We start from the raw sequence: 72,089 nt of genomic DNA, 5'->3' as shown, positions 1-72,089 counted from the left end.
TATTTCTCTCCTTATAAAGAGCACCAGTCATTGGCTTTAGGGCCCACCTAATCCTGTCTGACCATCTTCACCTGATTACATTTGTAAAGACCCTATTTGCAAATAAGGATCTGGGGTTCCCAACTGACATGGATTTTGGGGGACACTATTAAATCTAGTACATCTACCTTGTAGAGGGTGTCAGTGTGATATTGCATGTAAAACACTTAGAATGTGTTTGGCACATAACAAATACTCAGTGTATGGTACTCTGTTTTTTTTAAAATTATTACATCATTAGTGACATAGTCAAATGATTTGCTAACATTAACATCATAATAGTAGCAGCTACTATTCATTGGGCTATTAGTGTTAGGAACTAGGTTAAGCGGTTTATATGCATTACCTCATATAATCTCTACTATATCTATTAACCTAGTAACCCTGGCCAAACAATGATTATACTATATAATACAGATATGATCTATAATCTATGAGCTCACTAGCCCTACACTATTATTTTATTCCTTTTTATGTTTTCAACAATCCTCTGATATTTCAAGGAGCTGAAGTCAAGCTATTAGTCTACAGTACTGGCAATTCATTCTTCCTTTTTGAATTTTGAGTCCCTTGTCTATGTTTAGCTTCTTTGAAGCCTAAATATTATCTATTTTATTTCTCTGTCCATAATAGATTCTCATGAAATGCTTTGAAAATGAATTCATTCAACAAATATTTATTGACACTCATAAGGGCTGGTGATGAAAGGACAAACAAAGTGTGGATTATTTATGTCCTGTGGAAATTCACATTCTTATGGGTGGCCAGGAGGGTGGGACGAGGGAGATTATAACAGGTTAAAAAACTTTGGAGGAGGGGAAGGGTTTTAACAGAAGGAGAGATAATTGGGCATTCCAGCCTCTCTGTCCAGGGAATGATAAGTATTCCAACCTGAAATGAGTAGGATCTGAAATCTGCTTGGGTGAGGGTGAGGTGGGAGTAGGGATGAGAGATCTTTAATAGAGAAGAGAGATGGTGATAAAAATCTTATATCCTTTTACACACCCCTCTATCGTTTCTTCTCCAAGGTAAATGAACCAGCTTCCTTTATCTTCTATGGTAGGATCTCTATTCCAAAGTTTCTGTCTTTTTGTATGACTCTCAGAACCTTCTGGTGTTTCGAACTAGATACTCTGATAACAGTGTTAACCTGTGCTGAATATTATCAGTGAAATCCTTTCGTCCCTCCATTTTCAACTCTTTTTTTTTTTTCTCTATCGGAGCAAAGCTAGCTTTTCAATGCGGGGTCCTATTCTGTATCACCGACTCATGTTCAACTTTTGACCCATCCTGGATCATTTTCAGCCCTGCTTACAAACAGCTTCCCACGCTGCAGTTGGTGTCTTCTCTTCAGCTACGATCCCTCCTGGGCTTTGTTCTATTTGTGTCCAGCCACTTCCTCCCAGGTCCTTCATAAAGATCTCAATTGGATTGAAAGACGTCCTTATACTAAAGAAACTTTAAACTGTCCTCCTTAGCCATGCTCACGTTGCTCACCGAAGCCATCCCCGTTTTGTCTAACATCATTTCTTGTTGTTGTTGTTGTTTCCTTCTAAAGCTTTGCGGCATGACTGGGGTGGGGGCAGATCAAATCCATTTTCCTCGTTTTCGTTTCTAGTGTCTACCATGCACTGGTACAATGGGCAGAACTCCAAGGATCATTGTCTCTTTGTTTTCATGCATTTGCTGGTAATTTCAAGTCAGCTTCCGTTTTATAAGCTTGTATGTCTTTATTGCATTTTGAGAGAACATTATTGGCATACCTGAATTGATGGCATCTGTTCCTTCCATTTAAATTTCACCATCTAAAACAACATGTGTCCCAGTTTCAGGAAACAGGCTGAACAGATGCCAGACAGTTGTACTGAATGCTCTCTCCATGAAAGAGCTGCTCTTGCCTACATTTTTGTTTATTTCATTGTGAGGGAGAAGAGCAGATTGAATGATGTCATTAATAAGGGTCCTTTGCCTTTATTGTTTAGAATCCTATTGAAGACCTCTCATATCTGAAGTGGCTGGTGGATAAGAGGGTTTGGAGAGTTCAGACTCTTCACCAGCATAGTGTAGAATCACAGAGCTGGAAGCAAGGCTGGTGTCACGGGTATGTGACTTGTATAGTTGCATAGGGATCTGCACTGAGAAGAGCTCTCTGCTTGGCTTAATGTCCCGCTGTCATCATCTTGAAATTCTTAATACTTTCTGAACATGGGAGTCTGCACTTTAATTTTGCACTGGGCCTCAAAAACCATATAGCTAGTTGTGGATGGAAGAAATATGAGGGCATCTAGTGGGAACACACCATCATTATCTGGGATAGATGAATAACTGTCCATATCTCCTGTGAAACCTGATTTGATGGCAGTTTTGACAAAAGTAAAAAGAAAAACAGGCTGGGTGCGGTGGCTCACGCCTGTAATCCCAGCATTTTGGGAGGCCGAGGCAGGCAGATCACGAGGTCAGGAGTCGGAGACAAGCCTGGCCAACATGGTGAAACCTCGTCTCTACTAAAAATACAAAAATTAGCCGGGGGTAGTGACATGCCCCTGTAATCCCAGCTACTCGGGAGGCTGAGGCAGGAGAATCACTTGAAACCAGAAGGTGGAGGTTGCAGTGAGCTGAGATCGTGCCACTGCACTCCAGCCTGGGCAACTGGAGTGGAACTCCGTCTCAAAAAAAAAAAAAAAAGAAAAAGGAAAAGAAAAAAAAAAAGACCTCCCTCCTTAGAATTGTACCTCCCTTGAGTTGGAGGGGCCTGGCAAACATCTGGCCCAGGTGTCCTTCTTAGAATAGGGCACTATTTCAACTATCTTTATGACCTCTAGGGATGGAAACTTCACAACTCCCCCTGTGGGTTCTTCCGTGTGCACTGCATGTTATGTCTAATTTTCCCATAAAGGACAAATACTCACTGACACAAAGGATCAATTTCTACGGTTGCTTTATAGTAATATGCATTCTAGGGCATTGGAAAAATGGGAAATGAGGCTGTCTGTAAAATCCCCTCCACCCACTGTGGGATAGCATTGTTGAAAAAGGGATGCATACTTTGATCTTTCCTTTTGAGAGAGCAAAATTCCTGTCCTTTTGACATTTGTTACTGGAGATACATTTATAGAGGGAATGAGTTGGACAACTTGAGGCTAGAAAAGAATCAAGATGAGGAATGACTGGAGTAAAGGATCCCAAAAAAGACAAAAGAGAAGATGGGAGTGTAGAGGATGTTGTTTTGAGAAGGGCACATTTGTGGCTGTAGACTCAGAACCCTGCTTAGTATGTTTTGGAAGCCTCTCTGCTTTCCACACTATCCATTCACAAATGTTATTGAATCCTGCTTTGCAGAAAGCACTACGTGTTCAACTCAATCTCTGTACCCATCACACCTTTTATGGCTGAGTGGTGCTGAACCAAGTGGTATCCATATCGTTTGTGATATGTTTTTCATTCTTTGATATGTCAACTTGAAATAATGGAAAGGATCAGAATCCAGTTTTAAAGAGTGTATTCAAGTGAAAAGTTGGGAATAGCCATCCGAGAAAATCAGACTCCAGAGAAATGGAGGGAGTGCTCTGAAGTTAAAAGTTAAGGTCTTGCTTATATAGACAGAAAACAAATAAATTTAGGAGGATCATAACATTTTCTATACAAGGCTGGTTTATGAATTATAACAATTTGATTAGTTTGTTTTCTATATGGCTTGTTTTCATTTCCTCTCCAGTTTAAAAGAATATATTTAACATTCCATCTTAAGACAATATGATAAAGTCTTTGTGTGAGAGAGGTAAGAGGTAATTTATTTATTTATTTACTTATTTTTTGACTTTTTTATTATTATACTTTAAGTTCTAGGGTACATGTGCACAACGTGCAGGTTTGTTACATATGTATACATGTGTCATGTTGTGTGCTGCACCCATTAACTTGTCATTAACATTAGGTATATCCTAATGCTATCCCTCCCCCCTCCCCCGACTCCATGACAGGCCCCAGTGTGTGATGTTCCCCACCCTGTGTCTAAGTGTTCTCATTGTACAATTCCCACCTACAAGTGAGAACATGCGGTGTTTGGTTTTATGTCGTTGTGATAGTCTGCTGAGAATGATGGTTTCCAGCTTCATCTATGTCCCTACAAAGGACCTGAACTCATCCTTTTTTGTGGCTGCATAGTATTCCATGGTGTATATGTGACACATTTGCTTAATCCAGTCTATCATTGATGGACATTTGGGTTGGTTCCAAGTCTTTGCTATTGTGAATAGCGCCGCAATAAACATACGTGTGCATGTGTCTTTATAGCAGCATGATTTATAATCCTTTGGGTATATACCCAGTAATGGGATGGCTGGGTCAAATGGTATTTCTAGTTCTAGATCCTTGAGGAATCGCCACAATGTCTTCCACGATGATTGAACTAGTTTACAGTCCCACCAACAGTGTAAAAGTGTTCCTGTTTCTCCACATCCTTTCCAGCATCTGTTGTTTCCTGACTTTTTAATGATTGCCATTCTAAGTGGTGTGAGATGGTATCTCATTGTGGTTTTGATTTGCATTTCTCTGATGGCCAGTGATGATGAGCATTTTTTCATGTGTCTGTTGGCTGCATAAATGTCTTCTTTTGAGAAGTGTCTGTTCATATCCTTTGCCCACTTTTTGATGGGGCTGTTTGATTTTTTCTTGTAAATTTGTTTAAGTTCTTTGTAGATTCTGGATATTAGCCCTTTGTCAGATGAGTAGATTGCAAAAATTTTCTCCCATTCTGTAGGTTGCCTGTTCACTCCGATGGTAGTTTCTTTTGCTGTGCAGAAGCTCTTTAGTTTACTTAGATCCCATTTGTCAATTTTGGCTTTTGTTGCCATTGCTTTTGGTGTTTTAGTCATGAAGTCCTTGCCCATGCCTATGTCCTGAATGGTATTTTCTAGGTTTTCTTCTAGGGTTTTTATGGTTTTAGGTCTAACATTTAAGTCTTTAATCCATCTTGAATTAATTTTGGTATGAGGTGTAAGGAAGGAATCCAGTTTCAGCTTTCTACATATGGCTAGCCAATTTTCCCAGCACCATTTATTAAATAGGGAATCCTTTCCCCATTGCTTGTTTTTCTCAGGTTTGTCAAAGATCAGATGGTTGTAGATGTGTGGTATTATTTCTGAGGGCTCTGTTCTGTTCCATTGGTCTATATCTCTGTTTTGGTACCAGTACCATGCTGTTTTGGTTACTGTAGCCTTGTAGTATAGTTTGAAGTCAGGTAGCATGATGCCTCCAGCTTTGTTATTTTTGCTTAGGATTGTCTTGGCAATGCGGGCTCTTTTTTGGTTCCATACGAACTTTAAAGTAGTTTTTTCCAATTCTGTGAAGAAAGTCATTGGTAGCTTGATGGGGATGGCATTGAATCTATTAATTACCTTGGAGAGTATGGCCATTTTCACGATTCTTCCTATCCATGATCAGGGAATGTTCTTCCATTTGTGTCCTCTTTTATTTCGTTGAGCAGTGGTTTGTAGTTCACCTTGAAAAGGTCCTTCACATCCCTTGTAAGCTGGATTCCTAAGTATTTTATTCTCTTTGAAGCAATTGTGAATGGGAGTTCACTCATGATTTGGCTCTCTGTTTGTCTGGTATTTGGTGTATAAGAATGCTTGTAATTTTTGTACATTGATTTTGTATCCTGAGACTTTGCTGAAGTTGCTTATCAGCTTAAGGAGATTTTGGGCTGAGACGATGGGGTTTTCTAGATATACAATCATGTCATCTGCAAACAAGGACAGTTTGACTTCCTCTTTTCCTAATTGAATATCCTTTATTTCTTTCTCCTGCCTGATTGCCCTGGCCAGAACTTCCAACACTGTGTTGAATAGGAGTGGTGAGAGAGAGCATCCCTGTCTTGTGCCAGTTTTCAAAGGGAATGCTTCCAGTTTTTGCCCATTCAGTATGATATTGGCTGTGGGTTTGTCATAAATAGCTCTTACTATTTTGAGATACGTCCCATCAATACCTAGTTTATTGAGAGTTTTTAGCATGAAGAGCTGTTGAATTTTGTTGAAGGCCTTTTCTGCATCTATTGAGATAATCATGTGGTTTTTGTCTTTGGTTCTGTTTATATGCTGGATTATGTTTATTGATTTGCATATGTTGAACCACCCTTGCATCCCAGGGATGAAGCCAACTTGATCGTGGTGGATAAGCTTTTTGATGTGCTGCTGGATTTGGTTTGCCAGTATTTTATTGAGGATTTTTGCATCGATGTTCATCAGGGATATTGGTTTAAAATTCTCTTTTTTGGTTGTGTCTCTGCCAGGCTTTGGTATCAGGATGATGCTGGCCTCATAAAATGAGTTAGGGAGGATTCCCTCTTTTTCTATTGATTGGAATGGTTTCAGAAGGAATGGTACCACCTCCTCTTTGTACCTCTGGTAGAATTCGGCTGTGAATCCATCTGTTCCTGGACTTTTTTTGGTTGGTAGGCTATTAATTATTGCCTCAATTTCAGAGCCTGTTATTGGTCTATTCAGGGATTCAGCTTCTTCCTGGTTTAGTTTTAGGAGGGTGTATGTGTCCAGGAATTTATGCATTTCTTCTAGATTTTCTAGTTTATTTGCATACAGGTGTTTATAATATTCTCTGATGGTAGTTTGTATTTCTGTGGGATTGGTGGTGATATCCCCTTTATCATTTTTTATTGCATCTATTTGATTCTTCTCTCTTTTCTTCTTTATTAGTCTTGCTAGCAGTCTATCAATTTTGTTGATCCTTTCAAAAAACCAGCTCCTGGATTCATTGATTTTTTGAAGGGTTTTTTGTGTTGGTAAGAGGTAATTTATAATGAACATCAGTGTGAAGAAATAAAGAATCTTCCCTGGTGCCCTTTAGTCATTTATAACATTTTACAAAACAATGTAGGTGAGGAAGAAGGCTAATCTATACTCAGAGAAACAAAGGTTACACCTGCCTAGGTTACAGCTGCCTGTCTTGTTACTCAGGCCTCATAGTTACATCCTTTAAAGGCTCAAAATTATTCAGTTCCAATAGCTTAGATTTTGAATTACTTATTTTCACAAATGTAAGACTTATATAATATTCTTGTTAAAGTCCATATTACCCTTGAAAATCAGTCTAATTTGTTCCTTGCCTAATTTAACCAGCCGAGTTTTTACTCCATCATTTATGTCATTGATATGAAAGTAAGTAACAGGCAGGGTCACTGAGTGACAGAGGTTAAGAAAATCACTATGTAACTGAAGGAATGGCCCAAGATTCTCCTACTCCTAAAATACATCTGCACTATTACATTTGCTTCTTTGATCTCAAACATCTTAACCAGGAAGCCACAATTGATAAAATGTACATTTCTTACCCGAGGCATGTTTATATTCATGAATGTGTTAGCCTTGACTGACTTTTTTCCCAGAAGTCTGGAGGGCTGGTCCTCACAGGCTGTCTAAAGGCACAGGGTGCCTGGGAAAGGATCTGAGTAGGCGGGAGTGGGTACTTATCTAGGATGTCATCACACACTCACAAACTTGGCTAACGATAATCCAGGGCCAGAAGTTAGCCCCATATTGTGTCTAATCTGCAGAGAAGGTACATCTCTCCACTGGCCCTCAGTAGCCAGTCACCAGCCAGGGCTATGGAAAACCAAAGGCCACCTGAGCCTGGACCAGGCAGAGGAAGAAGGGGCTCGTCTGAAGCCCGGTGGGATTTTGTATGATGATCTCTAATTGGTAGGCGGGGGAGAACTTGGGAAGCAAGACAGGAAGTGGAAGGACTGACCACAAACTTGTCCCATTCAGCGGTTTTCCTGGCATGGTTCTGCTACAACAGAAAAGGGTCGTCTCGGAAGTGAGCAGACAGTCAGAACCAATGGCTTCAGGATTTAATGGGAATGTGGAGGGGTCGCTGGGTTTGCAGTTGTGAGAACCCAGGTGTTCTGTGGTAGGTCATGTATCCTGCCAGGTGAGATGTGTCCATGTGGAAAACAGGCCCTTCATTCCACGCTTCTGGGAATGAGATGAGTCCTTCCTGGTAGTTGGTCTCTAAGCTGTACTTATCCCTTGAGGTGTTTCTTTCTTTTAGTCTTTTCAATCCATCTAGCATGTTTTAATGGACAAAATTGCTATATGTTTAATTTCCTTGTATGAAATCAGAGGTCTGACAGTCGAGATAAGATAAGACGAGATGACCCAGGTAAAGTTCTTAACTCAGCTTCTGGTGGTGTAACTCTCAGATGTTAGTTTGCTTCTCCTTCTAGCATTTCTTTTCATTTATTCATCATTTCACCAGTATTTACTGAGTGCATACTACGTATCATCACTATTATGAATTTCTTCAAATAATTATTGCCTTGAAAACAATCTAAAGTACTGGGTTGCTTATGGATTAGTTAACATTATATAGTCACTCATATGATCAATTAATAATAAATTATTAATCATATAATTAATAGTACAATTGATAGTCATAAAACTAATTAATAGCATGATTGATAATTATACTCTGGTTCTTTTTTTTTTTTTGAGATGGAGTTTTGCTCTTGTCGCTCAGGCTGGAGTGCAGTGGTATAATCTTGGCTCATTGCAACCTCTGCCTCCTGGGTTCAAACAATTCTCCTGCCTCAGCCTCCCGAGTAGCTGGGATTACAGGCATGCGCCACCACGCTTGGCTAATTTTTTGTATTTTTAGTGGAGATGGGGTTTTGTCATGTTGGCCAGGCTGGTCTCGAACTCCTGACCTCAGGTGATCTGCCCACCTTGGCCTCCCATAGTGCTGGGATTACAGGTGTGAGCCACTGTTCCGGCCATATACTCTGGTTCTGTAAGAGGGTAACATTTGAGGAAGCAAAATGAAAGATATATAAGACTTTTTAAAACAACTTTTGATGTAATTATTTCAAAATGAAAAGTTGAAAATTAAAAAATTTACTAGGGCTGGACTTGGTAGCTCACACCTACCTTGGTAGCCCACTTTGAGAGGCCAAGGTGGGAGGATCCTTGAGGCCAGGAATTGGAGACCAGCCTAGGCAACATAGCAAGACCCTCTTCTCTACAAAAAATTAAAATATTAGCCAGGTGTGGTGGTGCGAGCGTGTAGCCCAGCTACTTGGGAGGCTGAGTTAAGAAGTCACTTGAGCCCAGGAGTTACAGATTGCAGTGAGCTAGGATTGAACCACTGCACTCCAGTCTGGGCAACAGAATGAGACTGTCTCTTAAAAAAAATTACTAGGATCTCTTGCTATGTAGCAATCCACATGTATTTATCTCTTTGTCAATAGATGATGCTGAATGAGGGCACTGTAAATGATCTTGGATTTCATATAGGGTAGAGATTCAGGGAGACAGATACTGGGGTGAAAGACCTCAAAGTCTGCAATCCCAAACTTCAGCTAATTCTCTTTTTCCTTTGCCTGCCCTCCTTTCTGTATTTCCTAAATTAGTATCTGGCTCCCTGTCTAATTAGTCATCATCAGTTAGTCATTGGAGCCTTGTCTATATATCGCTATACTATCTCTGAAACTCTGCTCTCTCTCCATTCCTGCTGCCATGTTCACATTTGAGGCTTGCCACCTCCCATCTGACCCACTTCGGCTTCCTTCCTCAGGTCTGCATGGCGTGCTTCTGTTCTACCTTTCACATTTCTGCCAGACTGTTCTCTCCAAAAGGCAAATTTGATTGTGTCACACTCTTGTTTAAAGGGCCTGTCTGGCTAGGCACGGCTCACGCCTGTAATCCCAGCACTTTGGGAGGCCAAGGTGGGCTGATTACTTAGGGTCAGGAGTTTGAGACCAGCCTGGCCATCATGAATGTATGAATGTATTGTCTCATGGTTCTGGAGGCTACCAGTCTGAGATCAAGGCATCAGCAGGGTCACGCTCCCTCTGAAGGGAGCATCTCTACTAAAAATACAAAAATTAGCCGGGCCTGGTGGCGGGCGCCTGTCATCCCAGCTACTCAGGAGGCTGAGGCAGGAGAATCGCTTGAACCCAAGAGGCGGAGGTTGCAGTGACCCAAGAACACGCCACTGCACTCCAGCCTGGGCGACAGAGTGAGACTCTATCTCAAAAAAAAAAAAAAAAAAAAGGGCCTATCTGTCTACAGGATAAGTTTCAAAGTTCCTAGATGAGTGTTATGGGTTGAACTGGGTCTCCCCAAAATGGTATGTGAGAGTCCTATCTTCCAGGACCTCAGAACATGACTTTATTTGGAGACAGGGTGTTTACAGAGGTAATCAAGTTAAAATGAGGTCATTAGGGTGGGCCCTAAACCAGTGGGACTGATGTCCTTATAAAAAGGAGAAATTTGGACACAGGTGCATACATAGAAGAAAGGCATGTGAAACCTGGAGTTCTGCTGCTACGAGCTGAGGCGCTGCCAGTGGCCAGGAGAGAGGCCTGGAACAGACCCTTCCCTCCCACCTTCAGAGGGAGCACGGCCCTGCTGATGCCTTGATCTCGGACTGGTAGCCTCCAGAACCATGAGACAATACATTTCTATAGTTTCAGCCTCCTAATTTGTGGTGCTTTGTTTCAGCAGCCATAGCAAACTAATACAATGAGTCTCTGCCATATCTTCCAGTACTTTCTTCATTTATTCATGTAGCAAGTAGCAAGTATTTGTTGAGAGCTGATAATATTTCAGATACTGTGTTAGACTTTGGGATATAGCTGGAGACAAGACAGGTAGCTCTAGGGAGGGCTGCGACAAGTACCCAGGCCAGGCCGTCAGAATGTAGCAAGAAGTCTTTCATTAGTATGGTCCAGAGTGCACAAAAGCAGGGCACCAAATCAGTACTTGAAGGCTGGGAAGCCTTCCTGGAAGAAGTGATATTTCAGCTTAGAAGTAATAAGAACTCTGTCTCTTGTACAACATGTTTCAGATGAACTATGAAAAGAATGGGAAGAAGGAGAGGCAAGCTATGGCAAATGATGCTAATCATCCCAGTCATCCCCGAGACTTTTATATACTTTCTCAAATGAGTGTTCCAGTATTGTGTGAGAAATCTGTTTTAGTACTTTACCAGATCTTGGGTGTGTATACTACGACATATAGCAAGATAGAACTGTGCTAAGCACTACCCTCCTTTTCTCTCCCAACTGGCCACCCTTCCATTATGTTCCCTTCAGGGGGCATGCTTTGTGATTTATTTTTTTCTTTCAAGGTTGACCTTATTCATTTTAACCAGATGTTGACTATTTTTGAAACATGGCCAAGAGAATGAGAAGGCGAGCCACAAACTGGGGGAAAATATTTGCAAAAGACACACCTAAAAAAGAATGTTATCCAAAATATACAAAGAACTCTTAAAACTCAACAATAAGAAAATGAGCAACCCAATTAAAAAATGGGAAAAGACTTGAATAGACACCTCACCAAAGCAGATACACAGATGGCAAATAAGCATATGAAAAGATTTGTAACATCGTTGTCAGTTGGGGGCTGCAAATTAAAGCAACAGTGAAATATCACTGCACCTATTAGAATGATCAAAATCTAGAATACTGACAACACCAAATGCTGGCAGTGATGTTGAGTAACAAGGACTCTCATTCATTGCTGGTGAAATGCAAAATGGCGCAGCCACTTGGGGAGACAATTTGGCCATTTCTTACTAACCTAAACGTACTCTTGGCATACAATTCGGCAATCATACTTCTTGGTATTTACTCAAATGAACTGAAAATATATGCCCTCCAAAAAAAAAAAAAAAAAAAAAAAGAAAACAAAAAAACCTGCACACAGATGTTTACAGCAACTTTATTAATAATTGCCAAAAGTAGTGGTAATCAAGAGGTCCTTCAGTAGGTGAATAAATAAACTGTAGTACATTCAGACAATAAAATATTATTCAGTGCTGAAAAGAAATGAGTTATCAAGGCATGAAAAAACACACAGAGGAAACTTAAATGCATATTAAGTGAAAGAAGCTAATCTGAAAAGGCTGTTTTATGACTCCAACTATATGACAATCTGGAAAAGGCAAAACTATGGAGACAGAAAAAAGATCAATGGTTTCCAGTGATGAGGGAGAGGGAGGGATAAACATGTGGTGCCCAGATAATTTTTAGGGTAGTGAAACTATTCTGCATGATACTGGGATGGTGGATGCATATCATTATACCTTTGTCCAAACCCATGAAGTGTACATCACCAAGAGTGAGCCCAAATGCAAAGTATGGGCTTTGAGTGATAATGCAGCAACACAGGCTCATCAGTCTCAACAAATGTACTATTCTGGTGTGGGATGTCCCCATTGGAGGAGGTTGCATGTGTGTGGGGACACAGGATATACAGCATCTCTGTACCTCCTGCTTGATTTTGCTGTGAACTTAAAACTGCTCTAAAAAATAAATTCAATGATTAAAAACAAAAACATGATTGTATGTAGGGTTGTGGGTGAGACTGGTCATCTGCTCCAGGTTCTGTGCCTCTTCCTTCCAATCCACAACCCCACGGGTGATGTTCTCAGCCATTTCTCCTCTGGCTTCTGTTTTCTTATTTTCCCTACTTTGTCAGAGTCCTCGGAATGCCAGTTTCCTATTGCAATGATGTTCCCACTAGCATCCAATTTCCATTGAATAGATTCTCTTCCTTTTCTGGTGCCCAATAAGCTTTAACTCCCTTCTCAGGTCTTTCAGACTGTAGGCTCCCTGGTCCTTACCAGTCACTCGTTTAATTCTATGTAATTGAGTCTGTCCTTTATACACTGCCATATGGCTTCAATATGTATGTTTTCAGTATCTCCTAATATGTGATCTCGAGACCCAGAGCATTTACAAAGATGCTGCAAATGGAATTTAATTAAAAACAGATGGATCCTCTTTGAAATGCTCCCTTATCAATTAACAATACCCAGCTGTCTTACTAATGCAATCCCAGAGAAGACAGAGACCGTTTAATCTCACTCCTTCCTTTTGTAGATGAAGAAACTGAGAGTCAGAGATCTTAGTGTGACTTCCCAAAGGTCATGCAGCGCGATAGGGACAACTCTGTGCTTGGAGTCAGAAGACCTGAGTTGTAGTCCCAGCTCTGTTTCTACTAGCCTAGGCTCCTCTCCAACTGCGATGTGAGTCTGCAGGGAGCCCCTGTGAGGTGCTCCCTTGTAGGGTGCTCTAGCTACCTCTGTGGCAGCAATGCTTGCATAGAGCAAAGTTTATTTCTTGCTGCTATCCTCCTCGTTCTCCTTTTCCTTCTCTCAGCCAGAGAAGGCGTATGTATATATATATTTTTAAGATCTCATATTTTGTCCTTTTAAGGAATAAGAATAAAAAGGTCATTGCAAAGACTTAAGGAGTCACTGATCTTACCTTGCAGGCTTATGGGAAAACAGAGGCTCAGAGGGTTATATTCATTTGCTCCAAATCATACAGAGGATGGTAAATCTGAAATTAGAACCTAACTTTGCAGACCTTTAATGGGATAATCCCTCCACCCCATCCTTGCTCCTCCCAGTATCGTGGCATAGCCTGATCTTGTGCAACCATTTCATTTAGCAAACGGGGTGGAAGGAGGGTTGGAGCAACCGAGAGGAGAGCACTTAGAAAAGATTTGAAAATACACTGCTCATTAATTTTGTGTGAAGGGGATCCATTGCTTCTAAAAACATGTGCCTGGGTCAGAGATAACACTGTTGCCCTGGGCTGCTCAGACGATGAAAAGCAGACGTTTATATTGGCACAGTCTTCTTCAGCTCACAAAAAAGGAAAAAAAGTCCTTTTTTTGTGCAAAGGCGGCATGGATTGTCAAATTCATTGTGTTTTTGTAGGAATTTGAGACAGTGAGAACATATTGGCCTTTATGTGCATATTATTTCTCAGTTTATTTTGCTGATAAATGTATTATCATTTAGAGACCAACTAACCTTTAACTTCCAGCATCCTGCCTTCACAAGCACAAGCAAGGTCAAAGGTTACTTTGTTTAATGAAAGATCAGGATGGTTATTACTCCAGCTCAGCCGCTGCAAAATGTAGTGTTTTCTTCCCTTTTTATATCTATTTTTAGAGGGTTCCTTTTTAAAATAAAATTTATCGGTGTTTTATAAAAAGAGGCAATGTTAATTATTTGTGAATTAGAGCACTCTGTGCTAATAAATTTGAAATCGAGATTTTTAAGCCCTTAGGCTCAAAAACAGCATTTCTTAAAAACTTCCCTGTATTAGTAACTCAGAGACATTTTGGACCTTTTAAATGCTTCACTAATGTTTGGGCTGAAATCTCAATTTCTATTTCCTAATCGCCTTGATTTTCATCTAAATCAAATAGCAATTTCAGCACCTTCAAGTAGGGATAGTGTTAAGGGCTGACTTGGGTCCCCTCTAAAATTTAGTCTTAACTCCCAGGACCTCAGAATGTGACTGTATTTGGAGACTGGGTCTTTACGGAGGCGATTAATTAGCGGGGTTTGGTGGTGCGTGTCCCAGCTGCTTGGGAGGCCGAGGCGGGAGGCTCACTTGAGCTCAAGAGTTTGAGGTTGCAGTGAGCCATGATCTCACCTCTACAAAGAGGGTGCTTAGCCCAAAAAGGCCTTTTCTTTTTTTTTCCCTCTTTCTTTTGAGAGTCTTGTTCTGTCACCCAGGCTAGAGTGCAGTAGCACAATCTTGGCTCACTGCAACCTCTGCCTCCTGGGTTCAAGTGATTCTCCTGCCTCAGACTCCCGAGTAACTGGGATTACAGGTGCATGCCACCACTCCCGGCTAATTTTTGTATTTTCATTAGAGATGGCATTTCACCATGTTGGCCAGGCTGATCTCCAACTCCTGACCTCAGGCGTCCCAAAGTGCTGGGATTACAGGTGTGAACCACTGCGCCTGGCCTTGAACTAGTTAATTTTAACCACATTTTCTGAAATATATTTAATGAAACTATGCAGTTTTAGTTAATGCCTAGCCAAGACTCTGGCTCGAGTGATAAAATGAAATGGCTCTGAATTCAGTACAGGGAAAATGGGTTACTCTACCAAATACTAGTTTAAAGGTGTCCTGCCGAACTCCTATTAACCTCAAGAGAGAAGTCTCCAGGTTCAAGAGGCCGAAGAAGAGACCCAGAAATAGCAAATGAGACATGAGGTTTTGCTTTTGTTTTTATTCTTTTGAGACAGAGTTTCACTCTTGTTGCCCAGGCTGGAGTGAAATGGCATGATCTCGGCTCACTGCAACCTCCGCCTCCCAGGTTCAAATGATTCTCCTGCTTCAGCATCCCGAGTAGCTGGGATTACAGGCATCACCACCATGCCCGGCTAATTTTGTATTTTTAGTAGAGACACGGTTTCTCCATGTTGGTCAGGCTGGTCTCGAACTCCGACCTCAGGTGATCCGCCCACCTCGGCCTCCCAAAGTGATGGGACTGCAGGCGTGAGCCACTTGCACCCGGCCGAGACATGAGGTTTTATTAGGGGCTTACAGATAGGGAGAGACTCCAGTGGTGGTGGGCTGGACAGGAGAACCCCAACTGCTGGTAAACAGCATGCAGTTTATATATCACTTTCACTTAACAACCTCTTCTTAATGACCACCTGGAAACCTTCACTTAACCCCAAACTCAGGCCCTCAATTCTCTATTTGGCCTGTGTCCCGCGGACCAGGCGGGGGGCTTACACATTCCTTATAGGCAAGGAACAAATCTCTAGGTTGGCCACGCTGGATTCCTTAGCTCAGAACACACGTTCAGGTGCATCTGCCATACAGGGTCATTCTAGAGATATGCTTAATTATTGTTGTCAGGTGCGTTTACCCTACAAAAGGCTGCCGGCCAAAAATGTGGTAGAGTTAGAATATGCATCCAGGTCTTCTGACCCTGTAATTTGGGGCTCCTTCCCCACATTCATCGTCTTTCTCTGAGTGTTAATGTGTTGCCCACAGCATCTCTCTCCCTAGTCATTCCCTTGGAAGGGTGAGTTCCAAAGAGAACCTCTCAAGATGTTCACAGAACCACCAAGGCCGACTTGTATTAAGTCCCTTTCACACCCACACCCTGATTTGTGGAAGACCCTTTCTAGTTTCAGTACATACGTCAGGCACATGTGGATAGTTGCACATCTGATTTTCATAATCATTTTCAGCCTCAAAATATTTACAGATGTCAACTAGTGAGTCCTCGGAGAGTCCTCCAGTGAGGCAGGCAGTTCTAATTTCAATTTTGTGAAAAGGGAAATTAAGGTATTGAGAAATGATGGGATTTCCTTTAAGTTCAGCAGGAGGCCCGATTCTAGAAAACCGGTTATTTCAGGCCAGGCTACACAAACTCAACACTCTTGGGCATAACATCAGGTCCCTTAATTGCCTGTGAGGTGGCTGTGTCCTTATACTAGCACACTGTGGGGACACAAATGAAGGAATGATGATACCTTAAGCTTATTCTTCCTGGGGCATTTATACTTACACACTGAAGCAAACTGTAACATTTCAGGATCACTCCAAACAGAGAAGGGTACCATCAGCAAGAATCCCATGTGGATATCTGTAAGGATGTTGACATGGGATAAAAAAGCAAACTGTCATCTATCTTGATGAATATGGACTAAAGAAGACATTCTGATCTAAATCATTAAGGAAATACTATAGAACCACAAGGAATGCAAAATTTAAGCTCGCTATCTATCTCCATCCTCTTTTCTATACAGTCTCCTACTCAATGATTTTTCAACTTTAAGATGGTGTTAAACCATTGCAATTTCAATGTAATGTATAGTAGTAAATAAATTACATGAGATGTTCAACACTTTATTATAAAATAGGCTTTTTATTAGATGACATTGCCCAGCTGTAGGCTAATATAAGTGTTCTAAGCACTTTTAAGGCAGGCAAGGGTAAGCTATGGTGTTTGGGAGGTTAGGTATATCAAATGCATCTTTAACTTATTAGATTTTTGGCTTATGATGAGTTTATCCAGGTGTAACCCCATCTGGACTTTTATAGTCTAACTCATAGGTGACCACAAATGAAACTCTGCCTGGGTCATCCCAAAAGTCCCCAAGTATTCTAGCTTTGCACGGTCATCTTTTCCTTTACTATCCAAATGAAGTGATGTGCACAACAGGAAATGCTTAGGTTCCTACAAGAACTGAGACTTTAAGCAAATGTCTTTTGGGATGCTGTCTAAGCCATCTTTCTCTTTGAAGTCACTTAGAGATGGTGTGTTCATTATATGATCAAAGTGTTTAGCCTGTGCAGGGAGCTCTGAGAAGGTCAGCTGAGCAGGTCGGAGGTGGATCTAAAGAGACAGGGCAAGGCTGGGGGCCGGGTTTTCTGACTGTCCAGCTAAGAACTTACATTTTACCCTAAAGCAGGGGTGAATTCATGTTTTGTGGTTTTTGAAGTTTATCAAACTTGCAGGGGTAGTGGTGAGAGATGAGGCCCCACCACAGCCAGCTCTATGTCTCCAAACCAGACAGAGGAATCTGGATCTACATGCAGGGTAGATTTAGACTATGTAAGCTCCCATATGGGATGGCCAGACCACACCCTCTAGGAAGATTTTAGATAGCTCTGAGATATTCAGATAGATACTGAGATTTCCATGCAGCCCAGGATATAAACTTCTCCAAGAGAAGAAAGAGAAAATTGGAACATGACTGGCCTGACTTATGGGGGGGCCTTAGGATTGCATTTGGGATGAGACTGTGGAGTCATACAGATTTGGGAGAGGCAGAAAGAAGAAAAGGAGGGAGGGGAGTGGGCTGTGCCTAGGAGGTATGTTTCTCTGGCCCCTTTCTTTTTCTAAATGCCTGGAAGGTCAGAGAAAGTGATGGGCAGTGATGGTGGGGAGAGGAGTTTGTAAAAAGGTAAAAGCAATGCAAACTAGAGAGTTCTGCAGGAGGAAGCTGACTTCCACTGGCTAGGGAGGACAAGAAATACCATCCAAGCAGAACCGGGCTTGAACTAGGTATTATGGGAAGAAAAATCCATAAGTAGAGAAGCACAGGACTGCCCTGAGCTGCAGTGTGGAAGGGGGAAAGTGGGCAGCATGGGCAGGGAGCCCCAAGGGGTCATCTGAGCAGAGGGGAGGGCTTGCGCAGGCAGCGTGTGGGAGGGGGGTCTGGAGAGACAGGGTGAGGCTGGGGGCAAAGTCCTCTGGCTATCCAGCTAACAACTTACATTTTACCATAAAGGCAGGGGTGGATTCATGTTTCATGTTTTTTGAAGCTTGTAAATAAAATTTAGGTTGGGGGTGCAGTGAGCTATGATCACTCCACTGTACTGTAGCCTGGGCCACAGAGTGAGACCCCCCCTCTAAAAATAAAATAAAATAAAAAATAAAAATAAAAGAATTTGAGGGGAGGTGGTAGGCACTGTAAGAAAAAGAATCTGAAATTATGAAAACAAAATTGCCAGGGCTCCCAGCATATGCAAGTGATGGGCCATGAAGCTCAAGCTTCGTTAGCCTTGCATGTTCTTGAGCAGGGGGGATTCTCTGGGCTGCCACATTGGAAAGAACTGTTTGGTTCCGGGATGAATGCAGATGTTTTGGAGTGTTCAGGGTGGTAACAGATGAGTTTGCAAGCTTAATGGGGACTATGTTGGTTTCCTTGGGCTGGTTTAACAATTACCACAAGCTAGGTGGCTTGAAGACAATAGAAACGTCTTCCCTTCCAGTTTAGTCTGAAATCGAGGTGTCAAAGGTTTGGTTCCTCCTGGAGGATGTGAGGGAGAAACTGGGCTCTCCTTTTCTCCTGGGTTCTGGTGGTTGCAGGAGTCTGTGGCATTCGTGGCTTAGAGACACATCACTCCAATTTTGGCTTCCATCTTCACATTGCCTTCTTCTCTGTGTTCTCTCCTCTTCCCATAAGGATACCAGTCATTGGATGTGGGGCTCACCTTAAACCCAGGATGATTTCTTCCTGATATCTTTAATTACATTGGCAATAATCCTATTCCCAAATAAGGTCATAGTAACAGGTACCAGCAGGTTAGGACTTAGACATACCTTTTTTGGAGACACTATTCAACCCCCTACAGGGTCTAAACAAAATATCGCACAGTGTAACATTTATGTCTATACCTGGACCCGCGATCTCTTGTTGCTGTGCCCTTATATCAAATTCAGATCTTGACTGTGAGACCTTGGAGGGGTCACTGACCTCCCTGGGCCTTAGTTTGTTCAGTAAAAAAGAGGTGGTTCTTACATTTTGCTTCACATAAAAATTTGAAAATCTGGCCAGGTGTGGTGGCTCACGCCTATAATCCCAGCACTTTGGGAGGCTGAGATGGGTGGGTCATTTGAGGTCAGGAATTTGAGACCAGCCTGGTCAACATGGTGAAACCCCGTTTCTACTAAAAATACAAAAATTAGCCAGGTGTGGTGGCAGGTGCCTGTAATCCCAGCTACTTGGGAGGCTGAGGCAGGAGAATCATTTGAACCTGGGAGGCGGAGGTTGCAGTGAGCTGAGATTGCGCCACTGTACCCCAGCCTGGGCGAGAAAGTGAGACCCTTTCTCAGAAAAAAAAAAAAAAATTGAAATTCTTATTGTTCAGGCCATGCCTCATATCAGTTAAACCAGAATCTCTCAGGGGTGGGATTTAGGAATTAATAGTGTTTAAAAACTATACAGGTGATTCCAGTGCACACTGAGTTTGAGACTAGTGCTCAACTTTAAATGTACAGGTGGATCAGTGTGAAAATGCAGATTCCGATTTGGTCCGGGACGGGACCTTAGACTCTGCATTTCTAACCGTCTATCTCCCAGATGATGCTGAGGCAGCTGGTCTGAGGCCCACACCAAGTCTGAGGGCCTGGATGACCTTGCACAGCCTTCTGAGCTCTTACATCATCCTATTCACTCTCCTGCAGTGGCCAGGCTGCAGGCTGTGATGGAGTGAGGTAGAAACAACATCTTAACAGGAAATGGCTTTTGCTGAGAGACAGTTCAGTTTGGAGGTGGTTTATATATTGGGAAAGTCCATATGCTACACATAAATGGGATCTAATGAATCTAATGACATTATTTAGAAACAGTTTCACTAAATGAAAGGCAGCAGCCAGCCCTGTGAGCTTTCTCCTGCACCCTGGAATGCTTCTGTTTAGTATAACAAGTGTTAATACAGCCTCCCAAGACCTCTGAAAAGGGACAGCGCCCTTTCAGCAAACCAAAACGCCAGGAAAACAGTGAGAAGGATGTAAACAGTGTTCAACTTCAGATTTTAATCTGTCAAGTGCTGGTACTAGAAAAACAAACCCCTCCTCAGCCTGGCCCTGAGGTCTGGGCTGTGTCAACTTTGTCACTGAGTATTTGCACTCCACACAGGGTGGGTGGGGCAGGAAGGAGAAGTGTGTCCAAAGACCAAGGCTTTCTGCGCTGAGTCCACTTGACCACCCTGGGATGCGTACCTGCTCAGAGACTGGGCTTGGATGCTCAGTGGCGATTCTCACCTATAGCTGCCTGTTAGAATCATCTGGGGACGTTCAGATGGTACCTGTGTCTAGGCTCTCACCAGACCAATTAAAAATAATTTTTCTTGGGGTGGGGCTTGGGCAAGGGTATGTTTTCAATTTCTTCAGGTAATTCTGGTGTATACCAAGGACACTTTGAAGGTTCTGTGGCTATCTAGCTTGTAGTAGACTGTATAATTTGTTCGGCATATGTTTACTATGAGTCCTTACTATGTGTAAGTGTCAATTTGGGCTGCTGTAACAAAATACTTTAAACTGGTGACTTATAAACAGAAAGTTATTTCTCACAGTTCTGGGGCTGGGAAGTCCCAGATCAAGCTGCTGGCAGATCAGTGTCTGGCAAGGGCTCTGGTTCCCAGATGGCATCTTTTCCCTGTGTCCTCACTTGGAGAGGTGAGGGAGCTCTCTGTGGTCTCTATGGATGCTCATCCTATTCACGAAGGCTCTGCCTCATGACCTGATCACCTCCTAAAGCACCCAGCTCCAAATATCCTCACATTGGGGATGATGAATTCTGGGGGGACACATTCAGTCTATAGATAGCAGCAAGGCTCTGTGCTCGGCACAGGGGAGACAGCAGAGAACAAGACGGCCAGAAGCCGGGAGGGAAGATACAAAACAACAAGTTATTAATATAAAACTTGGGAATTTCAGTCGTAATCGAGAGCTATAAAGGTGAAGTATGGGATGCTACCAGACAGAGCGTGTCCGTGGAACAGAACCCAGCCTGAGAGGCAGCCTTGCAGAAGTGACATTTGAACAGAGTTTTGGGAGATGGGTAGGAATTATCTAGGGAGAGAAATGGGGGGAGATTGTTCTTGGCCAACGGAACAGCGAGTGTCAAGGCCTGGAAGAAGGAGGTGCATGATGGATTAGAGGAACTGAGGAGAGGCCTCGATGGGGCCATGGGACACAGGAGGGGACAGCTGAGCCTCCTGGGTGGAAGGGGCCAGCCTTGGGGACCAAGCTGGGATTTGGCATCTATTAGTTTGGAGCTGTGTAAATATCTTTCAAAATGTTTAGGTTCCCAAGGAAACTCCTCCAGGGCAGACAGAGCCCATGTGCCTTCTAATTCTTTTTTTTTTTTTTTTTTTTTTGAGATGGAGTTTCACTTTTGTCACCCAGGCTGGAGCACAGTGGCATGATCTCGGCTCACTGCAACCTCCGCCTCTCGGGTTCAGGCTATTCAACTGCCTCAGCCTCCTGAGTAAGCTAGACTACAGGCATGTTTTGGAGCTGGGTGCCAGCAGAGCCCCTCTTTGGTCCCGGACACTCTGCATCTGATGGTACCAAAATAGGAGGGCAAAGCTGGGCGCAGTGGCTCACGCCTGTAATCCCAGCACTTTGGGAGGGAGAGGTGCATGGATCACTTGAGGGTAGGAGTTCAAGATCAGCCTGGCCAACATGGTGAAACCCTGTCTCTACTAAAAATACAAAAATTAGCTGGGCATGGTGGTACATGCCTGTAGTCTCAGCTATTCAGGAGGCTGAGACACAAGAATGGTTTGAACCCGGGAGGCGGAGGTTGCAGTGAGCCCAGATGGCACCACTGCACTCCAGCCTGGGCAACAGAGTGAGACTCCAACTCTCTCAAAATAATAATAACAATATTTCTTTAAAATGTTTTTTTCTTTCTCCACCATCTCTTACCACCTTTAATTTGTACTATCATTTGAAGTTTATGAGAGCCCTCACCTAAATATTATCCATTTAATCCTTTCAAGACATAAGAGTAGACCACTGTTTATAGAAGAGAAGATTTAGAGAAGTTTTGCTACTTGTGAAAGGTTTCAGGGTGAGTAGAGACTCTTTTTCCCACTGGTCACAAAATGAAATCAGATACTATTTTATAACCTGCCTTATTCATGTAACAGAATCACTGAGTATTTTATTCACATTCTCAAATATTCTTCAAGCATGTCATTTTTTATTTCTTTATTCTTACTGTGATCATTTTAAGTGTGTAATCTTGAAGTTATTAAAACATAAATATGTGATGTGCACAGGAAAAGATTTGAGGGTGTTCATGCTAAAATGTCACCTCCAGTTATGGATAGCTAAATGTGGTGTACTTGACTTTTTTAAAAACAGATTTACAATGCATTTATTACTTTTATAACAAAAAGTATGACAAATATAGGTCAAAGAATTATTAATTTTCTATCTGCTAAGAGATTTGACACAGGAGATTCTATAACTTTTAATTAATTGACTAAACTGAATAAATACGCGTTGTGTAAAAGCACTTTAAAGGACTAGAACAATGATCGTGCAATAATCTACAAGTAAGAATGTCATTTTTTAAATTGGCTGCTTCTGGCTGGGTGCGGTAATCCTAGCACTTTGGGAGGCACAGGTGGGAGGATTGCTTGAGGCTAGGAGTTGGACATCAGCCTGGGCAACATAGGGAGATTCCATCTCTGCAAAAAATTAGCTGAGTGTGGTGGCACATAACTATAGTCTCAGCTGCTGGGGAGGCTGAAGCAGGAGGATCCCTTGACCCCAGGAGGTCAAGGCTGCAGTGAACTATGATTGTGTCACTGCACCTCAGCCTGGGCAATGGAGCAAGACCGTATCTCTTAAAAAAACTGCTGCTTCATATTCCTTTATTTGTATACAACCTGATTAGTACTATATTAATGGATATTTGTTTTCTCTGATTTTTGTAAATATTTATGTTATCTGCAATCAATAGCCTTGATAAATACATTTTTGAGGATATTTTTGACAAATTTCTTTAGGAAAAAAATCCTATAAGTGAAATTACTGGGTCAAAGGCTATGTACAATTGAAAAGTATTTTTAAAATGTATATGTTACTAAATTGCCTTCCAAAATAATTGTACAAATTTAAATTCTCACCAGCAGTGTATGGGACTGCCCATGGAAAACTTTTCAATGAAGCAAGGCCAGTTGGTCTGTAGCACTTTGGTTGCTGCCAATATTTAAGTCAAGTGTTTCACAATGGAGTGCTTTGTGACCCAGACGCACCCATTTCCTCTTTGTTATGTTGTTGCTTACTTTATTCCCAGGTCTGCTTTGGATTTTCAGGGTCCAAGGTGGTGTTGCTCAATTTTTTCTGGAGCTACTTTCTCCCTTAACTCTCTCTGCGTAAACCTTACTTATCCTTCTAGATGAGCTTGGGTCTCTCTACGTATTTATGAGACAAAGAACACAGGTTCACCATTTTCCCTCAGCAGTTACTAAGTTTCCTTATACCTTTGTCCAATTCCAGGAATTCCAGTTCCATAGTCACAGATATCAGGACTTTAAGTGTTGAAAGGGACTTTGGAGGTCACCAGGCCCATCGGTCCATCCACAGCAGCCTGACACTTGACCAAGGATCATCAAATAGCTGGATGTGGCCGGGCGTGGTGGCTTCTGCTTGCAGTCCCAGCACTTGGGGAGGCTGAGGCGGGTGGATCACCTGAGGTCAGGAGTTCAAGACTAGCCTGGCCAACCTGGCAAAATCCTGTCTCTTCTAAAATTGCAAAAAAATTAGCCGGTATGGTGGTGGGCACCTGTAATCCCAGCTACTCGAGAGGCTGAGGCAGGAGAATTGCTTGAACCCAGGAAGCAGAGTTTGCAGTGAGCTGAGATTGCGCCATTGCACTCCAGCCTGGGCAACAAGGGTGAAACTCCATCTCAAAAAAAAAAAAAAAGAAAAAGGCTGGATGTTCATCTCTCTAGGATGTGTCCGGTTCCAGTGTTGGGTCATTCTTTTTTTAAATTTATTTTTAATGTATTTTTAATTTAGAGACATAATCTTGCTATGTTGCCCAGGCTGGTCTTGAACTCCTGGCCTCAAAGTGATCCTCCTTCCTTGGCTTCCCAAAGTGCTGAGATTACAGACCTGAGCCACTGCAGCTGGTCCCATTGCTGGATCTTTCAAGCTGTTATACTGAGAGCAAGTCTAGTTTCCTTAGATATTAAAAAATTATGAAGTCTTTCAAAAACACAAAAATGCAGCAAATAATATGATACCTGTGTTCCTACCACTTGGATTTACTAAATCTTAATATTCTGTTATATTTACTTTAACATTCTCTTTAAAAACAGAAAGCATTCTAAACGCAGGTGATACAGCTGCTCTTCTTTAAGACTGACTATTCTAGGCCTTTTGTATTTCCATATAAATTAAAAAGTAAAATTGTCCCATAATTTTAAAAACTGATCTCTGTTTCTGGACATTTTACTCAATATTTTACTATTATGAGTCAAACTACAATAAACATTTTGTACATACATATTTATGTACATTCTTAACTTTTTTCTGAATATAAATTCCTAGGAATTGGATTGCTAGTCAGTGATTAAACATACTTTCGAAGGCTTTTCAGACAAATTGTCAAACTGCCCCTCCTGAGATGTATGAGAATGCCCTGTTCTTTGCATTCCTGTTATCATTGGATATTATCTTGATTTTTCTTTCTACAATAGGATAGACATAAAATGCTATTCTATTGTAGTTATAATTTTCATTTTATTGATTGCTAAAGAAGTTAAAAATTTAATCATGTTTATTGACCCTTTAATAAACATGATTTTGTGATTCACCAGCTTATTTCCTTTGCTTATTTTTGTATTGGAATATTATTTTGCTGTTGATTTATAAATACTCTTTATGTTATACATGTTGCAAATATTATCTGCATTTATTTATCTTTCAATTTTATTTCTTCTTCTTTTTTGAAAAACAGAAGTGTAAACATAGTCAAATCTATTGGTCTTTTTTTCCTTTGAAACAAGGTCTTGCTCTGTTACCCAGGTTGGCATGTAGTGATGCAATCATAGCTCCCTGCAGCCTCAACCTCCGGGGCTCAAGTGGTCCTCCCACCTCAGCCTCCACAGTAGCTAGGACTACAGGCACCCACCACATGCCCTGCTAATGTTTTATTTTTATTTTTGTAGAGATGGGGTCTCACTGTGTTTCCCAGGCTAGTTTCAAACTCTTAGGCTCAAGTGATCCTCCCACCTTGATCTCCCAAGGATTATAGGCGTGAGCCACTGCACCCAGCTCTATTGGTCTTTTTTGTGCTTTTTCCTTTTGGTGTTAAGCTCCCTTATCTTAAAATTATATAAATATATTCTTATATTTTCTTCCAGTAATTTTTAATCTACTTAAAAATGTGGAATACATTGTGAGCAAGAACTCTTAAATTTTTTTTCCCTCTCAGGCTTATTCAGCTACCCCAATATTACTAGGCATCTATGATGTCCCCAGGGGTCTCAGATACCACTTTTATCTTATACCAAATACTTACATAGATTTTAGATTTTTTTCTTGTACTCTCTAGTCTATTTACAGCATATCACTTTAATGAGCTAATTACTATAACTTTTGATTATCTTAACTTCGTTATATATTTTAATAACTGACGAGATGCCATTATTGTTTAATTTTTCTTAACTATTATTGTATATTTTAAGTTGTTTTTGTTCTAAAACCCAACACAAAAATATTTCATAATAGAAAAATAAAAGCAATGCATGTCATGGCCAATATTATATGCAGTGATTAGGGTGTAAAATAAAAGGTATAGGCTCTCTCTCTTTCTTCTCTGCAGTTAACACTGTTAATGTTAACACTTTTAGTTGTTTGTTAGCACAAATAATTGCTCATTTCTTCCTGATGAACTTTATATTACTTTTTCTTATTTTAAAAATTGGAATTGCCTTAAATTTATGAGATAATTTGAGAAAGGATTGCTGTCTTTATTATTTTTGAGTCTGTGCATCTAAGAACAAATCACATTCCTTGATTTATCTGAATATCTTTTATGTACATCAGTAAAGTTTTACAGTTATTTTCTTTTTCTTTTTTTCCTGAGACAGAGTTTCACTCTTGTTGCCCAGGCTAGAGTGCAATGGCGCGATTTCGGCTCACTGCAACTTCCGCCTCCCGGGTTCAAGCGATTCTCCTGCCTCAGCCTCCCGAGTAGCTGGGATTACAGGTGCGTGCCACCACACCTGGCTATTTTTTTTTTTTGTATTTTTAGTAGAGACAGGGTTTCACCATGTTGGCCAGGCTGGTCTCGAACTCCTGACCTCAGGTGATCCGCCTGCCTTAGCCTCCCAAAGTGCTGGGATTACAGACATGACCACTGCACCTGGCCTACAGTTATTTTCATATAGGGCCTTCATATTAAAAAAGTTTATTCCTTGGGATGTTATCTTTTATTAGATTTTATTTATTTATTTATTTGAGATAGAGTTTCGTTCTTGTTGCCTAGGCTGGAGTGCAATTGTGTGATCTTGGCTCACTGCAACCTCCGCCTCCTGGGTTCAAGCGATTCTCTTGCCTTACCTTCCTGAGTATATGGGATTACAGGTGCCTGCCACCACACCCAGCTAATTTTTGTATTTTTAGTAGAGACAGGGTTTCACCATGTTGGTCAGGCTAGTCTTGAACTCCTGGCCTCAGGTGATCTACCCACATCGGACTCCCAAAGTGCTGGGATTACAGGCATGAGCCACTGTGCCTGGACTTTTATTACATTTTAGAATGGTATTATTTCCTGTTATATTTTCTCACTAGTTATTGCTTTAAAGTAGGTAAACCACTGTTTTGTTGTATATTATTTTATGACTAGTCATGTTACTAATTATTAGTAATCATGAGAATTTTAGCTATTTCTGTTGTTTTATACAATCACACTACCTATGTAAATGATTTTTTCTCTTTTTTGATAGCTATATTGATGTTATTTTTACATAGAAAAACACAAGTCATAACAATTACTAGTGTACCTTTTTAAACAGAAATAATAGTCGTGGTTTGATTACCTATTTGTTTTCGTTATCTTGTTGCAAAGGTAAAAAGCTCTAGAACAATATGAATTAGTGGTGCTTAAATGGTCATATTTGTTTTTTTCTGTTTTTTTTTTTGTTGTTGTTGTTGTTGTTGCTGTTGTTTTGAGACGGAGTCTCTCTCGTTGCCCAGGCTGGAGTGCAGTGGTGCAGTCTCGGCTCCCTGCAATCTCTGCTTCTCGGCTTCAAGCGATTCTCGTGCCTCAGCCTCCTGAGTAGCTGGGATTACAGGCGTCTGCCACCTCTGGCCTGGCTAATTTTTGTATTTTTAGTAGAAATGAGGATTCACCATGTTGGCCAGGCTGGTCTCGAACTTCTGACCTCAAGTGATCCATCTGCCTCAGCCTCCCAAAGTGCTGGGATTACAGGTGTGAGCCACTGCGCCCGGCCGACATATTTGTTTTGATTCTACCTTTTTTGTTTTCCAGCTGTGGACATGCAATGGCACTGGATTATTCTATAAAGCTGTATTTTCTTTAAAAATAATACTTCTTAATTTGGGATTAGGTTTATAGAAAAGTTGCAAAAATAGTCCAGAGCATTCCTGTATATCCCGCACCCATTTTCCCCCATCGTAGTCTTACATAACCATCAAAACTAAGAAGCCAACATTGGTATCTAACTATTAACTAAACTCCAGACTTTATTTGAATTTTACTATTTTTTCCCACTAATATTCCTTTTCTATTTCAGCAACCTATCCAGTATACCATGTTTCATTTAGTTGTCATGTCTCATTGTTACCAGAAAGCGGTCCCAATTCAGACTCCAAGAGAAAGTTTTTGGACCTCAAGTAAGAAAGAATTCAGAGCAAGTCCATGGAGTAAAGTGAAAGCAAGTCTTTTAGGAAAGTAAAGGAATAAAGAATTGCTACTTCATAGGCAGAGCAGTGGTATGGGCTGCTTGACTGATTATACTTATAGTTATTTCTTGATTATATGTTAAAGGAGGGGGTGGAGGCCAGGCGTGGTGGCTCACACCTGTAATCCCAGCACTTTGGGAGGCTGAGGCAGAAGAATCGCTTGAACCCAGGAGACGAAGGTTGCAGTGAGCCGAGATCGCACCACTGCCCTCCAGCCTGGGTGACAAAGTGAGACTCCATCTCCAAAAAAAGAAGAAGGGGTGGATTATTCATGAGTTTCCCAGGAAAGGGGAGGGGAATTCCTGTAACTGAAGGCTCCTCCCCTTTCTAGATCATATAGCATAACTTCCTGATGTTGCCATGGCATTTGCAAACTGTCATGGGGATGGTGGGGGTGTCTTTTAGCATGCTAATGCATTATAATTAGCATATAATGAGCAGTGAGAACAACCAGAGGTCATTTTCCTCATCATCCTGGATTTGGTGGGTTTTGGGCCAGCTTCTTTACTCCATCCTGTTTTATCAGGAGGGTCATTGTGACCTGTATCTTGTGTCAACCTCTTGTCTCATCCCGTGATTAAGAATGCCTGACCTCCTGGGAATGCAGCCCAGCAGGTTTCAGACTGATTTTACTCAGCTGCCATTCAAGATGGAGTTGCTCTGGTTCAAACACCTCTGACATCATTAGTGTCCTCCAATCTGTGATAGTTTCTCAATCTTTCTTTCTTTTTTTTTTATGAGATATTAGTCAAGTATTTTGTAGAATGCCCCTCAATTTGGATTTTCTCATGACTAGCCTGTGGTTTTGGGAAGACTACAGATAAGAGTTTGCATCCCATCATGGGATACATGTTGTCATGACTTAGTACAGGCAACGTGAACCTTGATCAACTGGCCAAGGTAGTGTTTGCCAGGTTTCTACGCTGTAAAGTTACTTTCTCCCCCACCGATGCTCTGTTCTTGGGAAGCAAGTCACTAAGTCCAGCATACACTGAAGGATGAAGGGGTTGGGGGAGAGAATTGATTCTAATTAAATGAGAATCTTTCTGATATTTTGCTATTATGATGTCGACTCTTGGTTTGTTTTAGATATTCTTGACCATGTTAGAGATGTAACTAAAGAAACGCATTTTTACATGAGCATCAGCTACCTAAATTATCATTTGGGGAAGAAATGAAAAAAAATGAGTATTGGGAAACAGAAGGACTTTGAAGAAATTAAAACAGTAGAAAGAAATTTTACTACTTGAATTAATTCAGAGGAAGCTCATCTGAATTAGGAAAAAGTCTATGCAGAATCTTTGACTTATTCCTTTTTATCTCCACAGGTTCTAAAAGACTGTGTATTTTGGGAGTGCAGCAAGGGTTGGTGGAATGGAACTGAATAAACAAGTGGGTTTGTTATCCATCTCCGGAAGAATCTCTTAATTTTCTTGCCATTTAAAGTGTATTCAAGCCAGAAACATATTTCAGGCTCCTTTTAAATCTTCTCTAAAAAGAAAGCCAGATTCAAAGGATTTGAATAGACATTTCTCCAAAGAAGATACACATGGCTAATAAGCACATGAAAAGATGCTCAAGATCATTAGCCATTAGGGAAATGCAAATCAAAACCACAGTGAGACACCACTTCCCATCCATTAGGACAGCCAGAGTCAAAAAGATAGTAACTATTGGTGAGGATGTGGAGAAATTGGAACTGGCAGGGATGCAAAATGGTACAGCTGCTTTGGAAAATAGTCTGGCAGTTTCTCAAAAAGTTAAACATAGAGTTACATGACCCAGCAATTCTGCTTCTAGGTATACACCCAAGATAAATGAAAACGTATGTCCACACAAAAACTTGCACAAGAATGTTCATAGCAGCACTATTCATAAAAGGCCAAAACTAGAAACAATCCAGGTATACATCAATTGATGAAAGGATAAATCAAATATGTCATAGCCACACATCAGAACATTACTGGACAATAAAAATAAATCAGCTACTGATACATGCTACAGTGTGGATGAACCTTGAAAACATCATGCTGGGGGTGGTGGCTCAGGCCGAGCGTGGTGGCTCACACCTGTAATCCCAGCATTTTGGGAGGCTGAGGCAGTTGGATCACCTGAGGTCAGGAGTTCGAGACCCACCTGGGCAACATGGTGAAACCCTGTCTCTATTAAAAATACAAAAATTAGCTGGGTGTGGTGGCACATGCCTGTAATCCCAGCTGCTTAGGAGGCTAAGGCAGGGGAATTGCTTGAGCCTGGGAGGCAGAGGTTGCAGTGAGCCAAGATTGCACCATTGCACTCCAGCCTGGGCGACAGAGCGACACTCTGTCTCAGGGAAGAAAAAAGAAAACATCAGGCCGGGTACGGTGGCTCATGCCTATAATCCCAGCACTTTGGGAGGCCGAAGTGGGTGGATCACCTGAGGTCAGGAGTTTGAGACCAGTCTGACCGACATGGAGAAATCCTGTCTCTACTAAAAATAAAAAATTAGCCGGGAGTGGCGGTGCATGACTCTAATCCCAGCTACTTGGGAGGCTGAGGCAGGAGAATCACTTTAACCCGGGAGGTGGAGGTTGTGGTGAGCCAAGATCGTGCCATTGCACTCCAGCCTGGGCAACAAGAGCGAAACTCTGTCTCAAAACAAAAACAAAAACAAACAAAAACAAAAACAAAAACAAAAACTTCATGCTGGAAAGAAGTCAGTCACAGAGGACCACATATTGTATGATTCCATTGTATGAAATGTCTGGAATAGGAACATTCACAGACAGAAAGTAGATTGGTGGTTGCCTAGGATGAGGGAATGACTGCTAATACATGAGGGGTTTCTTTTGGGGGTGATGCAAATGTTCTAAATTTGATTGTGGTGATGGTTGCACAACTCTGAGTTTACTAAAAACAATGGAATGGTAAACTTCAAATTAGTGAATTGTATGGTATGTGAATTATGTCTCAATAAGGTTATTATTTTTTAGTAAAAGAGAGAATGGCAGATTTTGGAATATGGCTCCAGTTTAAACAGACACTAAGGGCATAAACGCAGGCCACAAGTAAGTGAACAATACAGGGAGTGCAGGAAGCAGTTTCAAAAACACAGGACATCATAGTTGCTCTAGAGCTGAGGATGTGCTGGCACTCATGGAGAGAGACAGTGACCTCCTGTGTGATGACTTGAGGGCTGAAGTTCCAGTATTATGTGTCGGTATTAGAAATTCCTTCTTTATTCTTTCTTTTCTTCTTTCTTTTCATCTTTTTTCTCTTTCCCCCCTTTCTTTCTCTTTCTTTATATCTTTATCTCTTTCTATCTTCTTTTTCTTGACATGATCTCACTCTGTCGCCCAGGCTGGAGTGCAGTGGCACGATCATAGCTCACTGCAGCCTCAAATTCCTGGGCTCAAGTGATTCTTCTGTCTCAGCCTCCCAAATAGCTGGGACTGCAGCTGTACACCACCATGTATGCCACCATGCCTGGCTAATTTTTAAAAATTTTTTGTAGAGATGGGGTCCTGCTATGTTTCCCAGGCTGGTCTCCAACTCCTGGCCTCCAGGATCCTCCCACATCAGCCTCCCATAGCACTGGAATGACAGGTGAAAGCCACCTTGCCAGGTCATAAATTTATTTCTTTAGATTACAAACTTGAAATACAAATAATCCAATACACAGTATAAATCCATGCATGAGCTTTTTCCGATTGACAACGAGGGCAAGCAGAGTTGGATTATGGAGGAGACCAGCCTCAGAGGGAGCCTGCAGGGACAGATGGCAGCTTGCTGTGCTCTAGAGAACTGGTGACGAGGACGGCCAAAATGAGAGGTCCGAAGAGGCCCCACAGCATAGCTGAGGGCTGTCCTAGGGGTCACCTCCATTCCAGCCTCTGCCCTGGCCATAGCTCCATAGCTCATTGCTTTGGGATGCAGGCTTGTGGTTCCATCTGTCTTTTTTTTTTTTCTGAGACAAAGTCTCACTTTGTTGCCCAGGCTGGAGTGCAATGGTGCAATCTCGGCTCGCTGCAACCTCTGCCTCCCAGGTTCAAGCGATTCTCCCACCTCAGCCTCCTGAGTAGCTGGGATTACAGGCACCCAAGACCATGCCCAACTAAATTTTTTTTTGTATTTCTGGTAGATACGGGTTTCACCATGTTGGTCAGGCTGGTCTTGAACTCCTGACCTTCAAGTGATCTGCTCACCTCGGCCTCCCAAAGTACTGGGATTATAGGCATAAGCCACCGCGCCTGGCCATGTCTTGAACTTTCTCTATCAATTAGGAAGTGGGCTTAGGATTTTCATGCCTGTGGCCCACTTTCAAATTCACTCTTATTGCCTTATTCTTTTGGCCATCTTTGGGTATCATGATGCTATTGGAACAGAACTGCTTCCTGTGCCATCGTGCTCATTGAATTACTCATGAGATAAATCTCTTTTGCGGTGCATTCACTTCAGACCCTCATGCATGTAACTGCAGGTTATATCCATGCCATGTTACAGGACCCTCTCAGCTCCATGTTCTAGCCAACACATATTGTGTAATGGTATGTCGAAGAAATGCATTTTGCATGTTGATCATTAATTGCTTGCTATGGTTTGCAGGTGAGCCACACACCACTGTGTCAAAGTACACTGACTCAGAACTACCGTGCTACACAAGACACACACACATGCATGCACTTGCACACTTAAATGCACACACACTCTGTTGAGGGGACCAGTTCAGATTCAGATTTAGGTTTTCATCTGTTTTATATTAAACCTGTAATCCTTCCCATAAGCAAAGCTGGACTTTCCAGCAACTCTCGTTCCTTCTCTGGACTTCAGGTTTCTTATCTAAAACAAGGAGACTGAATCTCTGGGGTTTTTCTACCTTCCATGCTTATGATTTAGGGTGGGAAAGTCTGATCTCTCTAATGAGGCTGAGCTCCTTAAGGTTAGAGATGCTAAATCATTTGTAAAGGGTTTCCCCTTCTTAACACTGAACAGTGTTATCCTCTTCCATTGGGCATGACAGGGAGGGAGGAGAGTGTTTTCAAGCTACCTCCTCCTTTCCAGAATTAAAAGAAAAGTCCCTTTCTTGGTTGAGAATTGCTAATCTAGCTCTTTGCAGGAAATGCTAAGTAAGGTAGCCACTGATTTACTGAGTGCCAGTACTTTGACCCTGTGTACTAACATTATTTTGCACTACATGTGCCTCCTGGACTTTCTTTGATAACTTAAAAAAAATCAACTTTTATTTTATACTTGGGGATACACATGCAGATTTGTTACATGGATGTATGCATGATGCTGAGGTTTGCGGTACCACTGATCCCATCACTCAGGTAGTGAGCATGGTACCCAATAGGAAACTTTGTAGCCCTTGCCCCACCCCCTCGCCCCCCTAGTAGTCCCCAGTGTGTGTTGTTGCCATTGGATAACATTTGGATAACTTTGGCTTTTTTTTCTAGATGGCATCAGAGAAATGGGAATCCCCCCAACATATCCCCATCCCCATTCTTCATTCTCTTTGTCTCAAGACAGGCTGGGATGCTGGAAGAAAGCCCCCTTTTGCAGCAGAGCATCTGGGATCCATTTAGGGCCCATAGTGCACTGGCAGAAGAAAGTGACCTAGCATGCTGGCCACAACTGCATCTGTTCCCTGTTCAGGTATCAGAGGGATCACGGCCCTTCCGGTAATTGCTGGAGATAGGGTCAACAGGGCCGAAGCTTCCTTCTCCTTGGGATCCCTCTCCGACCCCACCACATTCCCTCTTGGGAAAGGCAAGTCGCCAGTCCTGTGACACCCCATCCGTCTGACTTACTGCAGCTCCTCCTCCGTCTCCACTCCCACTCTGCCACCCCCAACCCGAGGGCACGGGCTCAATCAATCTCTCCCGGCACCAGGGAGAGACTGAAGTCAGACAGTGGAACTAATGGCTTAGCTCCCCAGGCACCTGGACAACATCCAGGGCTCTGGACACATTCCATGGCAGGGCCATCCGTCTCCTTTAGGGGTGCCTTTGCTAACCCAAACATCTGAGCAAGAAGATCCATCTTACCCTACTCCAGGGATATGGGCTAGAGGGAGCATTACATCTGCTATGCCTGGTAAGAGCCAGCTCAGAGCCAATTGCTGCGGGAAGACCTGGGCCAGGTAGGCAGGAATAGAGAGTACAGCGGATGTGAAGGGTCTGATATTCATGGAAACCTGCTGGGGGTTGCCTAAGACACACTGACGCCTCACTCCCACGTTACTAAACAAAACATTATAAGGCATATTAAAAGGCAGAAAACACATTTGAAGAGATGGAGCAAGCATCAGAACCGGATTCAGACATGGCAGGGATGTTGGAATTATCAGACTGGGAATTTAAAACAGCTATGATTCATATGCTAAGGGCTCTAATGGATAAAGTAGATAGCATTCAACAAAAGGTGGGAAATGAAAGCAGAGAAATGGAAATTCTAAGAAAGAACCAAAAAGAAATGCTAGAAATCAGAAGCACTATAATCCCAGCATTTTGGGAGGCTGAGGCAGGAGGATTGCTTGAGGCTAGGCATTCAAGATGAGCCTGAACATATAGTGAGACCCTGTCTCTACAAAAAGTTAAAAAAAAAAAAAAGCCAGATGTGGTGGTGTGTTTCTGTAGTCCTAGCTACTTCAGAGGCTGAGGTGGAGGATTGCTTGAACCCAGGAGGTCAAGGCTGTAATGAGCTATGATTGTGACACTGCACTCCAGCCTTAGCAACAGAGCAAGACCTGTCTCTAAAAAACAAAACAAAAAAACACTCTTAAGAGAAATGAAGAATGCCTTTGGTGGGCACATTAGTAGACTGGACATGGCCAAGGAAAGAATCTCTGAGCTTGAGGACATCTTTATGTAAACATCTTCAATTGAAAAGCAAAGAGAAGGAAATAGAACAAAGTATTCAAGAACTGTGGGACAACTACAAGAAGCATAACATATGTATAATGGGAATACCAAAAATAGAAGAGAAGAAGATGTCAGAGGTTTGAGACCAGCCTGGGCAACATGGTGAAACCCTGTTTCTACTAAAAATGCAAAAATTAGCCAGGTGTGGTTGTGGGCCCCTGTAATCCCAGCTATTTGGGAGGCTGAGGCAGGAGAATCATTTGAACCTGGGAGATGGAGGTTGCAGTGAGCCGATATCACGCCACTGCACTCCAGCCTGGGTGACAAAGCAAGACTCTCAAAAAAAAAAAGATGTTAAAAGATGTTTTTTAGAGAGCAAGACAATGATACAGGTCGGAAACTGGAATCAGTACATTGATATTTTGGTCAATGAGAGATCTCATGTAAGATGGTGGTCCTGTAAGATTTTAATGGAGCCAAAAAACTCCTGTTGCTTGTGATGTGGTAGCTGTCATAGTGTCGTAGTGCAATATATTACCTTTTCTATGTTTGGATATGTTTGTTTATTTATTTTTTTGAGATGGAGTCTTTCTCTGTCGCCCAGGCAAGATCTTGGCCTAGTGGCCTGATCTTGGCTCCACTGCAGCCTCCTGGGTTCATGTGATTCTCCTGCATCAGCCTCCCGTGTAGCTGGAATTACAGGTGCCTGCCACCACGCCCAGCTAATTTTTGTATTTTTAGTAAAGACGGGTTTTCACCATGTTGGCCAGGCTGGTCTCAAACTCCTGACCTCAAGTGATCTGCCTGCATTGGCCTTCCAAAGTTCTGGGATTACAGGCATGAGCCACCTCGCCCGGCCTCTGTGTTTAGATATGTTTAGATTCACAAATACCATTGTGTTCCAGTTGCCTACAGAATTCAGTAATGTAACATGCCATACAGGTTTGTAGCCTAGGAGCAATATGCCATGCCCTGTAGCCTAGGTGTGTAGTAGGACATTCCATCTAGACTTGTATAAGTACACTTGGTGATATTCACACAATGATGAAATCATCAAACAGTGCATATCTCAGAATGCATCCCTATTGTTAAGCAATGAATAACTGTATTTGAAGCAATAATAACTGATAATTTCTCCATATTAATGTCAGATCCAGGAATTTCTGAAAACACCAGCAGGGTAAATCCAAAAAAAGCCTACACCCAGGCACATTACATTCAAACTATGAAAAATCAAAGAAAAAGAAAAAATCCTGAAAAAGCCAGAGACAAGACATTTTACCTAGAGAGAAACAAAGATAAGAATTACATCTGATTTCTCCTCCATGCAAGCAAGAAGAGAGTGTAATAAAATATTTAAAGTGTTGAGAGAAAAAACTCTACCAACCTAGAATTCTGCACCTAGAATCCTGCAAAATCACCCTTCAAGAGTAAAAAGAAATAATAACTTTCTCAGACCAAAAAAAGAAAAAAAAAAATCCAGGGAATTTTTTTACTGTGGCTTTACCTTGGAAGAAATGTTAAAAGATGGCCGGGCGTGGTGGCTCACACCTGTAATCCCAGCAATTTGGGAGGCCAAGGCAGGCGGATCACTTGAGGTCAGGAGTTTGAGACCAGCCTGGCCAATGTGACCCCGTCTCTACTAAAAATGCAAAAATTAGCCAGGCACGGTGGCATGCACCTGTAATCCCAGCTACTTGGGAGGCTGAGACAGGAGAACCATTTGAACCTGGGAGATGGAGGTTGCAGTGAGCTGACATTGCGCCACTGCACTCCAGCCTTGGTGACAAAGCAAGACTCCGTCTCAAAAAAAAAAAAAAAAAAAAAAAACTGTTAAAAGAAGTTTTTTAGAGAGCAAGAAAATGATATAGGTCAGAAACTGGAATCTACATAAATTAGATATATTTATAATGCTTGGAAGAGCATCAAAAAAGTGCAGTAAAAGTAAGGTATTAAAAAATCCCACAGCTTACACTGGTTTTGAGATATAAAACAAGGAACACATACCTTATCCTTAAGGAACTCACGTTCTTTTTTCTTTTCTTTTTTTTTTTTTTTGAAACAGAGTCTTGCTCTGTTGCATAGGCTGGAGTGCAGTGACCAGTGACGAGATCTCAGCTCACTACAGCCTCTGCCTCCTAGGTTCAAGTGATTGTCCTGCCCCAGCCTCCTGAGTAGTTGGGATTACAGGTGCGCTATCACACCCAGCTAATTTTGGTATTTTTAGTAGAGATGGGGTTTCACCATCTTGGACAGGCTGGTCTTGAACTCCTGACCTCAGGTGATCTACCCACCTTGACATCCCAGAGTGCTGGGATTACAGGCATGAGCCACTGCACCTGTCCAGGAACTCACATTCTAACAGGAAAGAAAAGAAACAGCAGAGCTCATGGGAAAGCTATGGGCTTTGGGATCAGAATACTTGAGTTCCAGGTTGAAATCTACCGCTTAGGAGCTTTGTGTGTGAGGCAAGTTACTTGACTTCTCTGATCTGTTTCCTCAGTTGAATAGGAGATAATGAGAAGTAATGTATACACTCATAAATAGGAGTTCAACAAGTGAAAGTGTTGTTATCATGTGATTATTTAGATAGCTCAAATACAAGTCAGGACATGAAAATTACACAAATGAGGACCTGACAATGTGCTGAGGAAGGCAGAAGGGAGGGGCCATGGTTTTTCCCATCAGGGGAGTCAGAGACATCTTCATGGAGGCAGTAGTCAAGAGAATACTATTCATCTTCATTCTCCTGTCATTTAAATTAATGTCTGCTCTTTGGGCTGGGCACAATGGCTCACGCCTGTAATTCCAATAATTAGAGAGGCTGAGATGGGGGGGATCACTTGAACTCAGGAGTTCGAGACCAGCCTGGGCAGCACAGCGAGACTATGTCTCTACAGAAAATTTTAAAATTAGCTAGGTGTCATGGCATGCACCTGTGGTTTCAGTCACTGGGGAGGCTGAGGCAGGAGGATCACTTGAGCCCAGGAGTTCAAGGCTGCAGTGAGCTATGGATGGTGCCACTGCACTCCAGCCTGGGTGACAGAGCGAGACCCTGTCTCTAATCTCTCTCTTTTTCTCTATCTATCTACCTGCCTACCTACCTACCTACCTACCTATCTAATCTTCTATTTATTGAGGACCTTCTATGTGGCAGACATTGAACTGCATGTTTTCATCGAACGAAATCATTGAAATTCATGATTTCACATAATCCATCCAACAGTATTGTCAGGCAGAGATAATGATTCCAGTTTCTCAGAGGAGAAAAATGATATTTCTCAAGATTAAACAAGTTGCCCCGGTCACACAGCTAGTGGATGGTGGAGCTCGGAACCCTAATCCGAATGATTGCATTCTAAAGCTTGAGGAGTGGGGTCTTAGTTTAGAGGCATGGTTCTGTTCACACTGATGATTACTCTTCATTCCAGAAGAGACTCCTCCATTTATCTTTCAGACAGTTCACAAGGGGGCAGGCTGCTCTTGGAGGGTCCTTGGCTCCACTCATCAGTTTCATATACTTGGCTAAATTCTGAGATTTTTAATTGAAAAGATTCAAGGCAGGACTTTTCATTCCAGTGAGGAGAACTGGAGCCCAAAGCAGAAAACCCAGGCTGAAGTTTGTTGTGTGCACTCTGGGAGGGTTAGGAAAAGGCTTGCTAACTGAGAGGAGCACAGATTCCAGGGCTTGCACCAGAACCAGGAGGTCTTGGTCCTTGCTGGCTGGGCACCCAGGGGTCAGAATGAAATTGGAGACCCAGTAAGATCAAGCCTTCCGTTTGAAGGTCCTGTGCCCCTCTACTAAGCAAGGATGACGAGAGCAGGTGCGGATGTCAGGGGCTTCTCACACATTCTGCCTCTAAATAAAGTTACACCCAGAAGTTGAATCCCTGGAACACCAAAAGCGCAGTCAAGCCCAATCTTCCCCTGTAGGCAACAGCATTTGATACAACCAGATTCTGGGACACTGAGAAAATGTGGGCGATCCCTTGGGGTTTCTTTTAATAATAACCTTTTGTGTTTGTGCAAACTTCATTCTTAAAGCACTTTCATAATCCCTGTTGCTGAATTCTCACAAAGTTCCTGGTCCTGACTTTTCTGTGGAAGCAAACAGAAGCGACCTGATGAGGTGGAAATCACTTGAGATTGGCATCGAGTGAACGTGGGGTTTGACTCTTCTTCTGGATTTAATAGCTGTGACCTGGGTGAGTTATTCACTCTTTTAAGTTTCAGTTTCCTTCTGTGCATAGTGAGGATTATCCTCAGGCAGGGATTAAGTGACATCTGATATATCAAGTGCCACACAGCGCCTGGCCCAATGCCAAGTGCTTGACAGGTGCCAGTCCCCTTCCTTTCTGCCTCTGTCCACTTCATTCCTGCTGTCTGCCCTTTCAGTCTGGCACCCCCGACAGCTCTACCTGAACTGGGATGACCCACTGGCAAGGTTGTCAAGGCAGAGTTTCTGTGTGCCTTTTGTCACAAGGCCGGATGTGGAAGGCTGAGTAAGGTTGGTGCAGAGGCTGTTGGGGAGCCCAGGTGAGCTCGGGTGCAGCGTCAGTCTCTGCTGCTCTGTGTTCCTCTCTGGCACAATGGAGGGAGACCCGTGGTGTCCTGTGGTGTGGGCACATGTGGGTAGGTTATGGGGACAAGTTGGGAGCACCATCAGCTATAAATGGGGAGGTGACAGTTACTCAGTGTGTTTCTTTGTGTCTGGGTTGGGAGAGGACTGGGGCTTGACCTGCATGAGATTGGGGGAGGGACCTAGGATTTGGCCTGCATGGGGTTGGGAGGTAGGACAGGCACCATGTCATTCCAGGGACTTGGAGGCTGTTGTGCGTAGAAGTGGTTAAAGACTGCATCTCTGTATTTTGGATTCCAAGTCAGGACACATGGTCTGATACAAGTAAGCTCATGGTGGAAATGGCACAGAATATGTGAAACCAGAAGCATGCCAGGAAACCCAAGACAAGTGATCAATGAGCCCGTTCCATCTCCTGGGAGGAGTTGGTTATATTCATTAGAAGTTTGCTGATGCTTTTTCTGGGAACTTGTTTATTTTCCTTTCCTCAAGGTAGACAGAAAGAAGTCAGGTTAGGTGGGATAGGAACTGAGAGATTTATATATTTATTTATTTATTTATTTATTTTACCTTTAGAGACAAGGTCTCACTCTGTAATCCAGGCTAGAGTGCAGTGGTACAATCATAGCTCAGTGTAACCTCGAACTCCTGGGCTCAAGTGATTCTCCCACCTCAGACTCGGGAGAAGCTAGGACTACAGGTGCACACCATCACGCCTGGCTAATTTTTAAAAAAACTTTTTTGTAGATACAGGGGCTCATTATGTTGTCCAGGCTGGCCATGAACTCTGAGAGGTATATTTTTAGAGGAACAGAATCTTTTAGGCCTTCCTCCACTTTCCCCAAAATGTAGCACCTTCCATGAGCCTCGCATCTAGATTCAGGCTGCATGTTTAAAGGCAACTTAAAAAACCCATGCAATCTTTCCTTATATTAATTTTATTGAATAACTTTTCTTTTAAAATCAAACGCATCAAAGAGTAAAATGGCACTTGATATATAGTTCTTGTTATTTGAAGTAGTTATGTTCTATTAAGTCACAGTGGACACTGAATTAGCGAACACTGAACCACTGCTCCTAGAAGAAATACAGGGTTAAGTTCCTATGAGCCTCTGGTCACAGCATTTTCATCAACCAATCAGTATGTAACTTTTGTTTTATATGTGTTTCTGTTTAAAGTTGCCTTATTTAATATGTAATTGATTCATGACCATTGAATATTAACATGGAACTCATGCCTGATCAAAACTTATATAATACATGTATTTTCTCCATAAGGCAAATCACAGTTTTCTTGCATTTAGTAATGCTAGAAAGTATTTCAGCCCTACACTTGGGGGCAACAGTGAAATCACCAAAAAAATGCACAAAAATGTGAAAACATGGCACTAAAACGACTTCAAAAAGAGCATTTATTTACAGAGTTAGAGCTGAAACAAGAAGGCAGAACGCTGTCTTATTCAACACCTGGGAATGTGGGCATTGGGCAGCTTGAATTTCTCACTGTTGTGCAGGTTTCCTTGAATGACCATGAACACCAATATGTGAGCGTTGACTTGCGGAGTACAAGGAAATTTTGGTGAGTAGGAGAATTTGCAAACATATAATCTGTGAATAATGAGGATCAACTTGACTTTTCTTCCTCCATCTTCCCTCTCCCCCGCACCCCCAAGTGCTTTTGGCAAAACCAGACTTTAGGGAAGACAATCACAAAATAAATTGACAGGATTCCTTTGCTTTGGAACTTGCCTGGGGACTTAGCATTTATTTATTCATTTATTTATTTATCTACTATTTTTTGAGATGGAGTCTCACTCTGTCGCCCAGGCTGGAGTACAGTGGTGCAATCTTGGCTCACTGCAGCCTCCACCTTGCGGGTTCCAGCAATTCTGCCTCAGCCACCTGGGTAGCTGGGATTACAGGCATGTGCCACCATGCCTGGCTAATTTTTGTATTTGTAGTAGAGACGGGGTTTCACATGTTGGCCAGGCTGGTCTTGAACTCCTGACCTCAAGTGACCCTCCTGTCTCAGCCTCCCAAAGTGCTGGGATTACAGGCGTGAGCCACTGACCCTGACACTTAGCATTTATTTTAACTTTAATTTTAGGTTGATAACTAATTGAAGCCATTCTCTCTCCTCAGGTCTAGGTAAGCAATGGTACTGGTCTAGGTAAGCAATGGTACTGTCCAGCTATCTCCTTGCAAGGTATACAAAGACCTTCCAGATCTGACATGTTGTTTTCTTCATTGCCCTATCTTCCTCCACGCCCTTCCCAGTCTAGCTCCAGCCATACTGAACTCCGTGTAGTTTCCTCCTATGCATTATGTGTGTTTGCATATTCTGATCTCTATGCCCAAGCTCTTTCCTGCCTGCGTTGGCTTTTCAAGTATTGCCTCCCTGTGAAGCTTTGACAGTGAGGTCCCCCCACTCTGTTCTTGATGTCCTAAGCATGCAAACCTATTTACCTTGTTTTTTTTTTTTTTTAATTTATTTTTTTGAGACAGGGTCTCATTCTGTTACCCATGCTGGAGTGCAGTGGTATGATCTTGGCTCACTGCAGCCTTGACCTCCCCAGGCTCAAGCAGTCCTCCCACCTCAGCATCCCGAGTAGCTGGGATTACAGGTGTGCCACTGCACCCAGATATTTTTTTTTTTTTTTTTTTTTGTAGTGATGGGGTTTCACCATGTTGCCCAGGCTGGTCTTGAACTCCTGGGCTCAAGTGATCCACCTGCCTTGGCCTCGCAAAGTGCTAGGATTACAGGCATGACCCATCATGCCTGGCCCCCTACCAGGGTGTTGTCTGTTTACCTGCTTGTTTTTCTCATAAGAATGTAAGCCCTTTGAGGGAAAGGACCCTCTCTCATCTTTGTCTACCAGTGCTTGGCAAGCAGCTTCATGAAAGGAGGGATAGAGGGGTGAAGGAGGAAGAGAGTGTTCCAAGATGTTGACACTTCTGCTCACGGTGGTTGAAAACACAGGTGTAAGCTAATTAGGATTCATCAAAGGAAGAAAGCAAGGCATCTTATTTTTCTCTTTATTTATGTAACTATGTTCACGAGTTTAAAAAATTAGGTGTAATTTTCACAAAGGTTTAAAAAAATTAGGAGTAATTTATTGGAAATCCTTGTGTTCAGCCAAATATGGTATAAATTACAGACCTTTCATTTCACATTTCTATGAAATATATCTGACTGATAGTGGAGAGCAATAAAGTGGAGTCTTGATCTTGTGCCCAAGAAGTAATCACTATGTACCCATTCCAAGTCATTTCGCCTTTTGGGACCTCAGTTTCTGCAGACGAAAAATAAAAACATTAAGAGATTACACTGGAGTGAGAGTGTTCTGCTGTTTCTATCTGCCCAGCATCCTTTCTATCTAGGATTAGGCATGGCCAGAAGAATCAGACCTGATAAATCTGTGTATTTCCTCTATCTGGCCAGAAGAATTGGTTCAGGAATGGGCATATGATTAAAGTCTGAAATTCTGGAACTTTTGGCCAGGTGTGGTGGCTCACACCTGTAATCCCAGCACTTTGGGAGGCCGAGGCAGGTGGATCACCTGAGGTCAGGGGTTTGAGACCAGCATGACCAACATGGTGAAACCCCATCTCTACTAAAAATACAAAAATTAGCCAGGTGTGGTGGCGCACACCTGTATTCCCAGCTACTTGGGAGACTGAGGCAGGAGAATCACTTGAACCCAGGAGATGGAGGTTGCAGTGAGCCGAGATCACACCACTGCACTTCAGCCTGGGAGACAGAGTGAGACTCCGTCTCAAAAACAAAAACAAACAAACAAAAAAACCCAAAAAACTTTTGTTGGAACTATTAGTTTAACATGGCAGATGAGATGCTATTAGTCTCCCTCCAAAATCCATTTTCTCCATCTCCCTTAGTAACAGAACTCTTGATTTTTAGCTGGGTTTATAGCTTCCAGGAACAAAGATTACACTTCTAGCCTCCCTTACAACTAGGTGTGAGCATATGATTACATTTGACCAAGGATTTTTTTTTTTTTTTAAGAGATGGGGGTTTTCCTTTAAGAAGTGGATAAAAGACATGAACAGACACTTCTCAAAGGAAGACGTTCATGCAGCCAACAAACATGAAAAAAAGCTCAACATCACTGATCATTGGAGAAATGCAAATCAAAACCGCAGTGAGATACCATCTCATGCCAGTCAGAATGGTGACTATTAAAAGGTCTAGAAACAACAGATGCAGAGAAATAGGAACACTTTCACACTGATGGTGGGAATGTAAATTAATTCAACCATTGTGGAAAACAGTATGACAATTCCTCAAAGATCTAGAACCAGAAATACTATCTGACCAAACAATCCCATTACTGGGTATATACCCAGAGGAATATAAATCATTCTATCACAAAGATACATGCATGTGTATGTTCATTGCAGCACTATTCACAATAGCAAAGACGTGGAATCAACCCAAATGCCCATCAGTGATAGACTAGATAAAGAAAATGTGGTACATATATGCCATGGAATACTATGCAGCCATAAAAAAGAATGAGACATGTCCTTTGCAGGGACATGGATGGAGCTGGAACCCATTATCCTTAGCAAACTAATGCAGGAACAGAAAACCAAACACTGCATGTTCTTACTTATAAGTGGGAGCTGAACAATAAGAACATATGGACATAGGGAGGGGAACAACACACACTGGGGCCTGTCAGAGAGTGGGTGGGGGGAGGGGAGAGCATTAGGAAAAATAGCTAATATATTAATAGTAGTGCTTGATACCTAGATGATGGGTTGATAGGTGCAGCAAACCACCATGGCACATGTTTACCTATGTGACAAAGCTGTATGTCCTGCACATGTACCCTAGAACTTAAAAATAAAAGAGAGACAGGGTCTTGTTTTGTCACCTAGGCTGGGGTGCAGTGGTGGCATCATAGCTCACTGCAGCCTTAATCTTCTGGGCTCAAGTAATCCTCCTGCCTCTGCTTCCTGAGTAGCTGGGACTACAGATACATGCTACCATGGCTAGATAATTTTTTTATTTTTATTCTTTTAGTAGAGACGGGATCTTGCTATGTTGCCCAGGCTGGTCTCAAACTCCTGACCTCAAGCAATCCTCCTGCATTAACCTCCCAAAGCACTAGGATTATAGGTGTGAGCCACCACACCCAGCCTTGACTGAGGATTTAAGAGGAAGTATTATATATTACTTCCTGAAAGCGTCCTTAAAGAAAGGTGGGCAAGTCTTTTTTCTTACCTTTTTCTTTCATGCTGGTTGGAATACAGACAAGATGGCTGGAGCTCAAGCAGCCTTATTAGACTATGAATTGGAAGTCACCCATGGCAGATAGCAAAGCAATACAAAGAGGAAGCCTGGGCCAGGCACAGTGGCTCATGCCTGTAATCCCAACACTTTGGGAGACTGAGGCAGGAAGATAGCTTGAGCCCAGGAGTTCGATACCTGCCTGGCCAACATAGTGAGACCTTGTCTCTACAAATAATAAAAAAAAAATTAGCAGGGCATGGTGACACATACCTGTGGTCCCAGCTACTTGGGAGGCTGAGGTGGACATCATGTGAGCCCGGGAGGTATTGGGGCTGCAGTGAGCCATGATCATGCCACGGCACTCTGGTCTGGGTGACAGAGTGAGAACCTGTTTCAAAAAAAAGGAAGCCTGGATTACTGATGTTTGTGGAGGAACTACACAGTCCTGGACTGCTTACTTTGGGGTTTTGTTTATGTAAGACAGAATGAACTTCTAGCTTGTTTAAACAGTTGTCACTTTGAGTTTTCTTTTACTTGGCAGCTTAACCTAATCCTGATTGATAGAGAGCTATTGGGAAGGACAACCACTGGGCTTCTGAGATGATCGGCTGGAAGCCTGAACCCGCCGGATGGTCATCTTCTCACTACGTGGGAAGGAAGATTGCCTGAATAAAGCCGACATAGAAGGAGGCAAGGTAGGAAACAGAGACTCCCTCAGCCCCACGGACATCAAAGAAGCCACTGTATCTGGCTGTGTTTGAAGCTCACAGCTTTTAACTTTTCAGTTTATGTGTGACACTACTTTTGCCTAAATGAATTTTGTGTAAATCAGGGTCCCTGTCTTTCACAACTGAGAGTCCTATCTGATTCAAAGCAGCAGAACGACTTCTCCCAACAACTTCTTACTCAGAAACCCAATCATATTCACAAGGGGCACAAAGAGCTTCTTCAGCTCAGGCAGGGTAGGAGGATGGAGCTTGAGATCTCTCAGGAATTGCTTGTTCTCACAGCACAGTCTGGAAGACCCAAAACTAGACGAGTCTATGATCCTGTGGAAGAGCAAGCTAATTCTGAGAGTTCATTTCAAAGCAAATGCCTGCTCCTTTTCTAGAATCACTCAAAGCCAGTTATTGCATCATTGCTACTTTTTAACATCTTTTTTCTCTTTTGTTAGTAATGTTAATAAGGCACGTAGATACCTTAGTTGAAACAAGACCAGCCCTCCCTTGGCTATTTCAATACATTCAGTATCCTCATCTTGAATGCTCATCTTAATCAAGATTCAGCAGTCAGGTCTCTTAGTTTTAGATAATTCATTTATATTTTGACTTGTGAGGCTTGGGCTTAGGTCAAGCTAGATTCGTAGGGACATTAGCTCTCCTCTAGCTAATTCTGCCATTGTTTCAATGTCTGGCATTTGGGATTTGTTCAGTTGGTTTCTCCTTGGAACCAAGTTTCATTTGCAAGGGAGGGGGTCAGATTCCAAAGCTGGATCCCATTTCCATTGCTTCAGGAGAGACTCAGAATATGGCACCAAGACCAGTTGCCTCTTCTAAGGGATCTAAGCCTCTCTGTGGAGGAAGGAGGGCATCACCTGCCTCAGCTTCCACTCTGCGTGCAGCCTCTTTGGTGCTGGCCCGTTTACTAACCACACTGGACCGCTCTGTCTTGGGAAAGGAAGTGTGTTCTCTGCCCCGATCAACAAAGGGCACCTTGGATCACCACTGATCTGCTGGAATGTTGGATGCCCTCTGAGGGTGAAATGAGCATTTTCCTCTTGATCTGAGCATTGTTGACATTTTCATTGGCAGCCCAGCCTTGAAAAGCCACATCTTGGCAACAGAAGAGCTGAAATCTCACTCAAGCATTTGCTCTAGGCGATCACTCTGGGATCCAGGGCTGAGGCTTTCATCGGGGTCATGGAAGCACTGGGATCAAGGAACACCATTCTTTCCAGCATCGGGGAAGACACAGCAATCATAAGCTGTTTCTTCCTCTTCCCAGGGCTTGTGTATACCATTGCTGCAGACCCAGGGAATGTTTAGAACTAGGCTCTGGTGTCAGATCAGAGGCTTGGTAGAATTTCCAGCTCCTTGTGTGAGAAAAGTGGCAGCAACATAACCATCTTAAAAGCTGCTTTGGAGTCAGGCCTAACCCAGTCAAATTTCTGTTGCTTTATCAGAAGTTGATGGTGTGAGTTTCAGCTTCAACTAGACACTCTTAAAGGGAACAGAGTTAAACCAGCATCAGTACTCCTTTCCCCAAAGGCAGAAAGATGAAGTTTGCATTTACAACAACCCTTGAGCTGTCAGGCATACAGTACCCCTTTTATTGTTTGTAAAATTCTTTGCTCAATCAATAACCACACAAGTATTTTCTGTGTACCTGTTTTGTGCCTAGAACTGTGCTTCATATTAAGGAAGTTTTGAGAATGAGGATGTTTCTGCCATGGGAGTGCCTGTGGTTTAGTGGAATGGGACACTCTTGTGATCTGGAATGAAGATAAGGCATTCTCATGACCCTAGATTATAGCGGACGTGGGAAAGAGGGTCAAGGATTTGGTTGCTTGAGAGTAAAAGCAATAAAGTGAGATTCACTGTATTTCAAGGTTGGGCATGATGTGGTTTGGATGTGTGTCCCCTCTAAATCTCATGTTGAAATGTGATCCCTGATGTTGGAGGTGGGCCTAGTGAGAGGTGGTTGGTTCATGGGGGCGGATCCCTCATGTATGGCTTGGTGCCATCCCCTTGGTGGAGTGAGTACTCGCTCTATTAGTTCATATCTCCTCCTCTCTTTTTTCCTTCCTCTTTTTCCATGTGATCTCTGCACATGCCGGCTCCCTCTTTGCCTCCTGCCATGACTGGAAGCTTCCTGAGGCCTCACCAGGAGCAGATGCCAGCACCATGCTTCTTGCACAACCTGCAGAACCAGAGACCAAAATAAACTTTTCTTTGTAAATTACCCAGCCTCACAAATTCCTTCACAGCAATGCAAAACTGACTAACACAGGCCAGGTGCAGTGGCTTACACCTGTAATCCCAGCACTTGGGAGGCCAAGGCTGGTGGATCACCTGAGGTCAGGAGTTTGAGACCAGCCTGGCCAACATGGCAAAACCCCATCTCTACTAAAAATACAAAAAGTAGCTGGGCATGGTGGTACATGCCTGTAGTCTCAGCTACTTGGGAGGCTGAAGCAGGAGAATCGTGTGAACTTGGGAGGCAGAGGTTGCAGTGAGCCGAGATTGCACCACTGTACTCTAGCTTGGGTGACAGAGTGAGATGCCATTTCAAAAAACAAACAAACAAAAACATACCCTTGATTTTGTCATATCTCTGAACGAAGGTTTGCCAGACCTTCTACCAGGAATTTCAGTTTCCTGAGAACAGGGTCTTTCTTGGACTTGTTCACAGTTGTGTTTTCTGTGTCCAGTGAGATGCCTAAGTGGTAGACATTTGATAATTATTCACTACATGAGTTAATCGGAGGCTGGGTGCTGTGGGTCACGCCTCTAATCCCAGTTCTTTGGAAGGCGGAGGTGGGAGGATCGCTTGAGCCCAGGAGTTCAAGACCAGCCTGGGCAAGACAGCAAGACTCTGTTTCTACAAAAAATCTTAAAAATTAGCCAGGCATGGTGGTGTGTACCTGTAGTCCCAGCTACTTGGGGAGCTAAGGCAGGAGGATAGCTTGAGACCAGAAGTTCGAGGGTGCAGTGAGCCGTGATTGCACCAGTGCACTCCAGCCTGGGTGACTGAGAGTGACTCTGTCTCGAAAAGAAAAAAAACAAGTTAATGAGAGACTGAGGTGGACACGGTACAAGGCCCTCCATTCCCATAGACTGCCTTTGCATTTATTTCTGAATGAGTTTTGGGAAGGGGATGACCTCTTTCTGCTGTATCTCTAGGAACTAGGTGAGGGCTCCAGGGATAAGCAAAAGGTGTCCCAGCATCTTGGCATATATTTCCAGACACTCTCCCTTCAGTTGCTCATCAGAAGGGCCCTCTGAGAGCTTTCCAGAAAACTTATGAGAGAGTCAAGCATTGCTTATCTTTGGGAGGCATATACATTCCCCTTTGCTGTCTCTGAAGGTTATTATCTGAAAACTGTCTAGACTTCAGATTCAAGCTGGGCAAAGGAGAAGGACAATAAAATACTTCTCCACTTGGGGGTGGGGTTGGACACGATGAAATATTTCCACTGCTGACCTGTGGGGCTGACTCCCTGCACAGTCAGCTTGAGGCCCCACAGCTTGGGGCATGGGGTTTGTCAGTGTCTCAGTGCCGTCCCATCCGGGAGAGACTGTATATTGCTTGGCTTGCACAAAGAGTTTTTTGCAATAAACTTTTCAATTTGGGTAAAGAGGGAGAAGGAAAAGCCTTTCATCTTGTCTTTTGTGTGGTATCTGTGAGGGGTTAGGGTGACTGCTCCCAACTGATTAGAGAGCATTTCGGTGGGATGGTGGGAGGTGGATTCCAGCCTTGTTTTGGATCCATGTCTAACTTTTTTTTTTGTTAAAGAAAAAAAAAATCTCCTTTCATCCCAAAGCTCAACATGCGAGCATCCAGCCAAAAGCACATTTTTTTTGCAGTTTATTAAATATGTTGCCTCTTAGATCTTATATTAAAATCTATTTCCTTTCTGCAGGGGACAAGTTGAAACCAGAAAAGTTGCCTTGTAATTTTTCCACTTTGATTCTGCTGCTTGCAAAGGGCACCTCCAGTCCTCCAGTTGCAATAGGGAGTTGCTCCTTAGGAAGGGAGTTAACTCTTGTTTTGTCACCCATTGGGGCTGGGAGGAGCAGCTGGCCTTCCTTCATTACTGGACCCAGCCTGACCTCCCCTCACTGCACAGCTTTGACTCAGCATCAGTCAACTGAGTTAGGGGAGCATGTTGGCTGTGCAAGTTAAGATAAATCAAACTCTTTCCTAATCTACTCCACCATCAAATAGGCATTATGATCTGCTGGTTTAGATCCAGAAGGGATTCTCCCTGCTCTGGGGTCTGCCTTGAGCTCTCCAGCCCTCAGTGTTGTCTCTTCCACCTGATTCCTGGGGCATCTGTCTTACAGCAACATGCACTTCAAGGTCCTAGAAACCTCCACTGAGAAGAGAACTCATTGTCTGCCAAGGCAGCCCATCCCAGTGCAGACCTCTCTAACTGTTAAGACATTTTTCCTCATGTTGGGTTGGTCTGTCCTGCTCCTAAGCATTGGTCTCTGCCCTGGCAGCTGGAGAAACCGAATTTAATTCAAATCAGCCTGCCAAGGTGTATTACTCCATTTTCATGCTGCTGATATACCTGAGACTGGTAATTTATAAAGGAAAAGAGGTTTAGTGGACCCACAGTTCCACGTGGCTGGGGAGGCTTCACAATCATGGCAGAAGGTGAAAGGCATATCTTCCATGGTGGCAGACAAGAGAATGGGAATCGAGTGCAAGGGTTTTACCCTTACAAAACCATCAGATCTTGTGAGACTTACTTACTACCATGAGAACAGTATGGGGGAAACCACCCCCATGATTCAATTATCTCCCATTGGGTCCCTCCCATAACACATAAGAATTATGGGAGCTACAATTCAAGGTGAGATTTGGGTGGGGATGCAGCCAAACTATATCACATGGGGAAGGGTAAGGATGCTGGTCTGAGACCCCAGGATGGCAGCTTGGGCCCAGTGTGCCCAGAGTTGGCAATTTTTCAAGAGAAGCTCAAAATTCACATTTTCAATGTGAACTCTCACTTCTAAATGCTGGCAACTCGTTTTTAAAAATTACCATAGAACAGCAAACAAATCACAGCTTCAGGTCAGGAACAGCCCCTTGGGTCTTCACTTTGTGATAGAAACATGAAGATCAGGGATTGCAGGCTGAGAACTGTGTACAGTTCTGGAATCTTTGGATTTTGCTAATCTCTGTTTCCGTGGAATGGTTAGCATGCACTTCATAGAATGTTCATATCATGGAGGAAGGGTAGAGAGAGAAGGGCAGAGAAAAGCTGGTGTCGAGGAGGGCAGCTTCAAGTGCTGGTGTGGGTGGAAGAGCCTAGGAGGAGACGATGTAGGCAGAGAACCAGTGCCCCAGCAGGGAATAAAAGAGAACACAGAGGCCAGCCTGGCTGTGGAAGAGAGAGGTCCTGAGAGTCCTGAGGTCCTCTTGAGCCTCAAGAAGATAGCAGCCTCCTGAACTTGTTGGGCTGGGCAGACAGGAGCTAACTGGGCAGGCCCTGGGGCCAGGGATGGAGAGGCAGCTCATGGGCAGGTGGTGGAGGTGGGACCAGTTGGAGGGGAGGTGAGAGCGGGCTTCTCTGAATTCAGAGCTGAAGGAGCAGCTATATTAAGAGTGTTATTTTTTGTGTTTTCTTGCTGATGCCTTGGCTAAGATCACGCTCTTCTCAATCTCTATTATGTGGGCACATGAGCATTTTTACCTTCTTCTCTCTTTATACCCAGCACGTACTAAGTCCTTCATGAATGTCTGATGAATGAATAAACACATGCACGTGTACACTGTGAATGTCTTTGTGTGTGAAACGTGTAGCGTTGGTGGAGGAGGAGGACTGCACATCTTCCTCAGGAACCCTGAGGTGTCAGCTGGGGCTCTCAGGACTTCAGCCTTCATAAGGGTTCACTGCCACCTCCCCCAACCCCCCACGCTGTGAGACAGTCAAGAGCTGTCCGTCTGGTTTCAGGGGCACCAGGCTTAAACCTCTAAACAAATAGGAGGAAATGTGGCATTCCTGGGCATTTGTGCGGAGAAAGTAGCCAGGTAGGAAAAAGTTACTGAGAAATTATGGAACGAATATCAGTCTTGGAGACAGCAGAAAAGCATGGTGTGGGCTTACTGGCTGTGGTAAGGATGGGAGGTGTTAGACCAATCCCTGGGGGATTTTCTTAAGTCCCCAAAGGAATGGAGAAGCAAGGAGAAAAGCCTGACGGTCTCAATGGGCTGAAAGGGCTATGATCGCTTGGAAAGGCTTAGTCTGGACTCAGAACAGTGGACAGAGGCAGGCAGCAGGGGAGGGGGCGGGAAGGACAGCCACTGTTGGGAGAAGAAACCTGGCTTGCTGCTTAGACAGCCGGCTGAGTGCCCATGGCCTATCTGCTGGAGGCTGGGCCTAAAGTCTCAGATTATGCCTGGGTCTTTTAGGAGAGGGGGAAACATGTATATTACTATTCGATATTATCTATCTCTTCTATCTATCTATCTATCTATCTATCTATCTATCTTCTACCTATCCATGTATTTATCTACCTATCCATTCGTTTGTACACACATACATATATATTATATAAAAATAAATTAATATACTCAAAATTCAAAATGGTCATGCCTATTTGCAAATCTAAGAAATAATTTCATCACATTCCAGAAAGTGCCAAGGTGATGAGGTGTAGATTAAAAAATGTAGCATTTTCCTGTGACTTTGGGGATGCTCTCTAGATTTTTCCCAACTTCTGCCCTTCATTCTTTAATTAATTTTCTTCCTTCTGAGAAAAAGCATTCTTAAATATGCAGTGCATTCTTAAATTGTTTTAAGGTAAAAGAAGATGGTGTGAAAAGAGAGAAAAAGGAATGTTCCCTCACAGAACTTATCTGTGAGGTAGTTTCAAAAGTATTTGAAATTCCCAAGGTTGATACTGCAATGTGGCTTCTCATTTGTGCTGTTGGAAGAAAAAAGGATTTGGGGTCCCCGAGCTGGCCTGGCCCTGGAAGAGTCAGGGGCTCATCTTTTGTGCTGATCTTCAGTGCCTGCCCACCCAGGTACTGAGCAGGTAGCTATGGGGTGGGGGTCAGGATCTTAGGAGAAGTCTTCTTCTCCTCCTCCTCCAGACAGTTGGCCACGATCCTACCAAACCAGCCAAGTCTGCTTTCCAAGAAAGGGACACAGAGCTTCCCTTGGGAGGAAGCCATGGGCCTTGCACAAAAGAATTCAGGCCACATGGGGCCGGCTGGGCAGGACCCAGCCACAGGATGTGCATCTTGAAAAAAAAAAACCCCAAAGCCTCCAAGAAATATAATTTTAGCAATGTTATTTTCCAGTGATTGTAGAAACATCATAATCATGTCTCCTCCCCAAGGCAAAAAATAGAAACCTTGACATGAAGGGAGTGATCTGAAGGCTTTTTGGACAAATTGGCATCCACTGGTCTCTCCTCTTCCGTCTTCATCTGCTCCACACATTTTGGCATTTAATTCACTCTGCTCCAAATGATTCTCTAGTTTCATGCCTAGATGTCTTGTCTTCCCCACTAACCTGGTGTCAGTCCTTTCTTCTTTCTGGTGTCAGTTTCTTTCTGTAGACTGGCCCTGTTCTGCCCTGATCCAAGGAGAGCCCTCGTCTGTGGTGGACCTGCTGGTGTTTGGGGACCCCTGCGTGCCCCAGAAGCCCATGTGAATTCCACAGCCATGGCCAGGCTGTGTCTTGGCTCTGGGCTTCGTCCACTGGGATGGAAGCCTTCCCTGAGCCCAGCCTGGTCATCGCACCACCTCACCCCTGCCAGCTCCTTGCTGTCCCTGGATCCTCATACTGGTTTTTTTGTGTTGACCTCCCCATTACTGCCACTTGTCTGATGCAGAGAAGCACTGCGGCTTCCGAGATGCTGCTGCATGGCTCTGCCCCACTCTTGGGGCTCCAACCCTTGCGCATCAGCTTGACTCAGATCTAACCCCAGTTGTCGATGCTCAGTGGACTCTGTGATTCTGACCCTGATCCCCCACCTTGGCAAGGGTCGGACCTCCTATTCTGGCCAACTCTCTCCTCCATTTCTACCCCATGCCCATCTGGGTTCTTTCCTGCCCTCCTGTCATCTCTGTGTAGGCTGCATCAACCTTATTATTATTATTCCTAATGGTCCTTAGCATTCTGCTGATAATTCAGCAGTGTTTGTGAAATTAAACTAATGTTGCCCAAAATATGATTGTTTTTAGCATTAGACAACAGTAGGTGTGAGGCAGAGAGAAGCCACCAGGGAATAAAAACAAAGCTGAGCCTTGAGGCTGGTGATGTGATGAGCAGAAAAAGCCAAGCCTTCTCCTAAGGAGGGCCAGGCAGCTTGCCATCCTCTGCAACAGGCTGTGACTTAGAGAGAAGGAAGACAGCTCACATGAGCCACACTAAGTAGCAAGCGGTAACTGCTCATGTTGTGACAACCTGCAACCAAAAATCATGGGGCTTTGTAGTAGTCAGGGTCCTCTGGAGAGATAGAAGCAATAGGATGAATAGAGAGAGAGAGAGATGGGTAAATAAATAGAGATATAGATAGGCAGATAGATAGATAGATGAGAGAGGAATTATTACAAGGATTGGCTCATGCCATTATGGAGGCTGAGAAGGCCCATGAAGGCCATTTGTGACCTGGAGAATCTGGGATGCCAGTGGCATGGTTCAGTCCAAGTCTGGAGGCCTCAGAGCCAGAGAAGCCCATGGTGTAACTTCTGGTCTGAGGCCAGAGGCCTGAGGATCCACAGGGCTGCTGGTGTAAGTCCTGGAGTCCACAAGCCAGAAAGCCTGGAGTTCTAATGTCCAAGGACAGAAAAGAAGAGTGTATCCCAGCTGCATGAGAGAAAGTTGCCCGTTTGTTTTATCTGGGCCCCCAGCTGATAGGGGTGAATTGGTGATCTGCATTCAGGTGCATTGAGGGCAGACCCCCACTCAGTCCACTGACTCACTTGCCAATGTCCTCCGGAAATACCTGTACGGACACATTCAGAAACAATGCTTTACCAGCTCTCTAGGTATTCCTAACCCAGTCAAATGGACACCTAAACTTAGCCATCACAGGCTTGAATTAAGCAGGTTCTTCAAAGAAACAGAACCAATAGTCTGTCTGCCTATCTATCTATCTATCTATCTATCTATCTATCTATAATAGGAATTGGCTCACAGGATTATGGAGGCTGAGAAGTCCCACAATCTGCTGTCTGCAAACTGGAGAACCCAGAAAGCCGATGGTATGGTTCATTCTGAATCTGAAGGCCTGAGAACCAGGGGAGCTGATGATGTGAGTCCCAGCCCGAGTTCAAAGGCCCAAGAACTAGGAGCACTGATGTCCAAGGCCAGGATGAGATCGATGTTTTTCAACACAAGGAAAGAGAGAGAGAGACAGTGAGAGGGAGAGGGAATGAATCCTTCCTTTTTCTGACTTTTGGTTCTATTCAGGCCGTCAGTAGATTGGATGGTGCCTACCCACGCTGGTCGGGGAGCATCTCAGTTCACCAATTCAGGAGCGAATCTCTTACAGACTTTCCTCAAACACACACAAGGAAATAATATTTTACCAGCTGTCTGGTGCCTTTATCCAGTCAAGTTAATACATGAAAGTAACTATCACCAGTCCATCCCTTATCAACCTGGCACCTGGATGCATCTTCTTAAGCCATACTTAATCTCCAAATAAAGACAATAACAAGGTCGTAATCCTACCTAACATGATACAACTAGCCCGTGTACAAGTGAAAACACACTAACCCCTTCCCCAGCAGAGGAGGTAAAGTTTTTGAGTAATGATTATTCTACTGATACCTCATAACTTAAATACTATGATGTAAAATTAACAATACTTAAATAGTGATGTAAAGTCAACACATCTTATGTTACATTATAAGAGAATCAGAGGGAAAAACTATATTGGCTTGATACATGTACCTATGCACACAAACATTTTTTTTTTTTTTTTTTTTTTTTGAGATGGAGTCGTGCTCTGTTGCCCAGGCTGGAGTGCAATGGCAAAATCTCGGCTCACTGTAACCTCCACCTCCCGGGTTCAAGTGATTCTCCTGCCTCAGCCTCCCTAGTAGCTGGGATTACAGGTGCCCACCACCATGCCTGGCTAATTTTTGTATTTTTAGTAGAGATAGGGTTTCACCATGTTGGCCAGGCTGTTCACGAACTCCTGACCTCAGGTGATCCACCCTCCTGGGCTTCCCAAAGTGTTGCGATTACAGGTGTGAGCCACCATGCCCTGCCAACAAACATATTCTTAACAAAATATTGAGAAAATAGGACAATTACAGTGTTTATTTCTGTAACTGATCATGTGGTTGTAGCTGGTATTTATAGCACTTTCTTCTACTACCCATTCTGTATTCCTTTCGCCTTCAGCAAGCACCTTAGCTGGTTGTGATTCTGTACCTGGCAGGGTGACCCAAAGTTTCAGTCCTGAAGAGTCTGGGCCATTTGGGTTTGGCCAATCTAGGCCAGTTTGCCTAGATTGGGTTGTTGTAGTTTCCCACTGACCTTAATCACGGGGTATGGAAATACTAAGAGATGCCCTAAGAGATCTCCTGTATTCCAGACATGCTCTTCCTTACCTCCATTGTGGAGTAGTAGGCCAATTTCTCTTTGGTGCTCTAGATCAATCACCCCAGCTAACACCATAACTCCCTTTGCCTGTTGACTCAGAGGCATGGGGTGTCCAAAGTGGCTGGGTGGCATGTTAACTTCCTGCTCAGTGGAATCATTGTTGTTTCTCCTGGTGGAAGTGTTTCTCCCTCTGGAACTAAGAACTCTAGGCCAACAGAGCATAAAGTTTTGGGAAGAAGGGTGATCCTGGAAGTGTTCGTATGACTTGCTCCCCTTTCTCCTTGAACCAAGGAAAGCCCCTCTTACATGAGAGTTTTCATGTCCGCAACTGAATCTGCTGTATTATAAAAAATTGGAAGTGTCAAAAATGTCAGAAGAGTATGTTCTTGTTTTCTCTCCATTGGAAAGAGGGTGGACAGAGCTGGGGGAGGCACACAGCAGCAGCGTGGGCGTTTGCAGCCTGTCCTGCGGGAGGAACAGGTGCTGCTCGCTCCCTGCTTCTGAGTAGGCTGAGATCACTCTCTTCCTTTTCATTCTCATGGGGCAAGAGCCTTGGAACATCTCTCTGAAGAATAAAACAAATCTTTTCTGCATGTATAATTGATATAAATTTGATTATATTGTACTTTTTATTTCGTGTGTGTGTGTGTACATGAGATTACATGTATACTCCCTTTCTCCCTTTTCCTTTGCTTGTCTCCCTTTTCTGTTCCCCCCCCCCACCCCATGTCCCCAATTACATCAGGTCTCCCCAACCCCATGTAATCCTCTTTTTTTTTTTTTGAGACAGGGTCTCATTCCATCACTCAGGCTGGAGTGCAGTGGCACAATCTCGGCTCACTGCAACAACTGCCTCCTGAGTTCAAGTGATTCTCCTGCCTCAGTCTCCCAAGTAGCTGTGATTACAGGCACGTGCCACCACTCCTGGCTAATTTTTGTATTTTTAGTAGAGATGGGATTTCACTATGTTGGCCAGGCTGGTCTCAAACTCCTGACCTTAGGTGATCCACCCGCCTCAAGCTCCCAAAGTGCTGGGATTACAGGCATGAACCTCCACACTCGGCCTTCCAAGGTAATCTTATATTAACAACCTGTAATGTATTCTTCCATATTTTTTCCTATTCATTTAATCTCACGTACACAAACACACGCACACACGCAAATACTCATAGAAGCTTTTTAAGTTAATTTTACAGTTGGAATCATATACACTTCTCTGCATGTTGCTTTTCTCACTTAAAAATGTCCTGCGAAAATCTTTCCAACTCAATGGATGTAGTTCGTGCATTTCCAATGGTAGTGATAGCGTGCCCAGAGAGGGTGAAAATTGCTTCTCAGAGGATGTATGAAAAAATTGTACTCTTTTTTACGTATAAAGCACAGAGACACATACAGTACCTAAATAGATACGCTGTTTGTTTCTGTATGTTTGTGGTATTAGAATTCCATGGAGGAGCAATTAGGGGGAAAATGTCTAAGGAGGCTCCTGGAAGGTGATAATAGAAAAAGACTGAGAAACACTGGTGTCACCTTTTACACTTTTTAAAGTGGCTGCATCGCATTTCCGGGTGAGTCTGCACCCTAACTGACTGCAGCGCCCCCTGGTGGAAGGGCAGCCACTCTGTTTCCAGGGTTTTCTCCAGTGTGAACATGCTGCAGTAACCGTTCTTGCCTACGCCCTTCACATTGGTGGTTGTGTTTCTGTGGAACCCATCCTCATGAGCAGAATTGCTGGGTTGAAGGGATATGTATTTTATTTTATTTTATTATTATTTTTTCAGACGGAGTCTTGCTCTGTCGCCTAGGCTGGAGTGCAATGGTACAATCTCGGCTCACTGCAACCTCCGCCTCCCGGGTTCAAACAATTCTCCTGCCTCAGCTTCCAGAGTAGCTGGGACTACAGGCGCCTGCCATCACACCTGGCTAATTTTTGTAGTTTTAGTAGAGGAGGGGTTTTTCCATGTTGGCCAGGTTGGTCTCGAATGCCTGACCTCGGGTTATCTGCCTAACTCGGCTTCCCACAGTGCTGGGATTACAGGCGTGAGCCACCGTGCCCAGCTGGAATATGCATTTTAAACTTTAAAATAAAAAAAAAACTTTTAAATTGTCAGATCACCTTCCATAAAGCTGTAACACTTCACACTTCAAGGAACGAGATATGAAAGCACCCTTTCCCCTACATCCCTACTAGCAATAGGTGTTACAGCGCTTTATGAATTTTTTATAGTTTGATGGGTGTAACATAAAATCTTGTTATTTTAACTTATACTTCCCTAACTACTAGTGAATTTGACCACCTTTTTAATATGCTCACTGGTCATTTGGACTTGCTTTTTTCCATATTGCCTATTCATATCCTTTGACAAATTTTTATTTTTTTGAGATAGAGTCACTCTGTCACCCAGGCTGGAGTGCAATGGTGCGATCTTGGGTCACCGTAATCTCCTCCTCTCAGGTTCAAGCAATTCTCATGCCTCTGTGGCCTGAGTAGCCGCGATTACAGGTGTGTGCCACCAAATCGGGCTAATTTTTTTTGTATTTTTAGTAGAGAGGCTGAGGCAGGTGGATCACTTGAGGTCAGGAGTTCAAGACCAGCCTGACCAACATGGTGAAACCCTGTCTCCACCAAAAATACAAAAATTAGCTGGGTGTGGTGGTGGGTGCCTGAAATCCCAGCTACTCTGGAGGCTGAGGCAGGAGAAATGCTTGAACCCGGGAGGTGGAGGTTGCCGTGAGCCAAGATTGCACCACTGCACTCCAGCCTGGGTGACAGGGCGAGACTCCGTCTCCAAAAAAAAAAAAAAGAAGACACGAGAAGAACTTGTGAACTTGTGTAGACCATTGAAATAAAGGTCTTCCAAGCAAGAATTCTATACCTAGCGAAGACATGATTCACCTACAGGGAATAAGATGTTTGTGTATGGACAAGAATTCATGGAGTATATAATCCCTTATTTTGTCTGAAGAAAATATTGAGAAAAGATCAAGACAAAACAATAAACAAACAGAAAAATCTTAAGGGAGAGAAAAGTGGGAAAAATATATATATTTGAAACAAGTGAATAGGATAAATAAATTTTCTGGAATTGTATAATATAAGAAGAAAAGAAAAGGAATCTTAAGAATGCATTAAATTATCTTACCATGTTTTAAGAGGAGTTGGGAGAGAAAGGAGATGAATTTTAAAGATTTCTTTTTTTTTTTTTTAATGGAGTTGGCAAGTTACGGGATAAAAAGAGAAAAAGAGTACCTGAATATGGAAAACAGGACATTATTGTCACTTCTTTCTTTTTCCCTCCTCAGAGACTACTACTGTTAAATTTTATAATTATTGTTTCTTTTTTTTTTTTGAGATGGAGTCTCACTCTGTCACCCAGGCTGGAGTGCAGTGGTGTGATCTTGGCTCACTGTGGCCTCTGCCTCCTGGGTTCAAGCGCTTCTCCTGCCTCAGCCTCCTGAACAGGGATTACGGGTGTGCACCACCATGCCCAGCTAATTTTTGTATTTTTCGTAGAGACAGGGTTTCACTATGTTGGCCAGGCTGGTCTTGAACTCCTGGCCTTAAGTGATCCACCCACCTCGGCCTCCCAAAGTGCTGGGATTACAGGCGTGAGCCACCATGCCTGGCCCTTGTTGTTTCTTTTGTTATAGTTTCTCTCTCTATATATGTATCTCTAAGTGATATATTTTAAAATTTTGCCTGTTTTGGTAAATATATATGAATATATATAAACGTATTTTAATAAAGTATGAGTTTTTCCCAGACCTGCTTTTCCTTCTATAGTTATGTTTTTGAGAGTCATCAGTACTAATGCTGTATTTCACTAATTTTCCATGCTGTAAAATATTCCGTTATAGGATTTCACCACAGTTTATATATAAATTTGCCTGCTTATGAACTTGAGGTAGTTTCTTTGCTATTGTGGTAATGATGCTATGAACATTGTTTTGCCTGTTTCCTGGTGCATACATGCAATAATTTCTTTGGAGTATTTGTCTTAGCATGGGATGGCTGAGTATACGGTACACACACCTTCAGTTTATCCAGATAATTACAAACTATTTTCTAAAATGGTTAAACCAATGTATACCCCTGGCAGCAACGTAGAACCTTTCAGAGCCACTTCTTCCCTGTGTCAGATTTCTATTGCTGCTGTGACAAATCGCCACAAACTTCATGGCTGAAAGCAATGCAAATGTATTCCCTTAAGCTCTGGAAGTCAGAAGTCGGGACAGCAGTTTTCCTGTGTGAAAGGCAAGGTGTTGGCAGGAATGACCCCTTTTGGATGCTCTGAGGGGACCGTCGGCTCCCTTCAGCTGTTAATGCTGCCTGGAGTCCTTGACAGTGACCATCCAGCACCTGCTGGCATCATCGCAGCGCCGTCTCCACTTCGGTAGTTCTGTTTCCCTTGACTCCCTCTTATAAGTACACGTGATGGTATCATTGGACCCACATAGATCATTCAGATTTATTTATTTATTTATTTATTTATTTATTTATTTATTTATTTAGAGATGGAGTCTCGCTCTGTCGCCCAGGCTGGAGTGCAGTGGTGCGATGTTGGCTCACTTCAACCTCCGCTTCCTGGGTTTCAGCGATTCTGCTGCCTCAGCCTCCTGAGAGCTGGGATTACAAGTGTGTGCCACCACGCCTGGCTAATTTTTGTATTTTTAGTAGAGACAATGTTTCGCCATGTTGGCCAGGCTGGTCTTGAACTCCTGAACACAGGTGATCTGCCCGCCTTGGCCTCCCAAAGTGCTGGGATTACAGGTGCTTGTTATTTTCACTCTTCCCTTTCTTCACGATGTCTTTTGCTGACCAATGTTTCTTTATGTTAATGTGGTAAAATGTATCTTCTATGCATTTTTGTCTTAAGAAAATTTCTATTACCTCAAAGTCCCATTTTCTTGTATTTTTGTTTTTCAAGGTTTTTCTCAATATCTTATGAAAAATTGTAAGTATACAGAAAAGTTAAAGAATTTTATGATGAAAACTCATAAACCCACTGCCAAGATTTCACCATAAGCAGTTTGCTACATGTGTTTCAATATGCATTTTTCCATTATCCATCCATTTCAAAGTAAAATAAGACATCAGCGCATATGTAAACATGCATATTATTGAGTTCAATATTTATTTTTAAGTATATTTCTTTTTCTTCAGAAAATTGTAGGTTCACCACTATACAATCTGCTGGTAATTCCAACTATTTGGGGTGATTTCATCACACATACACACACACACACATATATATGTGTATGTGTATATATATATATATTTCATTTAATGTAAACTTCAGATACAATGAAATGTTCAAATCTTAAATGTACATTTTGAAAAATGCATTCTTTTATGTAATGCAAACCCATATCAAGTGATAAAACAACACCGTCACTTCAGAAATTTTCTTTATGCTCTCCCTAGTCAATTATTTGTTTGTTTTTCAGAGACATGGTCTTGCTCTGTTGCCCAAGCTGGAATGTAGTGGTGTGATCACAGCACACTGCAGCCTCAAACTTCTGGGCTCACGCAATCCTCCCACCTCAGCCTCCCAAGTAGCTGGAACTCTGGTGCACACCACTGCACCTGGCTGTCCCAAGTCAATTCTTAAATTTACCCTTTCAGACATAACGACTATTTTGATTTTTTCCATCGTAGATTAGATTTGCCTGTTGTAGAATTTCCCATAGGTGGAGTTGTACAGCATGCACGCTTGTGTGCAAGGTTCCTTTCAGTTAGCCTAAGAGTTTTGAGAGGCATCCATGCTGCTTCATGTATCAGTAGCTCATTCTTTTTTAATGAAGGGTAATTTTATAAACCACAGTTTGTTTATTCCAGCCTCCTATTAATACCCGGGATTTGACTATTAAGAACAAAGCTGCTATAAGCATTCTTATATAAGTGTTTGCATAAACATGTTTTTATTTCTCAGTTGAGTCACAGCATAGGTGTATGTTTTACATGTTTTTGAAGGGGTGTATTAGTCCATTCTCACACTGCTATAAATAACTACGTGAAGGCTGGGCGTGGTAGTTTACGCCTGTAATCCCAGCACTTTCGGAGGCGAGGCGGGTGGATCATCTGAGGTCAGAAGTTCGAGACAAGCCTGGCCAACATGGCGAGACCCTGTCTCTACTAAAAATACAAAAATTAGCTGGGCGTGGTGGCGGGCGCCTGTAATCCCAGCTACTTGGTGGGGCTGAGGCAAGAGAATTGCTTGAACCTGGGAGGCGGAGGTTACAGTGAAAGGAGATAGCGCCGTTGCACTCCAGCCTGGGCAACAGATTGAGACTCCGCCTCAAAAAAAAAAAAAAAAAAAAAAGAGAGAGAAAAAAATAACTACTTGAGACTGGGTAATTTATAAAGAAAAGAGGTTTAATTGACTCACAGTATCTGCATGGCTGGGGAGGCTTCCGGAAACTTACAATCATGGTGGAACGTGAAGGAGAAACAAGGCACATCTTACATGGTAGCAAGAGAGAGAGAGAGAAAAAAAACCCCCATCGGATCGCGTGAGAACTCACTATCACGAGAACAGCATGGGGGAAACTGCCCGCATGATCCAATCACCTTCCACCAGGTCCCTCCCTTGACATGTGGGGATTACAATTTGAGATGAGAGTTGAGTGGTGACACAGAGCCAAATCCTATCAAAGGGTTTCACCATTTTACTTTCCCACGAACAATGCAAGAGTTCCAGTTTTCCCACATTGTCGCCAACATTTAGTGTCGTAAGCATTTTAAATTTTGGCTATTGAATTTTAGCATGGAGTGGTGTCTCATTTGGTTTAAACTTGCTTTTCCGTGATGACTAATGATATTGAGCACTTTCTCATGTGTTTATTGCCATTCATACACAGGAAATCTGTTCAAATCTTTTACCCATATTTTAAGTTGGGTTGTTTGTCTTTTTTTGTTGTTGTTTTTGAGATGGAGTTTCGTTCTTGTTGCCCAGGCTGGAGTGCAATGGCGCAGTCTCAGCTCACTGCAACCTCTGCCTCCCAGGGTCAAGTGATTTTCGTGCCTCAGCCTCCCAAGTAGCTAGGATTATAGGCGCCTGCACCATGCCCGGCTAATTTTTTTGTCTTTTTAGTAGAGACGGGGTTTCGCCATATTGGCCAGGCTGGTTTCAAACTCCTGACCTCAGGTAATCTGCCCACCTCGGCCTCCCAAAGTGCTGGGATTACAGGTGTGAGCCACCGCGCCCGGGCAAGTATTAGGAGTTTCTTATGGATCTTGACTACCAGTCCCTTTGTCAGATATTTGTTTTGTAAATATTTTCTCCCATTCTTTGGCCTGCCTATTTGTTTTCATAAGTGTGATTTTTGACGAATAGAAGTTTTAAATTCCGGTAAAGTCAATTTATCAATATTTTCTGTTATGATGACTGCTTCCAGTGTCCTAAGAAACTTTTGCCTCTTCTCTAGTCATGAAGATGTTCTCTCAATTTTTTTTCCTAAAAGCTTTATGGTTTTAGCTTTTATAATTAGGTCTCTGATCCATCTTAAGTTAGTTTCTGGGTATACTATAAGGTAGGATCCGAGGTTTGTTATTATTTTTTCCATATGAATATCAAGTATTCTGGGATAATTTATTGGATAGACTTTCCTTTCCTCACTGAAGTGCTTTGGCATCATTGTTGAAAATCAAATGATGGTACAGGTATGGTTCTGTTCTGGGCTCATTTTTTCTTTTTCTATTGATCTATTTGTCAGTTCTTATGCCAGTACTACCCTGTCTTGATTAGTGTAATTTTATAATAAGTCTTGAACTCAGGTCATGTAAAATTTTGGCCTATTGTTTTTTTTTTAAGATTGCCTTGGCTATTCCAGGCCTCTGCATTTTCATATAAATTTAAAAATTAACTATTTGATTTATTGAAAAAAAAACGCTTTCTGAAATTATGATTAGAATTGCATTAAATCCATAGATGAATTTGGAGAGAACTGACATCTAAAAGTACTGAGTTTTTGGCTAGGCATGGTGGCTCATGACTGTAATCCCAGCAATTTGGTAGGCTGAGGCAGAGGGATCACTTGAGGCCAGGAGTTCAAGACCAGCCTGGCCAACAAAGTAAGACCCCATCTCTACAAAAAAAAAAAAAAAAAAAATTAGCTGGGCACAGTGGCATATGCCTGCAGTCCTAGCTACTCTGGGGGATGAGGTGGGAGGATTGCTTGAACCCAGGAGTTCGAGGCTGCAGTGAGCTATGATTGTGCCACTGTATTCCAGCCTTGGCAACAGAGCAAGACCTTGTCTCAAAAATAAAATAAAATAAAAGTATTGAGTTTTCCCATCTGGAAATGTAATGTATTTCTTTCTTTAAGTCTTCTTGAATTTCTCTCAGCAATGTTACATAGTTTTCAGCAAAGAGGTCATGTACATCTCTGGTTAAATTTATTTCTGTGTATTTGATGTTTCTTGGTATGATTGTAAACAGAATTTTCAATTTTTTATTTTCCTACTGATTGATGCTAGGATATAAAAATACAGTTGTTAGGCCAGAGTTTATGAAAGGATAGCCTGAGTTTATACATCTGAGTCCAATCAGGAGAGGGCAACTGTACAATAATTTCAACAGGCAAAGTTTAATATTAAAAATTTAAAAATTATTCACTCTAACAAGGGATTAGAATAATGAGAGATTGGCTGGTAAGAAGTAAAAAAATTTTGTTTTTTTCTTTTTCTTTTCTTTTCTTTTCTTTTTTTTTTTTTGTTTTTTGAGATGGAGTCTCATTCTGTTGCCCAGGCTGGAGTGCAGTGGTACCATCTCGGCTCACTGTAACCTCTGCTTCCTGGGTTCAAGCGATTCTCCTGCCTTAGCCTCCTGAATAGCTGGGACTACAGGTGCCCAACACCATGTTTGGCTAATTTTTGTATTTTTAGTAGAGACGGAGTTTCACCATGTTGGCCAGGCTGGTCTTGAATTTCTGACCTCAAATGACCTACCCGCCTCCACCTCCCAAAGTGCTGGGATTGCAGGTATGAGCCACTGCGCCCGGCTGGATTTTTGTGGATTCTCTTTATCAGTTTGAGGAAGAACTTCTAGGGTGTTAGAGATGTGCAGGCGTTCCCAGGAATGCTGTGAGACTAAAGGCTTTTTTGAGGACTCTGAATTTTTGCTTTTGGGGTCATTTTTGACCTCTGAGGAATTTCTTTATGCTCTTGCCAGCTCAGTGAGGGTTTTTTTTTTTTTTTTTTTTTTTTTTTTTTTTTTTTTTTTCCAGAGTCTTGCTCTGTCACCCAGGCTGGAGTGCAGTGGCACAATCTCAGCTCACTGCCACCTCTGTCCCCCAGTTTCAAGCGATTCTGTTGCCTCAGCCTCCCGAGTAGCTGGGATTACAGGTGCCCGCCACCACGCCAGGCTAATTTTTGTATTTTTAGTAGAGACAGGGTTTTACCATGTTGGCCAGGCTGGTCTTGAACTTCTGGCCTTGTGATCCACCCACCTCGGCCTCACAAAGTGCTGAGATTACAGGCATGAGCCACCACGCCCGGCCTCAGTGAGGGTTTTTTGAATGACATTTCATTTTACCCAGAATTTTAATGTATTTTGTATTGAAAGGAATTTTTTAAAAGCTCAACCAGTCTGCCATATGCAGAGGCCACTGGAAACAGAAGCCACTAGAGAGTTTTTAGGGCTGAAGGGGCTTTTAAGGTTAATCTAATCCAATGCTTTAATAGTAAATCAAGGCCCTAAGAATTTATTTGAACTCATTTGACTTGCCCAGTGTCTCACATTGTACAAGGAAAAGTAGCAGTTCTCCAGCCTGGGACTTCTCTAAATCTAGTGTTCATTTTTCTATATGAGGGTCAGCAAGCTATGGCCCGAGAGCCAATTTGGTTTGCCGCCTATCTTTATATGACCCATGGGCCAATTTTTTTTTTTTCATTTTCAAGCAGTTGGAAAAGTATCCAAGTAATATTTTATGATACATAAAAATTATATGAAATCCAAATTTCAGTGTCTGTAAAGTCTTATTGAACACAGCCACACTCATTCATTTATGTGTTATCTATGGTTGACTTTGTGCTATGATGGTAGGGTTACACAGTTGTGACAGAAATTGTATGGCCCCAAAATCCTAAAATATTTACTACCTGGCCCTTTACAGGAAAGTTGCTGGATACCTACCCTATATCACACATTGTTTTTACTCTTGTTGATGTCAAAACATCAAATTATTCATTGGGCCTCCAGGGGGAGACTGTGAGGAGCATCTTCGGTTGGGGTTTGGTTTGGCTTTGAGTTCCATGAGGTCCCATGGTTCTAGGAAGACTCTGGCATTTGCACAATATATTTCAAAGTGTGTACCTATATTCAAAAGTCTTGGCCAGGCGGGGTGGCTCACGTCTGTAATCCCAGCACTTTGGGAGGCCAAGGTGGGCGGATCACCTGAGGTCAGGAGTTCAAGACCAGCCTGACCAACACAGAGAAACCCCGTCTCTTCTAAAACATGCAAAATTAGCTGGGCATGGCGGTCCATGCTTGTAATCTCAGCTACTCAGGAGGCTGAGGCAGGAGAATCGCTCGAACCCAGGAGGCAGAGGTTGTGGTGAGCCGAGATCGCTCCATTGCACTCCAGCCTGGGCAACAAGAGTGAAATTCCGTCTCAAAAAAAAAAAAAAAAAAAAGAAAAAAGAAAAAAAGGTCCTGTAACTCCACGTGAAATGTGCATGGGAAACATGAAAGACACATGTGCAACACAATGGAAACGCAGCTGAAAACCCCATATGGCCGGGCGCGGTGGCTCATGCCTGTAATCCCAGCACATTGGGAAGCCAAGGCAGGTGGATCACCCGAGGTCAGGAGTTCAAGACCATCCTGGCCAACATGAGGAACCCATGTCTCTACTAAAAATTCAAAAATTAGCCGGGGATGGTGGCACGTGCTTGTAGTCGTAGTCCCAGCTACTCAGGAGGCTGAGGCAGGAGAATTGCTTGAACCTGGGAGGCGGAGGTTACCATGAGCCGAGATCATGCCCCTGCACTCCAGCCTGGGTGACAGAGTGAGACTCTGTCTCAAAAACAAAAACAAAAAAGCAAAAAACCCGTATGATCCAATATGAAAATTAAAATCAGGCTACACTGTGGCTCAGCAAACGAAGAGGAGGGAATTGCTTTGAGTTGTCATTGAAAGGGGATTTAGAGAATGTCTTGGTCAGATTTTGTTGGTAAAGAAATCAAAGGCCTATGAGACTCCTTCCATGTCTTGAGTTAAACTCACTGGGCTCTCATCCTGGCTCTGCCGCTTTCAAACCTTGTGGCATTAAACACTCACACAACCTCTTTGAGACTAAGTTTTCTCACCAGTAATATTCCATATTAAATATATAGGTCATCCTGAACACAAGGTGATTTTCTTTCATTTTCCCAACAAGATTTCTAAAAACTTGAATAAGTAAAATTTTAGGAAAGTAAGTGCAGTGGTCAAATATCTACCTATAATCATTTATTAATTTAGTTTTCCACATTTAAAATTTCATATATTAGATAATACATTAATTTGGAAATAGTACTTTATTCAATTCTCACATTTTAAGAAATAATTTTATTCAAAGTTTCTCCAAGTCTCTTTACTTTAATGTCTCTGTCATCAACTCGAGCCATTTTTTGAGTTACCTAACATGATTGTAGGGACACATCATCCTCACTGTCACTAGGTTGTGTGAGGTGCAACACCTTTTGAGTATGAGTTCATACTGTTGCTGGAAATTCTATCCAGGGTACGTTTCCCCTTCTCATAATAGCAAGGCAGATGTCCTTTACACATATGTACCTAACTACTTGTTATATTAATTTATGTAAAACCTTCTTATTTTGAAACAGTTTTACAGCTATATGCTGTTTTAAGAAGTGATACACTCACGCCTATAATTCCAGCACTTTGGGAGGCCGAGGTGGGCAGATCACTTGAGGTCAAGAATTCATGACCAGCTTGGCTAACATAGTGAAACAAACTCGTCTCTACTAAAAATACAAAAATTAGCCGGGTTTGGTGGTGGTGCACACTTGTAATCCCAGCTACTCAGGAGGCTGAGGCAGGAGAATCACTTGAAGCTGGGAGGTGGAGGTTGCAGTGAACTGAGATCGCACCACTACACTCTAGCCTGGGTGACAGAGCGAGACTCTGTTAAAAAAAAAAAAAAAAAAGAAATAATCTGTAGTCCTAGCTGCTCAAGAGGCTGAGATGGAGGTGGGAGGATCACTTTAGCCCAGGAATTTGAGGCTGCAGGGAACTCAGCCTGGGCGACAGAGTAAGATCCTGTCTTTTTTTTTTTAATTAATACAAAAGGACCCTACCCTACTATCATCCCATTACCTAGCTTCCAACAATGGTAACATTTTGCAAAACTATAGTACAATATTACAACCAGAAAACTGACATGGATATGATCTGATCTTACTTAGATTTCTCCAGATTTTCATGTGCTCATTTGTATGTGCATGTGTGTGGTGTGTATGTGTGTTTAGCTCTGTGTAGTTTTACCACATATGTAGGTTCGTGTGTCCAACATCACAGTCAAGATACTGAATCACAAGGATCCCTGCTGCTGCTTTTTATAACCATACCCACCTCCCATCCTCCCACCACCCATACCTAACCCCTTAGAAACCACTGATCTGTTCTTTACTTAATTAATTTTGTCATTTCAAAAATATAATACAATGGAATCAGATGCTATGTAAACTTTTGGGATTAGTTTTTTTTTTTTAAGTCCAATGTAATTGCCTAGAGATTCATCCAAAACATGTGTATCAAATAGTTCCGTTTTTTTTTTTTTTTTTGACTGTTGAGTAGCTTTCTATGGCATGGATGTATTACAGTTTCTTTAGCTATTTACCCATTGAAAGACATCTGAGCTGTTTCCAGTTTTTAGCTATTATAAAAAAAGCTGCTACGAACATGCATGTACAGGTTTTTGCCTGAAAATAAATTGTTATTTCTCCAGGATAAATGACTTATTCTATTGTTTTCTTTTTTAAGGTGATCTTTATAAGGTCATCAACTTCCAGCACTTGCAATTATGTGTTCATATCCCCAGGAATACAAACTCAGTTATTCATTCAAGAATATTTATTATTCTTCATGTGCTAGCCACTGTTCTAGGCACAGAAATATAAAAGTGAACAAAGTTTCTGTCTTTTTAGAACTTAAAATTCTAGTGAAGAATGACAGATCAAGAATATATATTTAATTATTATATTATATATTATAATGTAATTATAATTACGAAATGGGTGCTACATCTGTTTTTGCTTCATTTTAAACTGATTCTATCAAGTGACCTCTTGATAGAATCCCACACCAGCACTAACTGTGTCCCTTCTGACTCATGAGCCTTCCCCAAGCAGTACTTTGTTATTCAAAATAAAGTAATTGAGAGAGAACTCCACAATGAGGGACTTTGTAAAGAGTTGAATGTAAGGTAACTTCCTTTTTTCTGAGGGATGTTTTGGGACAAAATGTTGCCTTATATTTAAGCTCATTTAGTCTTGCCTTGCAACATTACTGTGACAGAAAGTAGAGGTTTCAGATGCTTTGGGGAATGACGTGTGAGTATATTGCTGTCATTCCTATGTAAAAGCAAATTGCTTTTTCTCTTTCTTGCTGCTAGGGTTTAAAAGATGATACTTGCTAAATCAAGTGCCAGAGGCTGTATTAATCTGTTCTAGTAAAGATGGCACACCAGCAGTTTTAATTGAGTCTACTACTTGGTTAGGTTTATAGCAGTGTGTCTGCCATAATTAATCTGATTTCTTTAGGGGCCATATAAATAATTAAACAGGGATATGATGACAACCACTTTTCTGCAACCTTTAAGTCTGATGATGATGCCAATGTCTGCAATTCCTTGTGACATGAAGCTTTGCCTCCCTCTGATTAATACTCTTGTTGGGAGTGGGAACAGTTTCAGGAGCTTCTACTTGGCTCTTTTTACCAAAGTGGCTGCTACTTCACTGAACAGGAAAGCAACGAAAAGGTTTTGCCAGCTTTGAATATACCCTTTGCATGTATACACTCAGAGGCTAAGGAACTAACCATGAGTTCCCTGTGAGATAGGCCTGGGCTGGGGCTGTGTTTCCCACGTGGCCTCCATAAGCCCCCATTCTAAGTGGGAGGCCATACATGACATTTTGTGTCCTTGCTATCAGCATTGGCTCTGATCTGTATTTGGTAAACCTTTAAATATTTGTTATTCCCCTTTTCTCAATACCCAGAGACTCTGATAAGTGGCCACAGGTCTTTCGGGGGGAAAGTTGAGGAAATATGTATCACATATGCTTGTGGTGCCACGGCAGGGTACTTCCTTGACTCAGAATTTCTGTGTCAGTTAACTGGCTTCAGGATGAAAATTGGTGTGGGGCAGGTGCTATTGGCTCGTGCCTGCCATCTGGCAATTTGGGAGGCTGAGGTGGGAAGATTGTTTGAGCCCAGGAGTTCAAGACTAGCCTGCTAGCCTGGGCAACATAGTGAGACCCTGTCTCTCTACAAAAAAAAAAAAAAAGTTGAATTAGCTGGGCATGGTGGCATGCACCTGTAGTCCTAGCTACTTGGGAGGCTGAGGTGGGAGGATCGCTTGAGCCCAGGAATTTGAGGCTGCAGAGCCATGATGGAACAACTGCCCTCCAACCTGGGTGACAGAGCAAGACCCTATCTCCAAAAACAAAAGACAAACAAAAACGAAAAAGAAAAAGGAAAGGAAAGAAAATTGGTGTGGGATTAAAATTTTACACTGTGGCACTAGTGTTAGCTCCTGATGTTTTTTCTGGTCATACGAGTTAAGTGATACCCCAGCTGGCTACTCATATTTCTTGCCCAGGATACCCTGGCTTATTTGTTATAGCCATGGATTCTTGTGGGTCACGTTCCTGGTGGCCACTCCTGCCTTGCTGACCATATGCCTGACATCTGGCCTCTGTCATTCAAGAATTCTACCTTCTCTGTTTATGCCAGAGACCCCAGTACCATAGGGCATTATCTGCTGTAGACCCAGGTCTATAAAAAAGGCTTTTACCAGTGGTCTTAACTGAAGAAATGTTATTGAATTAAAAGAGTTCTTACAGAGAGGGTATCCTCTGGGTCTTCTTGAAAAACACATCAAGTGGCTTGTTCTTTGGAGTCACGTAAGACATCCATTCTGATACTCCCACCTCTGCCAGCCTCTGACTCCTTCCTCAAGGTTCTGCCAAGGCTGTCCCAGCACCTCTGTCCCATCTGCCATTGACATCACCTCCAAGCCTTAAGGAGCCATCACAGTAGTATATGAGAACCAGCTCAAGATGGCCTTGCTAGGTTAAGTCCCAATTCATGGATGATTTCTCCTAAGTCAATATATTTTTCCTTAAACATCCTTGAGTTCTACCCTTCCTGGTCCTAGAATCATTCTGACTGGGGTGAAGACCCTTCCTTCTCTTTCTCAGCAGGTAGGTAGGCTATCAATTTGCCAGGGTAAGTCTCTTTCATCTCTTGTCTAGACGGGTGGCTGTGATCTAGCAAGACACTGAGATGGTTTAGGGAAATTGTTGTCTACATTTCCACAGCAGCTGGCTTAGGGTTCTGGTGAAATACCAAAAGTCCTCAGGAAGGAAGTTCTCAGGACACACAAGCTCTGAAGTCAAAGGCCAGGGTGTTGCAATGTGAATAGCAGCCGTGTTACCAAGTTAAGCAATCACCTTGTTCACACACACACACACACACACACACACACACGAATAAACTATGCCATAAAATTGAAAAAGTTTTTTGAATCGAAGCTGAAAGACCCCATAGGGAGAAGGGCGATTGGACTCGGGAGAAGACACAGAAGGCTGACTCACGATTCCGTTCCTGGGAAAGACATGAGGTGTTAATACAAAATAGGAATAAGGAATCCCAGCAAAATCTCGTGAACATAGCCCCATTTAGAGGGAGATGGCTGGTACTGAATCCTAGCTGTGAAGCAAGGGATCCTTCACTTGGAATCCATTTTGTCTCTGGATTAACAGCATTTAGAATCCAGTTGTGACTGGAGGCACAAGGATAATTAAGCC

The 72,089-nt window shown here is 42.7% G+C and overlaps 2 long non-coding RNA genes and 1 other non-coding gene across 3 annotated transcripts; all 3 read right to left on the bottom strand.

Moving 5' to 3' along the window:
• Positions 1 to 14,990: 14,990 nt before the first annotated feature.
• LOC129060964 (uncharacterized) lies at positions 14,991 to 23,472 on the bottom strand. The gene is made up of 3 exons (XR_008527874.2): positions 23,267 to 23,472; positions 16,398 to 16,475; positions 14,991 to 15,467 (listed from the first exon to the last, which is right to left on the bottom strand). It is a non-coding gene; the product is annotated as an uncharacterized LOC129060964 (long non-coding RNA).
• Positions 23,473 to 42,705: 19,233 nt separating this feature from the next.
• LOC129060783 (uncharacterized) lies at positions 42,706 to 50,630 on the bottom strand. The gene is made up of 3 exons (XR_008527688.1): positions 50,527 to 50,630; positions 45,025 to 45,142; positions 42,706 to 42,790 (listed from the first exon to the last, which is right to left on the bottom strand). It is a non-coding gene; the product is annotated as an uncharacterized LOC129060783 (long non-coding RNA).
• A 10,581-nt stretch (positions 50,631 to 61,211) lies between these two features.
• On the bottom strand, positions 61,212 to 61,284 carry LOC112134809 (small nucleolar RNA SNORD65). The gene has a single exon (XR_002916160.1). It is a non-coding gene; the product is annotated as a small nucleolar RNA SNORD65 (small nucleolar RNA).
• Between the last annotated feature and the right edge of the window lie 10,805 nt (positions 61,285 to 72,089).

This window comes from Pongo abelii, chromosome 7 (genome assembly GCF_028885655.2).
Source record: "Pongo abelii isolate AG06213 chromosome 7, NHGRI_mPonAbe1-v2.0_pri, whole genome shotgun sequence".
In the NCBI taxonomy this organism is placed as follows: Eukaryota; Metazoa; Chordata; class Mammalia; order Primates; family Hominidae; genus Pongo; species Pongo abelii.
Note: the sequence above shows the minus strand (reverse complement) of the source record. Positions and strands in the feature narration are given on the sequence as shown.